The 72,089-nt window shown below is 40.7% G+C and overlaps 4 protein-coding genes across 5 annotated transcripts; 3 read left to right on the top strand and 1 right to left on the bottom strand.

Moving 5' to 3' along the window:
- Positions 1-18,836: 18,836 nt before the first annotated feature.
- On the top strand, positions 18,837-37,650 carry LOC119217586 (P2X purinoceptor 3-like). Its single transcript, XM_037471351.2, has 12 exons — positions 18,837-18,961; positions 20,477-20,612; positions 20,849-20,920; positions 23,907-23,976; positions 24,150-24,243; positions 24,424-24,501; positions 24,587-24,728; positions 25,494-25,630; positions 28,930-29,023; positions 36,928-36,993; positions 37,151-37,228; positions 37,525-37,650. Exons 1-12 carry the CDS (start codon positions 18,840-18,842, stop codon positions 37,648-37,650), a joined length of 1,215 nt encoding a protein of 404 aa, XP_037327248.2. The 5' UTR covers positions 18,837-18,839.
- Positions 37,651-41,493: 3,843 nt separating this feature from the next.
- LOC119217412 (palmitoyltransferase ZDHHC5-A-like) lies at positions 41,494-59,458 on the top strand. 2 transcript variants are annotated; one of them, XR_009956946.1, is made up of 12 exons: positions 41,494-42,006; positions 45,616-47,147; positions 50,388-50,509; positions 50,663-50,820; positions 51,348-51,520; positions 51,810-51,912; positions 52,174-52,265; positions 52,572-52,698; positions 53,467-53,575; positions 53,667-53,776; positions 56,294-57,531; positions 58,241-58,383. XR_009956946.1 is itself a non-coding variant. In XM_037470993.2 (12 exons), exons 2-12 carry the CDS (start codon positions 46,984-46,986, stop codon positions 58,467-58,469), a joined length of 2,496 nt encoding a protein of 831 aa, XP_037326890.2. In that variant the 5' UTR covers positions 41,495-42,006; positions 45,616-46,983; the 3' UTR covers positions 58,470-59,458. The 2 variants fall into 2 exon arrangements, 1 of the variants encoding a protein (XP_037326890.2); XM_037470993.2 differs by having other exon boundaries at positions 41,495-42,006; positions 56,294-57,402; positions 58,241-59,458.
- Positions 59,459-60,334: 876 nt separating this feature from the next.
- On the bottom strand, positions 60,335-65,948 carry LOC119217413 (thioredoxin-related transmembrane protein 2-B). The gene is made up of 8 exons (XM_037470997.2): positions 65,631-65,948; positions 64,682-64,742; positions 64,375-64,488; positions 63,327-63,403; positions 63,143-63,249; positions 62,988-63,053; positions 62,765-62,894; positions 60,335-61,648 (listed from the first exon to the last, which is right to left on the bottom strand). The coding sequence occupies exons 1-8, from the start codon at positions 65,817-65,819 to the stop codon at positions 61,469-61,471; spliced, it is 924 nt and encodes a 307-aa protein (XP_037326894.1). The 5' UTR covers positions 65,820-65,948; the 3' UTR covers positions 60,335-61,468.
- A 3,329-nt stretch (positions 65,949-69,277) lies between these two features.
- Positions 69,278-71,373, top strand: LOC119209873 (sterile alpha motif domain-containing protein 3-like). Its single transcript, XM_062564359.1, has 7 exons — positions 69,278-69,450; positions 69,543-69,630; positions 69,824-69,979; positions 70,230-70,436; positions 70,569-70,737; positions 70,910-70,989; positions 71,074-71,373. Exons 1-7 carry the CDS (start codon positions 69,434-69,436, stop codon positions 71,371-71,373), a joined length of 1,017 nt encoding a protein of 338 aa, XP_062420343.1. The 5' UTR covers positions 69,278-69,433.
- Positions 71,374-72,089: the final 716 nt, after the last annotated feature.

Genomic DNA, 72,089 nt, shown 5'->3' with positions numbered 1-72,089 from the left:
CTTGATAGAAACAGTGTAAGATAAAGCATTCTTCATACAGTCCGTTTTAGCTGTTTACTCCTGCAAAAGCTTTGAAAGTAACAAAAACGTATTCCTCTTACAGTCCGTTTCAGCAGTTTACTCCTGCAAAAGCTTTGAAAGTAACAAAAATGGTCCAAACGTAGTTGAGTGAATCAGTTTCTACAACTATACAAATCCTTCATATTATAATGAAAATGATGAAAAAGGTCATTTGCTTGATAGAAACAGTGTAAGATAAAGCATTCTTCATACAGTCCGTTTTAGCTGTTTACTCCTGCAAAAGCTTTGAAAGTAACAAAAACGTATTCCTCTTACAGTCCGTTTCAGCAGTTTACTCCTGCAAAAGCTTTGAAAGTAACAAAAATGGTCCAAACTTAGTTGAGTGAATCAGTTTCTACAACTATACAAATCCTTCATATTATAATGAAAATGATGAAAAAGGTCATTTGCTTGATAGAAACAGTGTAAGATAAAGCATTCTTCATACAGTCCGTTTTAGCTGTTTAGTCCTTCTGCAAAAGCTTTGAAAGTAACAATAATGGTCAAAACGTAGTTGAGTGAATCAGGTTCTAAAACTATACCTAATCCTTCAAACCATAATGATAATGATGAAAAAAGGTCATTTGCTCTATAGAAACAGTGTTTGCTTAAGCATTCCTCTTAAAGTCCGTTTTAGCTGTTTATGCTTTGAAAGTAACAAAAATGGTCCAAACGTAGTTGAGTGAATCAGTTTCTACAACTATACAAATCCTTCATATTATAATGAAAATGATGAAAAAGGTCATTTGCTTGATAGAAACAGTGTAAGATAAAGCATTCTTCATACAGTCCGTTTTAGCTGTTTACTCCTGTAAAAGCTTTGAAAGTAACAAAAACGAATTCCTCTTACAGTCCGTTTCAGCAGTTTACTCCTGCAAAAGCTTTGAAAGTAACAATATTGGTCAAAACGTAGTTGAGTGAATCAGGTTCTAAAACTATACCTAATCCTTCAAACCATAATGATAATGATGAAAAAAGGTCATTTGCTTGATAGAAACAGTGTTTGCTTAAGCATTCCTCTTAAAGTCCGTTTTAGCTGTTTATGCTTTGAAAGTAACAAAAATGGTCCAAACGTAGTTGAGTGAATCAGGTTCTAAAACTATACCTAATCCTTCTTATTATAATGAAAATGATGAAAAAGGTCATTTGCTTGATAGAAACAGTGTAAGATAAAGCATTCTTCATACAGTCCGTTTTAGCTGTTTACTCCTGCAAAAGCTTTGAAAGTAACAAAAACGTATTCCTCTTACAGTCCGTTTCAGCAGTTTACTCCTGCAAAAGCTTTGAAAGTAACAAAAATGGTCCAAACGTAGTTGAGTGAATCAGTTTCTACAACTATACAAATCCTTCATATTATAATGAAAATGATGAAAAAGGTCATTTGCTTGATAGAAACAGTGTAAGATAAAGCATTCTTCATACAGTCCGTTTTAGCTGTTTACTCCTTCTGCAAAAGCTTTGAAAGTAACAATTATGGTCAAAACGTAGTTGAGTGAATCAGGTTCTAAAACTATACCTAATCCTTCAAACCATAATGATAATGATGAAAAAAGGTCATTTGCTTGATAGAAACAGTGTTTGCTTAAGCATTCCTCTTAAAGTCCGTTTTAGCTGTTTATGCTTTGAAAGTAACAAAAATGGTCCAAACGTAGTTGAGTGAATCAGTTTCTACAACTATACAAATCCTTCATATTATAATGAAAATGATGAAAAAGGTCATTTGCTTGATAGAAACAGTGTAAGATAAAGCATTCTTCATACAGTCCGTTTTAGCTGTTTACTCCTGCAAAAGCTTTGAAAGTAACAAAAACGTATTCCTCTTACAGTCCGTTTCAGCAGTTTACTCCTGCAAAAGCTTTGAAAGTAACAATATTGGTCCAAACGTAGTTGAGTGAATCAGTTTCTACAACTATACAAATCCTTCATATTATAATGAAAATGATGAAAAAGGTTATTTGCTTGATAGAAACAGTGTAAGATAAAGCATTCTTCATACAGTCCGTTTTAGCTGTTTACTCCTGCAAAAGCTTTGAAAGTAACAAAAACGTATTCCTCTTACAGTCCGTTTCAGCAGTTTACTCCTGCAAAAGCTTTGAAAGTAACAAAAATGGTCCAAACGTAGTTGAGTGAATCAGTTTCTACAACTATACAAATCCTTGATATTATAATGAAAATGATGAAAAAGGTCATTTGCTTGATAGAAACAGTGTAAGATAAAGCATTCTTCATACAGTCCGTTTTAGCTGTTTACTCCTGCAAAAGCTTTGAAAGTAACAAAAACGTATTCCTCTTACAGTCCGTTTCAGCAGTTTACTCCTGCAAAAGCTTTGAAAGTAACAAAAATGGTCCAAACGTAGTTGAGTGAATCAGTTTCTACAACTATACAAATCCTTCATATTATAATGAAAATGATGAAAAAGGTCATTTGCTTGATAGAAACAGTGTAAGATAAAGCATTCTTCATACAGTCCGTTTTAGCTGTTTACTCCTGCAAAAGCTTTGAAAGTAACAAAAACGTATTCCTCTTACAGTCCGTTTCAGCAGTTTACTCCTGCAAAAGCTTTGAAAGTAACAAAAATGGTCCAAACTTAGTTGAGTGAATCAGTTTCTACAACTATACAAATCCTTCATATTATAATGAAAATGATGAAAAAGGTCATTTGCTTGATAGAAACAGTGTAAGATAAAGCATTCTTCATACAGTCCGTTTTAGCTGTTTAGTCCTTCTGCAAAAGCTTTGAAAGTAACAATAATGGTCAAAACGTAGTTGAGTGAATCAGGTTCTAAAACTATACCTAATCCTTCAAACCATAATGATAATGATGAAAAAAGGTCATTTGCTCTATAGAAACAGTGTTTGCTTAAGCATTCCTCTTAAAGTCCGTTTTAGCTGTTTATGCTTTGAAAGTAACAAAAATGGTCCAAACGTAGTTGAGTGAATCAGTTTCTACAACTATACAAATCCTTCATATTATAATGAAAATGATGAAAAAGGTCATTTGCTTGATAGAAACAGTGTAAGATAAAGCATTCTTCATACAGTCCGTTTTAGCTGTTTACTCCTGTAAAAGCTTTGAAAGTAACAAAAACGAATTCCTCTTACAGTCCGTTTCAGCAGTTTACTCCTGCAAAAGCTTTGAAAGTAACAATATTGGTCAAAACGTAGTTGAGTGAATCAGGTTCTAAAACTATACCTAATCCTTCAAACCATAATGATAATGATGAAAAAAGGTCATTTGCTTGATAGAAACAGTGTTTGCTTAAGCATTCCTCTTAAAGTCCGTTTTAGCTGTTTATGCTTTGAAAGTAACAAAAATGGTCCAAACGTAGTTGAGTGAATCAGGTTCTAAAACTATACCTAATCCTTCTTATTATAATGAAAATGATGAAAAAGGTCATTTGCTTGATAGAAACAGTGTAAGATAAAGCATTCTTCATACAGTCCGTTTTAGCTGTTTACTCCTGCAAAAGCTTTGAAAGTAACAAAAACGTATTCCTCTTACAGTCCGTTTCAGCAGTTTACTCCTGCAAAAGCTTTGAAAGTAACAAAAATGGTCCAAACGTAGTTGAGTGAATCAGTTTCTACAACTATACAAATCCTTCATATTATAATGTAAATGATGAAAAAGGTCATTTGCTTGATAGAAACAGTGTAAGATAAAGCATTCTTCATACAGTCCGTTTTAGCTGTTTACTCCTGCAAAAGCTTTGAAAGTAACAATAATGGTCAAAACGTAGTTGAGTGAATCAGGTTCTAAAACTATACCTAATCCTTCAAACCATAATGATAATGATGAAAAAAGGTCATTTGCTTGATAGAAACAGTGTTTGCTTAAGCATTCCTCTTAAAGTCCGTTTTAGCTGTTTATGCTTTGAAAGTAACAAAAATGGTCCAAACGTAGTTGAGTGAATCAGTTTCTACAACTATACAAATCCTTCATATTATAATGAAAATGATGAAAAAGGTCATTTGCTTGATAGAAACAGTGTAAGATAAAGCATTCTTCATACAGTCCGTTTTAGCTGTTTACTCCTGCAAAAGCTTTGAAAGTAACAAAAACGTATTCCTCTTACAGTCCGTTTCAGCAGTTTACTCCTGCAAAAGCTTTGAAAGTAACAATATTGGTCAAAACGTAGTTGAGTGAATCAGGTTCTAAAACTATACCTAATCCTTCAAACCATAATGATAATGATGAAAAAAGGTCATTTGCTTGATAGAAACAGTGTAAGCTAAAGCATTCTTCATACGGTCCGTTTTAGCTGTTTACTCCTTCTGCAAAAGCTTTGAAAGTAACAAAAATGTATTCCTCTTACAGTCCGTTTCAGCAGTTTACTCCTGCAAAAGGTTTGAAAGTAACAATAATGGTCAAAACGTAGTTGAGTGAATCAGGTTCTAAAACTATACCTAATCCTTCAAACCATAATGATAATGATGAAAAAAGGTCATTTGCTTGATAGAAACAGTGTTTGCTTAAGCATTCCTCTTAAAGTCCGTTTTAGCTGTTTATGCTTTGAAAGTAACAAAAATGGTCCAAACGTAGTTGAGTGAATCAGTTTCTACAACTATACAAATCCTTCATATTATAATGAAAATGATGAAAAAGGTCATTTGCTTGATAGAAACAGTGTAAGATAAAGCATTCTTCATACAGTCCGTTTTAGCTGTTTACTCCTGCAAAAGCTTTGAAAGTAACAAAAATGGTCAAAACGTAGTTGAGTGAATAAGGTTCTACAACTATACCTAATCCTTCAAACCATAATGATAATGATGAAAAAAGGTCATTTGCTTGATAGAAACAGTGTAAGCTAAAGCATTCTTCATACAGTCCGTTTTAGCTGTTTACTCCTTCTGCAAAAGCTTTGAAAGTGACAAAAACGTATTCCTCTTACAGTCCGTTTCAGCAGTTTACTCCTGCAAAAGCTTTGAAAGTAACAAAAATGGTCCAAACGTAGTTGAGTGAATCAGTTTCTACAACTATACAAATCCTTCATATTATAATGAAAATGATGAAAAAGGTTATTTGCTTGATAGAAACAGTGTAAGATAAAGCATTCTTCATACAGTCCGTTTTAGCTGTTTACTCCTGCAAAAGCTTTGAAAGTAACAAAAACGTATTCCTCTTACAGTCCGTTTCAGCAGTTTACTCCTGCAAAAGCTTTGAAAGTAACAAAAATGGTCCAAACGTAGTTGAGTGAATCAGTTTCTACAACTATACAAATCCTTCATATTATAATGTAAATGATGAAAAAGGTCATTTGCTTGATAGAAACAGTGTAAGATAAAGCATTCTTCATACAGTCCGTTTTAGCTGTTTACTCCTGAAAAAGCTTTAAAAGTAACAAAAATGGTCCAAACTTAGTTGAGTGAATCAGTTTCTACAACTATACAAATCCTTCATATTATAATGAAAATGATGAAAAAGGTCATTTGCTTGATAGAAACAGTGTAAGATAAAGCATTCTTCATACAGTCCGTTTTAGCTGTTTACTCCTGCAAAAGCTTTGAAAGTAACAAAAACGTATTCCTCTTACAGTCCGTTTCAGCAGTTTACTCCTGCAAAAGCTTTGAAAGTAACAATATTGGTCAAAACGTAGTTGAGTGAATCAGGTTCTAAAACTATACCTAATCCTTCAAACCATAATGATAATGATGAAAAAAGGTCATTTGCTTGATAGAAACAGTGTTTGCTTAAGCATTCCTCTTAAAGTCCGTTTTAGCTGTTTATGCTTTGAAAGTAACAAAAATGGTCCAAACTTAGTTGAGTGAATCAGTTTCTACAACTATACAAATCCTTCATATTATAATGAAAATGATGAAAAAGGTCATTTGCTTGATAGAAACAGTGTAAGATAAAGCATTCTTCATACAGTCCGTTTTAGCTGTTTACTCCTGCAAAAGCTTTGAAAGTAACAAAAACGTATTCCTCTTACAGTCCGTTTCAGCAGTTTACTCCTGCAAAAGCTTTGAAAGTAACAAAAATGGTCCAAACGTAGTTGAGTGAATCAGTTTCTACAACTATACAAATCCTTCATATTATAATGAAAATGATGAAAAAGGTCATTTGCTTGATAGAAACAGTGTAAGATAAAGCATTCTTCATACAGTCCGTTTTAGCTGTTTACTCCTTCTGCAAAAGCTTTGAAAGTAACAATTATGGTCAAAACGTAGTTGAGTGAATCAGGTTCTAAAACTATACCTAATCCTTCAAACCATAATGATAATGATGAAAAAAGGTCATTTGCTTGATAGAAACAGTGTTTGCTTAAGCATTCCTCTTAAAGTCCGTTTTAGCTGTTTATGCTTTGAAAGTAACAAAAATGGTCCAAACGTAGTTGAGTGAATCAGTTTCTACAACTATACAAATCCTTCATATTATAATGAAAATGATGAAAAAGGTCATTTGCTTGATAGAAACAGTGTAAGATAAAGCATTCTTCATACAGTCCGTTTTAGCTGTTTACTCCTGCAAAAGCTTTGAAAGTAACAAAAATGGTCAAAACGTAGTTGAGTGAATAAGGTTCTACAACTATACCTAATCCTTCTAACTATGATGATAATGATTAAAAGAGGTAATTTGCTTGTAGGAAACAGTGTAAGTTTAAGCATTCCTCTTACAGTCCGTTTTAGCTGTTTACTCCTTCTGCAAAAGCTTTTAAAGTAACAATAATGGTCAAAACGTAGTTGAGTGAATCAGGTTGTAAAACTATACCTAATCCTTCAAACCATAATGATAATGATGAAAAAAGGTCATTTGCTTGATAGAAACAGTGTAAGCTAAAGCATTCTTCATACAGTATGTTTTAGCTGTTTACTCCTTCTGCAAAAGCTTTGAAAGTAACAAAAACGTATTCCTCTTACAGTCCGTTTCAGCAGTTTACTCCTGCAAAAGCTTTGAAAGTAACAAAAATGGTCCAAACGTAGTTGAGTGAATCAGTTTCTACAACTATACAAATCCTTCATATTATAATGAAAATGATGAAAAAGGTCATTTGCTTGATAGAAACAGTGTAAGATAAAGCATTCTTCATACAGTCCGTTTTAGCTGTTTACTCCTTCTGCAAAAGCTTTGAAAGTAACAATAATGGTCAAAACGTAGTTGAGTGAATCAGGTTCTAAAACTATACCTAATCCTTCAAACCATAATCATAATGATGAAAAAAGGTCATTTGCTTGATAGAAACAGTGTTTGCTTAAGCATTCCTCTTAAAGTCCGTTTTAGCTGTTTATGCTTTGAAAGTAACAAAAATGGTCCAAACGTAGTTGAGTGAATCAGTTTCTACAACTATACAAATCCTTCATATTATAATGAAAATGATGAAAAAGGTCATTTGCTTGATAGAAACAGTGTAAGATAAAGCATTCTTCATACAGTCCGTTTTAGCTGTTTACTCCTGCAAAAGCTTTAAAAGTAACAAAAATGGTCAAAACGTAGTTGAGTGAATCAGGTTCTAAAACTATACCTAATCCTTCTTATTATAATGAAAATGATGAAAAAGGTCATTTGCTTGATAGAAACAGTGTTTGCTTAAGCATTCCTCTTAAAGTCCGTTTTAGCTGTTTATGCTTTGAAAGTAACAAACATGGTCAAAACGTAGCTGAGTAATCAGGTTCTAAAACCATACCTAATCCTTCATACCATAATGATAATGATGAAAAAAAGGTCATTTGCTTGATAGAAACAGTGTAAGCTAAAGCATTCTTCAGAGAGTCCGTTTTAGCTGTTTCTCCTTCTGCAAAAGCTTTAAAAGTTACAAAAATGATCGAAACGTAGTTAAGCCAATCAGTTTCTACAACTATACCTAATCCTTCATACCATAATGAAAATTATGAAAAAAGGTCATTTGCTTGATAGAAACAGTGTAAGATAAAGCATTCCTCTTAAAGTCCGTTTTAGCTGTTTTCTCCTTCTGCAAAAACTTTGAAAGTAACAATAATGGTCAAAACGTAGTTGAGTAATCAGGTTCTAAAACTAAACCTAATCCTTCAAACCATAATGATAATGATGAAAAAAGGTCATTTGCTTGATAGAAACAGTGTTTGCTTAAGCATTCCTCTTAAAGTCCGTTTTAGCTGTTTATGCTTTGAAAGTAACAAAAATGGTCCAAACGTAGTTGAGTGAATCAGTTTCTACAACTATACAAATCCTTCATATTATAATGAAAATGATGAAAAAGGTCATTTGCTTGATAGAAACAGTGTAAGATAAAGCATTCTTCATACAGTCCGTTTTAGCTGTTTACTCCTGCAAAAGCTTTGAAAGTAACAAAAATGGTCAAAACGTAGTTGAGTGAATAAGGTTCTACAACTATACCTAATCCTTCAAACCATAATGATAATGATGAAAAAAGGTCATTTGCTTGATAGAAACAGTGTAAGCTAAAGCATTCTTCATACAGTCCGTTTTAGCTGTTTACTCCTTCTGCAAAAGCTTTGAAAGTGACAAAAACGTATTCCTCTTACAGTCCGTTTCAGCAGTTTACTCCTGCAAAAGCTTTGAAAGTAACAAAAATGGTCCAAACGTAGTTGAGTGAATCAGTTTCTACAACTATACAAATCCTTCATATTATAATGAAAATGATGAAAAAGGTTATTTGCTTGATAGAAACAGTGTAAGATAAAGCATTCTTCATACAGTCCGTTTTAGCTGTTTACTCCTGCAAAAGCTTTGAAAGTAACAAAAACGTATTCCTCTTACAGTCCGTTTCAGCAGTTTACTCCTGCAAAAGCTTTGAAAGTAACAAAAATGGTCCAAACGTAGTTGAGTGAATCAGTTTCTACAACTATACAAATCCTTCATATTATAATGTAAATGATGAAAAAGGTCATTTGCTTGATAGAAACAGTGTAAGATAAAGCATTCTTCATACAGTCCGTTTTAGCTGTTTACTCCTGAAAAAGCTTTAAAAGTAACAAAAATGGTCCAAACTTAGTTGAGTGAATCAGTTTCTACAACTATACAAATCCTTCATATTATAATGAAAATGATGAAAAAGGTCATTTGCTTGATAGAAACAGTGTAAGATAAAGCATTCTTCATACAGTCCGTTTTAGCTGTTTACTCCTGCAAAAGCTTTGAAAGTAACAAAAACGTATTCCTCTTACAGTCCGTTTCAGCAGTTTACTCCTGCAAAAGCTTTGAAAGTAACAATATTGGTCAAAACGTAGTTGAGTGAATCAGGTTCTAAAACTATACCTAATCCTTCAAACCATAATGATAATGATGAAAAAAGGTCATTTGCTTGATAGAAACAGTGTTTGCTTAAGCATTCCTCTTAAAGTCCGTTTTAGCTGTTTATGCTTTGAAAGTAACAAAAATGGTCCAAACTTAGTTGAGTGAATCAGTTTCTACAACTATACAAATCCTTCATATTATAATGAAAATGATGAAAAAGGTCATTTGCTTGATAGAAACAGTGTAAGATAAAGCATTCTTCATACAGTCCGTTTTAGCTGTTTACTCCTGCAAAAGCTTTGAAAGTAACAAAAACGTATTCCTCTTACAGTCCGTTTCAGCAGTTTACTCCTGCAAAAGCTTTGAAAGTAACAAAAATGGTCCAAACGTAGTTGAGTGAATCAGTTTCTACAACTATACAAATCCTTCATATTATAATGAAAATGATGAAAAAGGTCATTTGCTTGATAGAAACAGTGTAAGATAAAGCATTCTTCATACAGTCCGTTTTAGCTGTTTACTCCTTCTGCAAAAGCTTTGAAAGTAACAATTATGGTCAAAACGTAGTTGAGTGAATCAGGTTCTAAAACTATACCTAATCCTTCAAACCATAATGATAATGATGAAAAAAGGTCATTTGCTTGATAGAAACAGTGTTTGCTTAAGCATTCCTCTTAAAGTCCGTTTTAGCTGTTTATGCTTTGAAAGTAACAAAAATGGTCCAAACGTAGTTGAGTGAATCAGTTTCTACAACTATACAAATCCTTCATATTATAATGAAAATGATGAAAAAGGTCATTTGCTTGATAGAAACAGTGTAAGATAAAGCATTCTTCATACAGTCCGTTTTAGCTGTTTACTCCTGCAAAAGCTTTGAAAGTAACAAAAATGGTCAAAACGTAGTTGAGTGAATAAGGTTCTACAACTATACCTAATCCTTCTAACTATGATGATAATGATTAAAAGAGGTAATTTGCTTGTAGGAAACAGTGTAAGTTTAAGCATTCCTCTTACAGTCCGTTTTAGCTGTTTACTCCTTCTGCAAAAGCTTTTAAAGTAACAATAATGGTCAAAACGTAGTTGAGTGAATCAGGTTGTAAAACTATACCTAATCCTTCAAACCATAATGATAATGATGAAAAAAGGTCATTTGCTTGATAGAAACAGTGTAAGCTAAAGCATTCTTCATACAGTATGTTTTAGCTGTTTACTCCTTCTGCAAAAGCTTTGAAAGTAACAAAAACGTATTCCTCTTACAGTCCGTTTCAGCAGTTTACTCCTGCAAAAGCTTTGAAAGTAACAAAAATGGTCCAAACGTAGTTGAGTGAATCAGTTTCTACAACTATACAAATCCTTCATATTATAATGAAAATGATGAAAAAGGTCATTTGCTTGATAGAAACAGTGTAAGATAAAGCATTCTTCATACAGTCCGTTTTAGCTGTTTACTCCTTCTGCAAAAGCTTTGAAAGTAACAATAATGGTCAAAACGTAGTTGAGTGAATCAGGTTCTAAAACTATACCTAATCCTTCAAACCATAATCATAATGATGAAAAAAGGTCATTTGCTTGATAGAAACAGTGTTTGCTTAAGCATTCCTCTTAAAGTCCGTTTTAGCTGTTTATGCTTTGAAAGTAACAAAAATGGTCCAAACGTAGTTGAGTGAATCAGTTTCTACAACTATACAAATCCTTCATATTATAATGAAAATGATGAAAAAGGTCATTTGCTTGATAGAAACAGTGTAAGATAAAGCATTCTTCATACAGTCCGTTTTAGCTGTTTACTCCTGCAAAAGCTTTAAAAGTAACAAAAATGGTCAAAACGTAGTTGAGTGAATCAGGTTCTAAAACTATACCTAATCCTTCTTATTATAATGAAAATGATGAAAAAGGTCATTTGCTTGATAGAAACAGTGTTTGCTTAAGCATTCCTCTTAAAGTCCGTTTTAGCTGTTTATGCTTTGAAAGTAACAAACATGGTCAAAACGTAGCTGAGTAATCAGGTTCTAAAACCATACCTAATCCTTCATACCATAATGATAATGATGAAAAAAAGGTCATTTGCTTGATAGAAACAGTGTAAGCTAAAGCATTCTTCAGAGAGTCCGTTTTAGCTGTTTCTCCTTCTGCAAAAGCTTTAAAAGTTACAAAAATGATCGAAACGTAGTTAAGCCAATCAGTTTCTACAACTATACCTAATCCTTCATACCATAATGAAAATTATGAAAAAAGGTCATTTGCTTGATAGAAACAGTGTAAGATAAAGCATTCCTCTTAAAGTCCGTTTTAGCTGTTTTCTCCTTCTGCAAAAACTTTGAAAGTAACAATAATGGTCAAAACGTAGTTGAGTAATCAGGTTCTAAAACTAAACCTAATCCTTCAAACCATAATGATAATGATGAAAAAAGTTAATTTGCTCTATAGGAACAGTGTAAGCTAAAGCTTTCTTCATACAGTCCGTTTTAGATGTTTTCTCTATCTGCAAAAGCTTTGAAAGTAACAAAAATGGTCAAAACGTAGTTGAGTGATTTAGGTTCTACAACTATACCTAATCCTTCATATTATAATGAAAATGATGAAAAAGGTCATTTGCTTGATAGAAACAGTGTAAGCTTGAGCATTCCTCTTACAGTCCGTTTTAGCTGTTTACTCCTTCTGCCAAGGCTTTGAAAGTAACAAACATGATCGAAACGTAGTTAAGCGAATCAGTTTCTACAACTATACATAATCCTTCATACCATAATGAAAATTATGAAAAAAGGTCATTTGCTTGATAGAAACAGTGTAAGATAAAGCATTCTTCATACAGTCCGTTTTAGCTGTTTACTCCTTCTGCAAAAGCTTTGAAAGTAACAATAATGGTCAAAATGTAGTTGAGTGAATCAGGTTCTACAACTATTCATAATCCTTCATACTATAATGAACATGAGTCTGTTTTAGCTGTTTCTCACATACATGTATGCAAACACACACATACATGTGTATAAACAAACACACACACATACATACATGTATACCCACACATAGACACATATATATATATACATGTATACACACATACATACATGCATACGTGTATACACACACATATACATACACTCACAGACACACATACATACATGCATACATGTATACACAAACACACACTCACAGACACACATACATACATACAAACTTACTTATGTATACAAACACATACATACATACTTGTATAAACAAACACACATACATACAGTTATAAACAAACACACACACACACATACATGTATAAACAAACACACACACACACATACATGTATAAACAAACACACACACACATATACATGTATAAACAAACACACACACATATACATGTATAAACAAACACACACACACATATACATGTATAAACAAACACACACACACATATACATGTATAAACAAACACACACACACACACACAGACATACATACATAAATACACAAACACACATACATACACACACACATACATGTATACACACACTTACACAAACATGCATACATACATACAAGTATACATTCACACATTCATACATGAATACAAACACACACATAAATATACATGTACAAACACACACATAAACACACATGTACACATACACACATGTATATACACACACATGTATATACACACATGTATATACACACACATACACACACACATGTATATACACACACATACATACATATACACACACACATACATACATACATGTATACACACACAAACACACTTTTACAAACACATACATACATACATACATACATTAATACACACACAGATACATGTATACACAACACACACATATACATACAAGAATACACAAAGACACATACATACATGAATACACACATGTATATACACACACACGCATACATACATACATGTATACACAAACACACACACATACATGTATACAAACACATACATACATAAATACACACATACATGTATACAAACACATACATACATAAATGCAGACATACATGTATACAAACACATACATACATAAATGCAGACATACATGTATACAAACACATACATACATAAATGCACACATACATGTATACAAACACATACATACATAAATGCACACGTACATGTATACAAACACATACATACATAAATACACACATACATGTATACAAACACATACATACATTAATACACCCATACATGTATACAAACACATACATACATAAATACACACATACATGTATACAAACACATACATACATAAATACACACATACATGTATACAGACACACACATGTATACACACTGTAGCAGACTGAGGGGAGTGGTGGTAGAAGGGAGGTATGTTGCGGCCCGGTGGTTCCACCCCCGAGCCTGCTATGGACCTCCCCCGCCTAACGAGGAGAGGCTGCCGGCAATTAGGGCAGGAGGAACTCAGCTATAAAGCAAGCAGGGAGAGTGAAGGAGGTCGTTGGGAGTAGGACAGAGCAGAGAGAGGTGTGGTGACAGCAAGCGAACGAACGAACGAACGAACGAACGAACGAACGAACGAACGAACGAACGAACGAACGAACGAACGAACGAACGAACGAACGAACGAACGAACGAACGAACGGAAAACTGAGGTAATTGTTGTGACTTGGACCGGCTGACTAACCCCCCGTGTATTGACCCCCTTTGGACGAGGACCCGATTGATGAACGACCCCCCCCCCCCCCCCCCCCCCCCTTTGGAGGAGGGCCCGTATGGGGAACGACACGTGGACACGTGGAGCCAACGACGAAGGGAGGGAATGGTGAAGTGTGGCTAAACCTCCCTCATTTGCCTCCAATAAAACACTACCCATTGTAGTCCTGGTGCCGGCGTGTCTGATTGAGCGTGTGACGTGGACCCCCCCCGGGCGTGCCACAACACATACATATATACAGACACACACATACATGTATACATACATGTATACACACAAACACATACACTAATACACACACACACATAGATACATGTATACACACACACAAATACACACACACATAGATACATGTATACACACACACACACACACACACATAGACACACACACACATACATGTATACAAACACACATACATGTATACAAACACACATACATGTATACACACACATACATGTGTACACACACATGCATACACCAGAGATGGGGACTCGAGTTTGAGACTCGGACTCGAGTGCGACTCGAGTCGCACACACGCGTGACTTCCGACTCGACTCGGACTCGAGCTTTGGGACTCGTGAACAATGTTCAATTTTAGGAAAAATCTGACGAGCTCGCTATACCGCTCCCTCCGTTACCTGCCTACGTAACACGTACATCGACATCTATTGCTGGCTGCGCGCGCGGCCACACACGAGAAAGACAGCAGCCGCTGCTGGGTGGCGCTGACAGTGGGGGGGGGGGGGGGGCTGAGGGTCCGACCGACGGTTCGCTGACGTCGGGACGTATGCGTTTACTCTGCGATCTCCTTAAACTGTCTCTGCTCTGCTCACTGAAGCAAAACAATACGTGGACAAGAGCAGCGAGTGTAGTCAACTACTGCTGCTAACACATCCCGTCAGACCAGGCTTATTTATTTATATCCGTTCATGAACTTTTCTCCTCGTTACCCTGGTAACCGCTGTCATTAGAAGGTTGCGTCGATTCTTACTGTGAAAATCTACGTACTTCCGGTTTAGCGGCTACGCTTCGTATTTTCATTTTATGGGAAAAACCACAAAAAAAAACATTAAGTAAAGAGTAAAGGAGGAGTAAAACGTTGTTGGTATGTTTTTTTTTAGGGTAAAAGGGACGTTGATAAGAGATGGGGACTCGAGTTTGAGACTCGGACTCGAGTGCGACTCGAGTCGCACACACGCGTGACTTCAGACTCGACTCGGACTCGAGCTTTGGGACTCGTGAGCATCTCTGGCATACACACACATACATGTGTACACACACATGCATGCACACACACACACATACATGTATACAAACACACATACATGTATACACACACATACATGCGTACACACACATACATGCGTACACACACATACATGCACACACACACATGCACACACACACATACATGCACACACACACACGCACACACACACACATACATGTATACACAAACATATACACACATACATGACACACACACACGTATACAAACACACACACGCATACATTAATACACACACATACATGCATACATACACAAACATGTATACACAAACACATAGATTCATACATACACACACATACAGACACACACATAAATACATACATACACATACATGTATACACACATATACATACATACATGTATACACAAACAAACGCACATACATACATACACACACACACATACAAACATATACATACATGTATACACAAACAAACGCACATACATACATACATACATACACACACACATACATACATACACACACACACACACGTAAACGCACACACATACATACATGTATACACACATACACATACAGACAAACACACACACACGTATACGCACACACATACATACATGTATACACACATACACATACAGACAAACACATACAAACATGCACACACACACATACATATGTGTGTATACACATACATACATATGTGTATACACATACATACATATGTGTATACACATACATGTGTGTATACACACATGTATGTGTTTTTCCTCACACTAGAGATGTGAGGAAAAACAAGTAAGCATCTAGTATGCCAAACAACGTTCTTACAGTTCATAGTTAAAAAAAAACAAAAAACATTTGACCATGAAACTAACAATTTTTAAAGAAGTTTAGAATATTTTTCTAAAATGAAGTCATAAGAATTTCTGTTTATAGGCTTGAAAGAAGCCTTGGTGGTGTAGTGGTTAGTGCTTCTGCCTGACAGGGAGATGACCTGGGTTTCGATTCCCACAAAGGACACCAAAATTATGTGTTGAGATAGCTAAATTGCTGTAGGGGATTCACAACAGTGATGTGTTGAGATAGCCCAATGATGTCAGTGACTCACACAAGAGATAACCACAGGTGTGTTAAAATAGCCAAATCAGTAATTAAACAGTAATTGGTGATCTTTGCTTACTAATTTCAGTCAAAAGTAACCCAAGCGGACAGTAAGGTAATGACCAACAATGTTTAGGATGCTTGTGACGGTTTCTTCCTCCAGACAGATGAGAGGCTTGTTGTTTTCTTCATATCGACTCGTTTTGCGCCTACGGCAGCGCTGTTGGCCGGTCTTCGGAGGGAGAGGCTAGATTGCCATGACTTGGTTAGTTGAAAAGTTGCTTGCGAGCCTGAAAAGTGTGGGCACCCATGCTTTACATCTTCTTCCGAAAAATGAAGACACACCTCAACTAAAAACATTGTAGCACTTAAATTGTACTTATAATGGCTCATATCTATAGCAGGCTGTAAATCGGCTTATTTGATGAAATTGCACTTTCTTGTTCTTCTGAGTTTGTATTCTTGGTTGACATGCACTTATTGTAAGTTGCTTTGGATAATTGTCAGCTAAGTGACATGTAACGATGTCCTGATCAACATGAGTTAAAATTTTGTAAGAACAATCATATTTATTTATTTATCCGTTGGGAGATGTGATGAGGACTGCTGGCTGAACTCTTCCAACACTTGACCCATAGTGAATGACAGAAAGACATTTATTAATTTGGTTTGCCATTAGCTTCAACAAAGTGCTCTTATGATACACATCTGCCGGCATGACTTTTGTGTCTAATACTTGAACAGATGTAATCCAACGAGAATGATGAACATTATGATAGACGTTAACCCAATGAGGATAATAATGATTATGATGATGATGATGAGTGACAGGAAGGCAGTGGAAAAGAGCAGCCCTTTCTCTCTCCTCTCTCTGTCGTCAAAAATATCAAAATCAATGCAAATCTTTTTTACCAGTTCTGCAGCCTCCTTTCTTGGTATTTGCCTCTCTGTATCGCCCTCATTTCTCCACCCAGATAGAATTAGATTATACAGTAAGTGATCTATGTGTGTGTGTGTGTATGTGTGCGCGCACTTTAGTGTTTAGAAAGGTGACTGTCTTTGTCTTAACACTGATGTACAGATAATGCTTTAAAATCCTTACAGGTTTTGCTCAGCAACAAAATATTCATAACAAACACCTTTCATCCTATCTCTACGGAAATAAAAAGCTTAAGTTAGGTTACAAAGAACTAAACACAAGGACTAGCGTTCTTGTGGTGATGTTTAACCGTCTTTAAGTAACTCATAACCCATAACCCTTTTTAAGACACTTATAAGCTCATAAATTCACTAGAATTTAGAACCTTATTCTATTTACTTGCATTCAGTTATTACATCGAAGTACAAAACCTTAAAATCTCTTGATACAGGTGCAGTGTGTAGGATTTGGTGGCAGCGATTAGTAATGTTGCAGTTTGGGACCAGCTTAAACTGATACTTTACCACTCCCTGGTTCTCATCCAACGGTGGTCCATTATCGAATCATCATAAGTGATGGTTTGAGGAAGGTCTTCAGAGAGTCTAGGTGGCAATAGACTGAAGAGGGCTGTGATTGAATTAGTGTGTAATGTTATCTCCTGGATATGATTTGTGGTGTGTAGACACGATAGATGGGTCCGATAGCAGCCTTTTATACAAGGACAGTTCTGCTCAGCCTTAAACATAAGGGATAAAATGCACTCCGTATTATATAGTTATTTCATATTTATCAGAGAATAATTGATCACCTACACCAAAGTGATTGTTCTTAAATAATACAAAAAGATCATTGGACCATTTTAAGTTAGTTATATTATATATATTGGCCAACTGTGTGATAGCTAATTTATAGCTAATTTTACCAGTAACATTAGTATCCTAAAATTCTCAGAGAACTGGGAGAGCTTGAATAAATAAAATAATAAGAATGTAAGATGGATGTTAAAAAAATACTTTTTGAAGCCCTCTTGTTGTCAGCTTAAAATATCACAAAGAATCTCCTTTTAGGAACTCTAAAAGCAGGATTTAGACTGACCATATCGCTTTGGTCCTCCCTTCATAGAAATAGAAATCTTGAAATCTTACCATTAACGTAAGCTGAGCAGAAGAAGGGAGCAGGACTTTGAGGAGTGGTTTGGCTAGTCAGGGGGTGGGGTGGGGTGGGGGGGGGGTTAGAGAATCAGAGATAAACATCAGAGACAAAAGAATGAGACACACAGACGGAAGAGAAAGCTGTTGATTTACTGACCACTGATTCACTGAGACTGGTTCTCACAAAGGAGAATAAGATTGGACATCTTGATACAGCTCTCAGTGTTGGACCTTATATATCATTTTCTTTTTTTTAACCAACACAAGAATGAAGACATCAGCCACGCTTGGGGACCAACATCTGTAATTGCTCAAGCAACCACAGCAGCCACTTTTGCATCTGGAGTTCAAATTAGCCCTTTATATCCATAATCCATACTAAGTGTAATTGTCTTCATATTTCTGTAAATCACTTTACATTCATTTTACTTACAGAAAATACACAAACACAAGCTTTCTTTGTTTTCACTCACACACGTACAACCAAGATGTGGACCTGCATAAAAGACTTCTTCAACTATGAAACCACTAAATCAGTGGTAGTGAAGAGCTGGACCATCGGCATCATCAACCGGGTCGTTCAACTCCTCATCATCACTTACTTCATTGGGTGAGTATTTCCCTTCATTCTGCTGTATTTTAAGTTAATGCAGAATTTAATTTGACCTGGTTGGATCACAAATATGTTGTTTGTTTCCATAATTAATCGAGCGTTAATGTTACTAAAGGTGGGGTTGTACTATGATTGTATTGCAATTTCTAGTTAACCGTTAAAATGATCCAATTAGATTTAACCAAGCACAAGATCAGGTAGGCATATGTACTTAAAATGTCTCATGTTCCATAGACATGTGAAGGTTTACAGAGCAAAAAAAGTCTACCCTCACTGTACGTTTCATGCTTTCCCAATTCGCTACATTTGTGTTACATTTTAGGCTGACAACACGTATGCCAAAATAGAAAAAAAGTGCTTCACACTGCAGGGTTGGGCGTCTTGGCCAGGTTGTCAGTACCATAAAGACTTCCTCACTTCTAAGGCAGTGAGCTGCTTGACCACAGGGGTGGATGGGGATTTTTGTGTGATAGCTGCATTAGATTTGCCCATTGCTGCAGATCTCTTTGCTATCAGTGATAGTGACATTAGGCGCTTTAATAAACCGAGGTGATCCAGGTTGAGCTGAAGGCTGGAGCCGGTAGAGTCGAGAGTGAAATATCTTGTCTTTTAAAGAGAATTAAGGCAGATGGATGCCTGATTTCTCAGTGCTGGTCGTTACAAAGAATAAGCATTTCCCACACAAAGTGTCTCAAATGTAGTTTTTTATGTTGTTGAAATTTATGAGAAATTTTCGCGCATGGACCTAAAAGCTATGGGAACAGTATGTGTACATATTGCTGCAATTTGCAAAATGCTCCCTGCAAATTGTCTCTATAGGTGTTGAAGCTCATGTATACCTGTCAGGGCGGCTGGTGCGGGTAGAGGAAGGGAGGACTCAGACGCAGAGTTTTCCAAAAAAAAAAGTGTTCTTTAATAAATCCAAAGCGAGGACGGACATGTACCAACGACGGGTACACTTAACAATGATGCGACAGGGGACAACACGCACACAGGGCTTAAATACACTAGGGAGGTGCAGGTGATTGGACACAGTTGGAAACAATCAGGCAATCACAGGACAAGGCAGGAAGTGTTGTTACCCAGAAATACAAGAGACATAAAAACTACAAAATAAGACAAGAAGCAGACCCAAACCGTGACAATACCTTATCAGGGAATTTCCTTCAGTGTTAACATTACAGGTTATGGGATCGCAAGCTGCAGGCAGCCACACAATTGAAGTCATCAACACAAAGCACTGCCAGCTAAGAATACAAGTTATCTCACTTAACTTACTGGTTAATTCCATACTTAGGCTAAATGTATGTCTTTCGTTGTTTCAGCTGAACAGTATTGAGATTCACTACTGAGGCCTCTGCGTTGCTGATGGTGTTTTTTCTCCTGTTTTCAATGGCACTGTGCTTTAGCTCACCTTTCTTGGCCGTCTGTAAAAATCATCATCTTCCTCTATTCCTGTCTTGGTAAAATCCAACTTTGGAAGGTGTGTGTTTGTTTGTCTGCATGCTTTAGGTGGGTATTTGTCAATGAAAAGGCCTACCAGGTGAGAGACACAGCTATTGAATCGTCAGTGATGACGAAGGTCAAAGGTTTTGGAGTCTACAATGACAAGGTCATGGATGTGGCAGACTACGTCACTCCTACACAGGTATGGACAGATGGGTGGGTGGATGGACGAAGGGATGGATTGGTCAATGGTGCGATGAATGGATGCAGAGTGGATGGATATGCGGATGGACGGATGGGGGAATGGATGGAATAGGTAGATGGAAGGAGGGATTGATGGATGGACAGATGGATGTTGGATGAACGGATGGGGGGGTAGATGCACTGATTGACAGTAGTATGCCGTTGAGGTTATCTTCTATGTATTGTTTTCCACAGGGAGCTTCAGTCTTCTGCATCATCACCAAAATGATAACTACAGAGAACCAAGTCCAAGGACTCTGTCCCGAGGTCTGTTACTACTGTTAGTTCAAAACTACTACCATTATTAGTTCCATTAATATTATACAACACTCATCAATAGTAAATGTAATATCTCCAGCACCATCATCTAAGGTCACAGGTAGTGTAGACAGTGTTGTGCCTGAACACGTTCATTGAACGATAGTTCATGAACTCGTTCATATTTTGGGCGAACGTGAACTGAACGTACTGTATTAATGCCCGATGAACGTTACTGTGAACTCGTTCATTCTGGTGTCTGTGAACGGCGCGTTCTTTCAGGTTAACGTTGTTCAAAAAGGTTGCCAGATTTCTATAGAAAACACACCGTAAAGGCGCCTTAATAAGTAGCGGAAAAAACGCCCAATCTGGCAACACCAGCCTCCAGTGTCGCACTGCGCATGCGTCATCAAAAAAAAAAAGAAATGCATGGAGGCGACAGCAGCGTGTAGCAAAGAGGCGGCGTAAAATAATTTAAAAGATTTTTATGAAGTTACTGACAAGGTCTGTGAGGATGGAAGGAATCTGACCTTTCTTTGCAAACATTTGCACCTAAATGATAACTGTCGAGTTTTTGTTCCTTATTTAAAAAAGTCCATTCAAGCAGCATGTGATTGAGCATGTACTGTAGGGGTGAACGCTGCAGCTGCTGCTAGTGTGGAGTGAATGGACAGCAACATTAAAGCAGCAAAGGGGAAATGCTGTCCCCTCAATGCTAATGTGAACCCTGGTTGGATAAGGATTCAAAATTGGATATGAAGATTAAATCTGATGCATAGCTTCAGTGTTAAAACTGATAAAATAATTGCTGTCTGTGGTTCTATATGGGCTGTGGCAATAATAACATATGGAAAAAAAGAACTGAACTAGTTGGAACTGTGAACTTAGTTCAAATATTTTGAAGTTTGAACTATGAACTGAACTAGTTCATTTTAAAATTTGTGAACTGAACGTTGAACTAGTTCTTGTAGAAAGTGAACTTTCCCAACACTGAGTGTAGATAACATCAGGACCTTTGTGTCACCAAGAAAGCATGACCCTTCACAAGTGATTTGTAGTGTGGCCCAATCCCAAAGCGTTCCCAGGCTATTGTGGGGACATAATCTCTCCAACTAGTCTTCAATCCAGCATGGGGCCTCACCCGGGGGCCTGGCTTGGAAAACCTCCTTAGGGAGGAAACCCATTTTGTCCGCTTGTACACGTTGTACTCTGTCATTCCTTTGGCACTGTCCAAATGCAATGTTGAAGAGGTGTGTCATCCAAAACAGCCCCCAACACCCATTGGTTTCAGCATCTCTGAACCAATCTCATTAATCCCCAGGGCTTTGCCACTGCAGAGTTGTTTGAATACCTCAGTGACATAGGCGTAGTTGATGGATTCAGAAGTACCTCAAAGTGCTCCTTCCACCACCCGCTAACTTCTTCGGTTGCATTCAACAGGTTCCAATCCTTACGTACACAGCATGGATCACCATGTGAACGACAACTCACCGCCGCAGCTTCAGCAATAGAAGTTTTAAAAACCCGCCACTCTGGTTCACCTTACCTGTCCGTGAGCAATTGCTCCCCAGGCAAAATGTACAAACCATGGGTTAAAAATGCAATGTAAGTTGCTTTGGATAAAAGCGTCAGCTAAATGATATGTAACGTAATGTGTCCAAAATATGCAACCACATGAATGCGAGAGAAGCCAGAGGTGTGGGTTAAAAATATTTTGGACGGGGGCCTCCCCCAGATGTTTTCAATTCACCTGCACTACGCATTTGGGTTTACCAGGTCTATCTTCCCCCATCCTCTGACCCAACTCACCACGAGATGATGGTCAGTTGACAGTTCTGCCCCTCTCTTTATCTGGGTGACGGTGGCGCATGGAGTTGCATGGGTGTGTTGGGAACGGAAAGGGTGGTGGTTCAAAGCCTGGTTTTAAAAACCCGCCACTCTGGCTTACCTGTCCGTGAGCAATTGCTCCCCAGGCAAAATGTACAAACCATGGGTTAAAAATACAATGCAAGTTGCTTTGGATAAAAGTGTCAGCTAAATGACATGTAACATAATGTGTCCAAAATATGCAACCTCAAATCACAAAATCAATCATCTGCCTAATGTACTCTAGTTCGAACATTGCGTTCATTATGGACAATCCGTGACATTCACAGAAGTCCAATAACAAATGGCCGCCTAGGTTCAGATCAGGGAGGCAGTACCTCCCAATCACGTCTCTTCAGTTATATCAATCGTTGCCCAAGTGCACATTGAAGTCTCCCAGTAGGACTATGGACTATGGAGTCTCCTGCTGGAGCCCCGGATTCCATTCAGGGTCTCCAAAAAGGCTGAATACTCCAAACCGCTGAGTTTTTTTCCCTATAACCCAAAAGCGTATTGAGCTGCTCCAGCGCGGTAATCTCAAATGTAGCACTGCTCAGCCAGGGACTTGTGAGTATCCCCACACCCGCCTGGCGCCTCACGCCCTGGGCCACGCCAGAGTAGAATAGACTCTATCCCTTTTCCAGTATGGATCGAGAGCCGAGGCTGTGCATACAGGTAAGCCCAACCAGGGCTAACTGATAGCGCTCCACCTTCGGCACAAGCTCTGGCTACTGCTTCCCCTGAGAGGTTATGTTCCACACCCTCAAAGCCAGAATCTGCTGCCCAGGTCTGGTCCGTCTCGGCCCACCCTTGTAGCAGTGTACCCGATCCCATTGGTTTCCCTCACAGGTGGTGAGCCCATGGGAATGAGAGTTCCCGGCCGGGCCCCTTGGCATGCCATACATCTGCTATGCTCCAGATGTGGGTCCCCCGGGCTTCCTCAGGCCGGGTAACTCCTTCCTTTTTCTGTTTTTACATGGTCTTTGTGAACCATTCATTTGGCCCCTTGCCATGATATTATGTAGTAGCAAAGTGCTCTGAGTGGTCAGTAGACTAGAAAATACAATTATATACAATTACAGTTCATTTACCTTTCTCTCCCCGTATGTTTGTGATGCTGTGCATGCAGAGTGAGAAGAAGTATGTATGTACGCGGGACAGTCAGTGTTCAAGGCACACCAACAAGCCAGGAAGTTATGGTGAGAACTTCAGTTTCCTTTTCCTCTAACATCATATTTGATAACAACTTTAGATCATGATTGATTACAATTTTATAGATAAAATTATTACACTTATGCATATGCACTAAATGACTATTTTGGAGTAAACTTTTGTTTTCTGCTAGCATGAAATCTTTTCTTTTCCTCCTAAGGAATTTTGACAGGGAAATGTGTTCCGTTCAACGCCACCATCAAGATGTGTGAGATGAAAGGATGGTGTCCTGCTGAGATTGACACCATCAAGACGTAAGATTACAGCATGCATGTAATAGACAGCCTTTCAGATACTAGAACACTGTGAAGAAAAATGGTTTGCCAGCTTTGAAGATTGCATGTTCAATTACAATGCTGTATCCTTAACCTGTAACCTTAACCTTATCCTTTAGTCATTTTTCTTCTATGTTTCTTCTTTTCCCTGCGTTTAAGTACGCCAATGATGGAGGTTGAGAATTTCACCATTTTCATAAAGAATAGCATTCGCTTTCCGACCTTCAACTACACCAAGTATGACAATTTTAAATATGCTGATGGTTATGACGACGACACTGAAGCCTGACAAGTTGATTTGATAATATGTCTGTGTGTGCAGAGGAAACTTCCTGACTACCATCACTAATGATTACATAAAAATATGTAATTTTGACATGGTCAACAACACCTACTGCCCCATCTTCAAAGTGGGAGACGTGGTCCGCTATGCACAGCAGAACTTCACCAAGCTGGCAGACAAGGTAGATTCGAGAGTGTGAGTCTTGTCTTTAAAGAGAAACAACGAAGATTCATAATTTCTCAGTGGTCATTACACTGACTAAGCATTTCAACTTTATGTTGTTTAACTCTACCAGAATTTCTGTGAATGGATAACAGTATGTGTATATACTGCTATGCATGTCGATGTCTTAGTTCTAATTGTTCTGGGATTTTCTGATGCACAACAATGCCCGGCCTTATGTGGCAGGAGTATGCAGGCAGTACCTGGAGGATGAAGGAATTGATACAATGAAATTACCCTAATTAGCACCTGACCTAAACCCCATAGAACACCTCTGAAACATTATGTTTCTGTCTATTGGACGCCGCCAGGTTGCTCCTTGGATTGATGCACATAGATCCGGGAGGACATCCCACAAGACACCATCCGCTGTCTTAATAGGAGCATACCGCAACGTCAAGCATGCATACAGGCGGATGTATGCATGACAGTATAGATATCCAACATATTTATTTTCACATTGAGATCTGATGTGTTCAAAGTGTTCCTTACATTTTTTGGAGCAGTGTTTTAACCTCAAAAAACTCAACATCAACTCTTAACAGCAGTTACGTATAAGTGGTCACAGCCAAATCATATTCAAAATTTCTCTGCACCCATTACATGTGCAATCTTCAAACAAAGCAGCATTTCTCCTGAGTAGTAGTAAATGTAGTTTAGGAGACAGGATTGAGTACAAACACACTGATCAACATACCTCTTGTATTTTGAAAAATTCTGTTAGGGCGGAGTGATTGGAATAAAGATCGGCTGGATGTGTGATCTAGACAAGTCAGACGACCAGTGCAACCCCTCGTACTCATTCACCCGACTGGATGCCATGTCCCAGAAGAATGCTGTCTCACCAGGCTACAATTTCAGGTATTTAGCAACACAGTTTAACTGACTGATTGTTAAAGCTTGGGTAGGATATATATATAGGATAGGATATATATATATATTCTCTACCCAACTTCACATGTGCTTTAGAGGTTCACTAATATCTTACTAAGGCTCTTACAGTTTTATATATATTTTATACAAAATACAGAAATGGATCAACGAGCAGGAAGTCTCCCCCGTAGGGCCGACCTTCCCATTGCAGACACGGTTGCGGTAATTGACTACGAAAACGTAGTCCTAATATTATATCAACTTAAAGAATCAAACAATAACATTTCAGAACAAACAGCTAAATAAATGCAAATAAAAAGTCCCCACAGATCGCCTTCTCTGCCCTGACGGAATGGAGACGATCCAACCTCTTCTAGTGTAATTTCGATCACACAATCACAAATGTGCTGATGGTGTAGTGGTAGCGTGTATCTCTATGCCTTCAGTGGTTTAGATCCATGGTTCAAATCCTCTCAGAGGCAGTTTTTTTTTTTCTTCTTCTCATTTTAACCCCGTGTCCAGCTGATATAAGAAACAAAGTTGCTTTTGAGATACTACAAATGCTCCATTCTTTACTGAACTTGGCTCCCATAATAAAGTTAAAGACTTAGTCACTTTTTATGATTTTTATGCTTCCACATTTGAATTTTGCTTGGTAGTTCATCTAACCTGCCCCAGCACCTGTTGTGATCAATTCTTTCCCAAGGTGTCAAGTGTGTACCTTGATTTTTTTTTTGCTCATTACAACCCTTCTCTGCAAGGAGGGCTAACAATGCATGGTGCTATTCATTAAAGAACTGGGTAAAGAGCTTGTCATGCCACATATGAAAAGGCTCATGGAGAGCAAGCTTGCCTTGACTGAATGGGGGCGATCAAAATATTTTAGTGACGTTTTGATCATTGATTCACAACAAGTTCTGTGTTGTAGAGGTTGGCTTGATGCTTTGGAATCTGTAGACCTGGGTTTGTTATCAACCTGAATTGACAATCCATTGACAACATTGCTGGAATTTCCTCTGCCTTAAGATTGCAATATTACTTTTAGCTGAAAGTACATGGCTTAACTGATTCAATTTGAATTTACCAATATATAAAGCCCTGGAGAAGAATCGTATCTTACTAAATGTATTAATTAATTAAGCAAAGCTCTCTTCAGGAATACAGCCACGTAGTAATCCAGTGTGTGTTGTTAAAAGGTTAATATTTCTTGATGTAGCAAAAGTGGTGTGATTAGCTGTCGTCCTATGCCTTGACTGAACCAAGGTCATCCTACATTTCCTTTACTTTTTGCAGGTCTTTTGCAGCTCTGCAATAGCCTAGTGTTGGTGGATTCCGTTTATGAAACCACAGACTCAGGTTTGAATACCAGCCCCAAGAGTGATTTATTTTGTCTCTTTAGTCTCATTTTGAAGCGCGTGTCCGGCTGACCGCTGCCCTCCCGACATGCAAGGAGAGGCGAAGGCCCGTTCACCGCTGCTCGCAGCTTTAATAATTCTTGCAATTTCAATAGGGCTTCGCCCGACTTTCAGTCAGCTCAGGCCCTAATAAGAAGAATTCTTCAAAACACAATAGGGCTTCGCCCGAACTGAAAGTCGGCTCAGGCCCTAATAATAATTTTCCGAAACTCAATAGGGCTTTGCCCGACTTTCAGTCGGCTCAGGCCCTAATTATTCTTGGCTGGCTTGGGATGTGCACAGCCCGGTTATAGAGCCCTTCAATCAGTGGATCGCTTTGAGTGCTGGCTCAATGTCTTTGAATAACAAACATAGGACATCAAACATTACAGTAATAATTCCCTCCATGTGGGGTATATTTTGAAATCGGATTGGATTCTTTTTGGTGGGAGGGCTGTGGGAAAGGGGGGGGGGGGTCATCTCTTGGGGAGGGGGGCAAAAATGAATGGGAGGGGGCTGGAAAGGGGGAACTTCTGTGGGGGGGGTTTAGATAACAAGCATGAAGCATAGTTAGAAAGGGGGAGGGCAGGATGGAAGGAATCGAGGGAGTGGGGGAACAAGGCAGTTAGGAAGGGAATTAAAAGGAGGGGGCTCATGTAAGGGAGGGGTTGCAAAGGAGGTTCCAAATGTCCTCTGTAAGATCTGATCATTAACAAGCTGCTCAAAGGGCAGCAAAAAATCCCCAAAAATGAGATTTGACATGACCCAAGACACTGACGCGTCCAGGTTATTTACATGTCTCTGTGGTCATAAATACAGCTCTAATGGAAGTTGAAAAAACGTTTACCTTCTGTCTTTTTTTATATGTCACCAGATTTGTATCGGAGCCTATGGAGCTTGAGGCAGACGTTGTCTAACTCTCAGGCTTCTCAGGCCAAAAGTAACTGTCTGTGGGATTCGATACCCACATGAGTACAACCAACACAAGCACGCCATAACTTTTGAACCAACAATGAATCATCAGGGTGGGGCACTTTAATGAACCTAACCACACCGTTAGTAATAAACACTACATTGGTATTGACACAGTGGAGATGGCACAGAGAGGTGGTCAATTTAACAATAATAAAAAAGACAAGTTGGAGTGTTTGCATTTTCATTGACAGGTTGTATTCAGATAACTCAATGAGAAAGATTGCATGAAATGCGTTGCAGCAATGTATAAATGTATCTCAATCAATGGCAATTAATGAATGTTGTTTTTGTTGTTACAATGTTGTTTTTAATGAATGTTTGTTTTTCTTTTAAAGACAAATTCTTAATTAATGAGTAATTACTTTAGGAAGACACAGTTGTTTAATTGTAAATGTTATTTTAAACACAAAACTATACACATTTGATCATCTTGGCAACAGAATTTCACTGGGGAAACATGTTGAACTACCGACTCTATAATTTAACAGCTGTGTTTGAAGTGCCAACAATCTCCCCACATTTAGCCAGGACCTTTTCAAATCACAGCCTTTTAGGGACACAGTGGTGGTCCTCTGCAGACTGTGTGGGGTAACGTTAAGCTCGCTGCTAGGCTAAGTTAGCCTTGCAGCTAACTTAGCTAAGTTAGCTAGCCTCAAGTTGTTTTTTTGGCACTCATCCCCCTTCTGTTTGACATGTGGAGTAATTCCTCTGCACAGTTCCCCACAATTCCTCTGCTGTATGTTGCGCCTCGGTTTTACTTTCAATGCAAAAAGTTCTCTCCATCTTGCTGACTGACTGCAGCTATTTTGATTCCGCGGTCAAATTCTGGAAGTAAACTAATAATTATTTTTTTTTAATCCATAAGCGTACGTTTTTTTCTATTATTATAAGACTGTTGTGGTTTGTCTGTCTGGACAGGTTTGCCAAATATTATAAGATGGAGAATGGGACGGACTACCGCACTCTGGTCAAAGCCTATGCTATTAGGTTTGATGTTCTGGTCAATGGAAATGTGAGTATACACATCAATGCAGAGAACCTTTACATCTTCGCCGCAAACTAAAGACACACCTCTTCAGACTATACCTCGGCTAAAACACTTCTTCATATCGACTCGTTTTGCGCCTACGGCAGCGCTGTTTTTGGTCACCGCTACTTAGGGTTGGGTATCGTTTGAATTTGAACGATTCCGATTCTGATTCCGATTCCTGGTTTCGATTCCAGTTCCCAGCGATTCTCGATTCCGATTCTTTTAAGAGGCAGGGTCAAAAAAAGTTTAAGTTTAAGATATTTTAAATAAGCTAGCTAACCAAGGGTCTTTCTGAAGGAAATAGTCTCCATCAATGTTAAACTTTTTGTTAACTTTACTATGAATTTCAGGGCTGTTTTCAACTACAATATAAATATAAAACTATGAACTTGAATATTGTATAAACATAAATTATGAATATATTTTAATAGGGGTACACTTTCCTCAAGAGAGCTTTATTTTTGAAACCTCACAAAAACACATTTCCACATGATGATACTGCAGGTACTTAAACGTTACCTTGCTCCCACTGATGGACCCTTGGAGCCAGAGGAGGAGGCAGCGGAGGACGGTCGGTGCAGCGCGTCACAGACGGGGCACACATAGGGGGCCAACTCTCCCAACCTCAAATCAGGGACACTTTCGCTGACGGGGGGGGGTGCTAGCGGTCGACGCGGGGAGTGCTAGCACAATCTTTTCATTGCAGTGCCAGCCTCACTGCTCATTTTAACAGATAGGACAGCTCCGCTCGGGCCACCCGGCACCCGCGCGCACACTGGTCTGTTTCGTCACAACTTCACGACAACCGGGAGTTTTTTGCCGAGTTTTCGTTTTGTTTCGAAAAGTGTAACCACACTTTGGACCGCCGACGGACGTTATCCATGTTCGATCGTGCTGTTATGCAACACTTCCGGTGGACGCTTCTTCGTTGGTGTTCAGCGATTTCTATTTCCGGTCGGCGCCGGCGGACTGAGAATCGAAACTAGGAATCGAATTTTAAACTTTTGAACGATACCGGGTAAATCGCAAAGCTAGTCCCGATTCCAATCGATTCTCGATACCCAACCCTACCGCTACTACTACACACCGGCCGGTCTTTGGAGGGAGGGGCTAGATCGCCATGACTTGGTTAATTGAAAAGTAGCTAGCGAGCCTGAAACGTGCTCTGCCGAAAAATAAAGGCACTAAACTAAAAACATTAACAAATTGTAGCACTTAAACTGTGCTTATAAAGGCTCTTGTCTATAAAGGATGTAAAACAGCTTATTTGATGAAATTGCACTTTCTTGTTTCTTGTTCTTCTGAGTTTGTATCTCTACTGTTGAAATGCACTTATTGTAAGTCGCTTTGGATAAAAGAGTCAGCTAAATAACATGTCATTTTGATGTCCTGATCAACATAAGTTAAAATTAATAAGAACAACATCATATTTATTTATCCATTGGGAGATGTGATGAGCAGTGCTGGCTGAGACTTAACCCATCAGTGAATGACAGTAAGACATTTATTTATTTGTATTTGTATATCAACATGTGTATGTCACAGATCCAATGAGGAATAATGACATTTGGATATGAATCAACCACATGGAAGCTTCTTGTTCCTCTTCATAAAGTAGAAGAATATATTAAATGCCACCGGTTGCTTTTTTATGCACGATAGTCATACATCTTTTTAAACCTCTCGGGTTGGCCTCTCAGATTGATGTGAGTGGTTAGTTGAGTAGATGCCAACCGTGCTGATATCATGGTAGAACAGTGGGACGCAGGACATCTTTGTCTGAACCTTTAGCTGTCAGGTGGGTGCTGGCGCAGGCGGAAGGGAGGCAGGCAGGACTCAAATGCAGGATTCAGATTTCCGGAATGTGCTCTTTATTTTGCACCAAAATGAACACGAGCCAAAAGAACGTGCACCAACAATGACTGACATTAGACAATGACGCGACAAGGGACAACAGGCACACGGGGCTTAAATACACAAGGGAGGTGCAGGTGATTGGACACAGGTGGAAACACTCAGGCAATCACAGGACAAGGCAGGAAGTGAAGTTAACCCAGGACCACAAGGAACATGAAACTTCAAACTAAAACAGGAAGAGAGACCAAACCGTGACATTGGCGCACCGAGAAAACTGCAACATTTAAAGCAAACAAGGTTTGTTCAGCCACATTGTTCACAAATTGCTATCTTTATGCTCAGGGACCATTGAAACACCAAAATCTGGTCTAACAACCAAGTATTACCAGCGATGTAAATAAAACATTGTTCAAGAACTGAGAGGCGCCTACAAAGGGAGGTTCACAACAGACATTTGAGTTCATGTTTACGGCCCAAATCATGGTGGAGACGTTTTTGTTTATCTTAAGGAAAAGCCCAAATCCTCTGTCACACACTGAGCGGCTTCCCTGCCACATTTCCTCAGAGAAAATGATGCGTCCCAATGAGTCCAAGGGGTTCTGTTGTGCGCGTACTTCAAAATTTAACTTCAATAGATTAAGGCTGAAGTCTCTTTAGGGACTGCAAGCTTGTGTTTAATGCTTCAGCACACAGTGTAAAATAGTCCCTGAGGGCCATCCCAATTAGTGAGTAAGAAGACAATCTAGGGCTGTGGTGAATAGTTGGACGCTTCAAATAAATTCTGAATACTAATATTCTGAGGGTGATACATTAAAATGCTAATGCTTTTTAAAGGAATGGGGGAGGACACTATGATTGGTTTAATCTGTGTTAGGCCCAAAACAAACCTGGAGCGCTGTTGCTTCTGCTTTGGTTTGGCCTAGATCACGTTTAACCTGGAGTAGCGTTTGGCTCGCCGCCCTCACGGAAAAATCACGGAAATTCCCCCATGTTGAAATGCGGTTGTGGTTGGACTATTATGACAAACAAATCATCCTCCCGGCGACTTTTGTATGAAAAGCGACATGCTACATACATGTCACTAGAATTGTCGCTAATTTCTCATAATTAAACAAGTCTCCCGAAGAGAAACGGTATCACTCTCTCCCCCCCTGCCTGCTGCGCTGTGTGTGTGCGTGTGCGAGAGAGAGAGAGAGAGAGAGCCCGCTCAGCGAGGTTGTTTTACCTGCCAACGCTCCGTTTTTTAGTCCTATGACCCTGATACCTCCCGGTTTGTTATTTCTCCCGGGAAACGTTATTTGGATTGCCCAAACTCTTTTCAAAAATGCATATGCCCCCCTGTCAACAACTCAGACCAGAAAGCGAGCGAGAAAAATGTCAGCCCCCCTCGTCGACAATTCATACGGATCTCCCGTATTTTCATAACGTAATGTGTTGGAAGGTTTGGTTTAATTCAATTCAAATCATTTTATTTTGTATAGCCCAAAATCGCAAATTACAAATTTGCCTCACAGGGCTTTACACATGCAACATCCTCTGTCCCGAAACCCTCACATCGGCACAGGAAAAACTCCCCAAAATATGAAAAAAAACCCTTCAATTGGGAAAAAAAGGGAAGAAACCTTAGGGAGAACGTCAGAGGAGGGATCCCTCTCCCGGGATGGACAGACTGCAATGGATGTCATGTGTACAGAATCAACAATGTAAAAGATGTACAACACATTCAATTTCTCTAACAGAAATGATACAAGTAATTGCAAGTAGCAGAACAGGTGTACGGCAGGACCACTGCAGGGACAACCACCATCAGGTCGAACCACCATCCACAGAGGCTTCTGTGGGGAGGGAGAGCAGAAAGATGTTGGTTTATGATGACAGTAATATGAATCATATTTAAAGTAATGATGATGGCAGCAGCAGGTGTCAGCAGAGCCATGCCAGGAGTCAGAACCGGGGTCCGCACGAAACTATGATCCACGGAGACCTGCTAGGCGAGAAAGCACAAAAAACTCCCGGAAAGAAGCTTAATTAGTGATGAACATTAATAAAACATGGATGATTGTGGAAGCAGAGGGTGAGAGTGAGAGTGAGAGAGGGGCTCGTGGGTCCTAAGAAGTCCCCCGGCAGTCTAAGCCTAGAGCAGCTTAACTAAGGGCTGGTCCAGGCTAACCTGAGCCAGCCCTAACTATAAGCAATATCAAAGAGGAACGTTTTAAGCTTTATCTTTATGAATTGACCGAGTCTGCCCCCCGGACTGAAAGTGGAAGCTGGTTCCACAAAAGAGGAGCTTGATAACTGAAGGCTCTGGCCCCCATCCTACTTTTTAAAACTCTAGGAAACACAAGTAGCCCAGCATCTAAGGAGCGCAGATGCCTTGTAGGACAGTACGGTGTAACAAGCTCTCGTGCCTCACCAGCAAGTGCCTTGTAGGTGAGGAGAAGTACCTTAAATTCTATTCTTGATTTAACAGGAAGCCAGTGCAGAGAAGTTAATACAGGAGTTATATGATCCCATTTCTTACTTCTTGTTAATACACGTGCTGCAGCATTCTGAATCAGCTGGAGAGGTTTAAGCAATTTACAAGAGCAGCCTGATAACAAAGAATTACAGTAATCCAGTCTAGAAGTAACAAATGCATGAACTAGTTTTTCTGCATCACTTTGAGACAGGAAGTTCCTGATTTTCGATATATTACGTAGATGAAAAAGGCAGTCCTTTAAGTCTTCTTTATATGAGAGTTGAAGGACATATCCTGGTCGAAGAGAACTCCAAGATTTCTAAAGGTGCTGGATACCAGAGCAATTCCATCCATAGAGACAGCTGACTTCGAAGGCGCTCTGGGCCTATCATGATAACTTCCGTTTTTTCCAAGTTTAACATCAGGAAGTTGCAGGTCATCCAAGTTTTGATGTCTCCAAGACAATCTTGAAGTCTAACAACTTTTAACTCTGAAAAGACTAGTTAACAGAAGTTAACCACATGTTCCCGTTGATCTTATGATGGACGTGTGTTGTGAACAAACGAACATCAAAGGCGAAATAAAAGCCTCGTATTAACGAGACCTCCAGCTTACAGCGAGGTCTGCGCAAGGCTGCCCGCCTGATGAGCTCAGCGGCCGGGAAGCGCCAGCTGACTGTCATCGCTTCATGGAGCTTCTCAAGTCCAATCATAGAATCATCCTTTTTCTCCCTCTCCGAGCACCTCTACTACCCTGGGCACTTCTGCCTGCACTCACTCGGAAACAACGTAAAATTGCTGTTTTTGATGCGCGTTTAGCTTATTATGAAGTCTGCACTTATTGTACGTTGCTCTGGATACAGGGCAGGGCCGAGATCCTCCTTGTGGCACTGACATGCAATGGCAACTGAGTGGCACCGTGTGGCACCTCATGGCAGGCAGTGGCAATTCCCAGTAATTTAGTGGCAAGTTCGGAGCGAGCGTCACAGCGGCACGCTGAGTGGGCGGAGCCATGTTTTCCTAGAAAGCGGCCGTTGACGTTGACGTTAAAATTATTATTTATTTAATTGAGACAAGTGAGCGCTCATTTTCTAGAGCAGGGGCTCGTTTTAGCTTTGGACCAGATATTGGCCACTTCCACCTCATGTCTGCGGGTTCCGTGTGGGGGTCCGTGTGGAGGTTCCGCGGGGTTGCGAGGGGCCGCGGGGTTGCGGGGGGGGGGGTTGCTAAATGCGTAAAATGTAAAATGAAAACTAAAAGCAAATTGTAAATTCCTAAAAAGTTGTCAGAACTGAATTTAGTGATTAATAAGATGGCGAATAATGTTTTGTGATGTTTGGAGACTCGAAAGCACGTATCTACGGTGGCCCTGAAGTGCAAAGCAACATTACAAAGAATGAAACACTTTTACAAAGCTCGAGACAAATTAACATTTTGGAAAACAAATTAACATTTTAGAAATCACATTTACATTGTTGAAAATACATTTACATTTTAGAAAACACATTTACATCTTAGAAAACACATTTACATTTTAGAAAACAAATTAACAAGAGTTTATGGCGACAAAGACGTTCATTGGAGGGATGTTTTGCCCGTTTTGTGGTCGGTGTTTGGAGTTTTTAAAGGACGCGGACCAGACGGAAACACCAGACATACTGCATCATTGCGTTCAATATTTTAACGAGAGCCACTTGTACACTGTAACCGTGGACATGATGTCAAGTCTACACGGTATAAACATTAGCTTGAGGACTCGCCAATTCCTTGCCAAACGCCGTTGTTACTTGCCCACTGGTTTTTGAACTTACTGGTTTGGCTACGCGTGCGTGTTTGTTTTGCCCCTACAGCGGCACATGTTGTCTGCCTCGGTCACCTGATTCCCTTTCCGTGAAGAATCTGTCCTTTGTAAATTTGTTTCGGGATTGGTAAAAGTGTTTAGCGTCTTGTTAATTTGTTTTCTAAAATGTAAATTTGTTTTCTAAAATGTAAATGTGTTTTCTAAGATGTAAATGTGTTTTATAAAATGTAAATGTGTTTTATAAAATGTTAATTTGTTTAATAAAACGTTAATTTGTTTAATAAAATGTTAATTTGTTTTCTAAAATGTTAATTTGTTTCAACAATGTAAACGTGTTTTCTAAAATGTTAATTTGTTTTCCGAAATGTTAATTTTTCTCGACCTTTGTAAAAGTGTCTCATTCTTTGTAATGTTGCTTTGCACTTCAGGGCCGTACGTATCACTGCAGTTACTGCTCTCAATGAGCAGCGGGTGCAGCTGTAAGTCCTGCCCCGTCCAAAAGCACTCACAGGCGGTCAGTCTCTCAGTAGCCCCGCGCAGCAGTGAGGACACCCACACCACTCCTCGTCCAGGCTGCAAATAAATCGCGCATGCGCATGGCCGCCGCCGTTCCCGCTCTGGTTTATGTGTTTCTTCATGTTTCTTCACTCACTCTCGCAGTAAAAATAAATGACTGCATGTGACTCACAAAGCGGCATTCACGTTTCTCGCCAAGTTCGCTTGTGCCATCTCTCGCTAGTCAATTGTTATCAATCGATATCTATTTACTTCAGAACCCAAGCAGTCTTTTTAAAGGCTAATCCCACAAACAGTCTTTTTAAAGATTATCCCCATCTCGCCGATAGCCAGTGATTGTTTCATAGCTCTTAGCTAGTAAGGACCAACAAGGCAACTGACGCACCACCAGCTGCAAAAAAAGCTTCGAAGATACAATGAAGCATACCTGCAGTTTGAGTTTACAGTCAGTTTCTCCAAAAATGATTGTACTCAAAACAAAATACCGCAATCGGGTATTGAGGATGATTTGAGGCTGTGTTTATCAGACATTTCACCAAGAATTGAGGATCTTTGCAAGGCAAAGCAGGCTCAGGTCTCACATTAACGTCACCCACCTGCAAGCTTCTTTAAAAAATGCAGATGATACTACTATTATAGCCTAATATTAGACCTAGTAATAATAACAATAAGGTCTAGTGATAATTCCCAATTATTATAGCCTACTAATGATAATAGGCCTACTATTACTAATAATAAATATAATTATAATGCCTGCAAGCTCACATTAGAAGTCTGGTGCTAGTGCCAATTATAACAATAGCCTAGTAATGATAATAGGCCTACCTAATTAGGTTAATTAATAGGCTACTGATAATAATAATACTAATAACTAATGTGTGGGCCTACAAATAATAGCCAGTGGGCTATCTATCTATCTATGCAAAGTGGTGTAGTGGGGATGGCGCCGGGAGGGAGGGCCCCAATTACCATGAACCAGTTTTGGGGGGCCCAGCTTGCAAAAGGTTGAGAACCCCTGCCTTAGACCATGTACTATAGATTGTTTGGATAAGGACCATGGTCTCCACGGTGTTTTTCAGTCATTTAGCAACTATGATCAATGAAATTCAACAACGCCTGGGCACTTTGAATTGTAATGTCTATATTGGCCACCACATTCATCACAAGGTGAACAGAAGTTATTTCTTGTACTACTAAACCTCCCTACCCTAGGGACTGAAGCCTGCTGAGATAAACTGCTCTTCTTTCTCTGTAGGCGGGGAAGTTCAACATGATCCCCACACTCATCAATCTGGTGGCAGCCTTCACTTCGGTGGGAGTGGTGAGGTTTTGAGTTGTTAAGTTTGCCTTTCCTGTGTAAACATCTGAAATATGGGGCTCCTGTTGGGTTTTATTGCTACTGTTTTATCTCTACTCTTGCTTTGATGAAGTTTAATGAAATATGTCGGTTATTATCATTAACATTGTTATCACTTAAGGGCACTGTGTTGTGTGACATCATACTGCTGAACTTCCTGAAAGGAGCGGAGCAGTACAAGGCTAAGAAATTTGAAGAGGTAAAGTAACCACTTTAGTCTTGGTTATCAGATGTGTGAAGCATATTTTATTGAAGCTGCATGAATTGATTTCTCAACATTTAAAATGTAATGCGCCCTCGCACAGAGAAGTAGTCAAAAGGTCCAGTGGGGAATCTTCTACCGTTGGAACTCACAGGCAACTAAGTGATAACACTGCAGTTATGAGAATAAGTCATAAGACACACATCCATGAAAGGTGGAGGATCTGACAGAAGACAAAATGTGGGATGATATACTCAAGTCCAACCTGTCTCCCTGCCTCTCATCTTCTGCAGGTGTCGGACAGCCCGCTGGAGTCCCAGAGCAATGGGCTTTACCGCTCGCAGCTGTCCCTCAGACATAGTGAGACCATCATGAGGTCCAGTGACTCAGGGGCCTTTTCTATTGAACAATACTGCTAGACGGGCCGAAGCAGTGGAGGAGGGAAGATTTTAGTTGGGTTTCCCTCAAACTGGAAATGTTTTTAGGTTTTATTAATTTTTACAGATTCAAAATAATGTTTGCATTTTCAACAACAAAGGACCTTTAATCATTGCTAAGTTGTTCTCAAATGTTTGAAATGACAAATACGAAAAAAAGAAAAGAAAAGAAAATGTCTTGCATGGTGACAATTTCGGCATGTGGTGTTTGCTCAGGGTTTTCTGAGTTCATGTTCTTTTATGCTTAAAAAAGCGTGATGTAACATTCCGGGCATTGGTCCCACCTGTGAGTCTATCACCTGAGTAGAGTCTACCTGAGCAGAGAATGGCGTCTGCCCCTCGGAGCTTCATGGCACTGCGTGTACTTACTTGAACTTGGTGCTTTCAGTGCTTTTATCATCATTGGCTATGGCTCGAGCGTTGCCATTCTGAGGGATGAAAGAGGCAAACTAAATGCTCCTGATGTTATATGTTGCACATCTGACGAAGGGATTTACCCTGAGAAATATTTCCCTGTTTGTTTTGCAACTTGCATTGAAACTATACTGTAAAGCACCACAGCTACATTATGAAGTGCTGTGAGAAGAAAACTGGAATAAACCATACAACAGGCATGAATTAATTCACTTGCTTGGTATTCTTCATTAACTTGTGCTTATTTTTCTGAAAGATGTAATCTGGGTAATGGCGCTGCATTGCGTGAGTGCATGGCTCACACAATGCGTGGAGGACAAAAAATCACTTAAGTATAAATAAATACATAAAGGTATAAATGAATACAGGAATAAATAAATGTGTACACAAATGAATAAATGTATAAATAAATATAATATATATGAATAAATTAATTAAAAGTTGATAATAAACATACCATTTATTTATTTCTACATTTCTGTTCTCCTACATTTCTTCTTCATTCATGCGTCTGCACGCATTTAGTGTTTATATCGTTTTGCAAATATTATAAATTATGAATATATTTTAACAGGGGTACTCTTTCCTCAAGAGAGCTTTATTTTTGCAACCTCACAAAAATATTTACACATGCGTGTATGATACTGCAGGTACTTAAACGTTACCTTGCTCCCACTGATGGAGCCAACTCTCCCAGGGGGTGGGGGGGGTGCTAGCACAATCTTTTTTTTTTTTCTTTGCAGCGCCAGCCTCACTGCTCATTTTAACAAATAGGACAGCTCGATGCGTCACAAATTCACAATAACCGGGTTTTTTTTGCGCGTCATTGACTGGCTGGAACTTTTGACAAATCAAAATTGCCCATAATTCAGGATGTCCCGGGTAATACGGGACGGTTGGCAACCCTAGGCTATTTACTTCCACTCCATGACCTTGGAGGTGCTTAATCATATTTGATCATATATTCTTTTATTTACACTTTTATTTATTTATACTTGTATTTACGCATTTATTCATACATTTATTCATTCATTTATTTATTTATACTTAAGTCATTTTTTGTCCTCCATACAAACCAGTCATGAATCTCTGCAGCACTGTCACAACTGGACACAGGTGGGGTCGTACCCTATGTTGTTTTGCTAAAGCAAATAAAATCCCAATCCCAATCATCAGGATGATAAGGGCTTATGTTTTTGTGCTTGTAGACTGAAGGAAAAACCTCTGGGATCCACCTTCATTTGTGTGACATTTTAAGCAACAAATAAGATGTAGCAGTCTTAAGAAAATGTGGATATTTAACGAGCAAAAAAAGACATTCAATGGTGCCATGAACAGAAAAAGGATACAAAGAATGTACCATGCACTGAAGAAAAGGGAGGACGACCGGTTGCCTGGACCTGTCGGATTGAGACACAGCAATGGTGGATATATCAGAATGACCACCAAACTACATTTAGTAAAAATGTGCCCAAACTTTCTCTGTTGTCCCTTGACTAAGCCCCGCCCCCAACGTCTACCCCATCAAGCTGCCAGATCGACAGTACCATGGAACACACACAGCCGACAACTACTGCAGTCTCGTGGACATGAAGCAACATGGCCCACAGATCATCTTCACTGCAGGGTGAGCAGTGTTGTGCCTTAACGCGTTCATTGAACGATAGTTCATGAACTCGTTCATATTTTGGGCGAACGTGAACTGAACGTACTGTATTAATGCCCGATGAACGTTACTGTGAACTCGTTCATTCTGGTGTTTATGAACGGCACGTTCTTTCAGGTTAACATCATTCAAATAGGGTGCCAGATTTCTATAGAAAACACACCGTAAACGTGCCTTAATAAGTAGCGGAAAAAACACCCAATCTGGCAACACCAGCCTCCAGTGTCGCACCGCCGCATGCGTCATCAAAAAAAAATAAATGCATGGAGGCGACAGCTGCGTGTAGCAAACAGGCGGCGTATAATAATTTAAATGAGTTTTATGAAGTTACTGACAAGGTCGGTGAGGATGGGAGGAATCTGACCTTTCTTTGCAAACATTTGCACCTTAATGATAACTGTGGTGTTTTTATTCCTTATTTAAAAAAGACCATTCAAGCAGCATGTGTTTGAGAATGCACTGTAGGGGTGAACGCTGCAGCTGCTGCTAGTGTGGAGTGAATGGACAGCAACATTAAAGCAACAATGAGGAAATGCTGTCCCCTCAATGCTAATGTAAACCCTGGTTGGATAAGGATTCAAAATATATTATCTCATATATATATATATATTGATATGAAGATTAAATCTGATGCATAGCTTCAGTGTTAAAACTGATAAAATAATTGCTGTCTGTGGTTCTGGGCTGTGGCAATAATTTTTTTAAATAATACTCTCGCAGCAACGTATGGAAAAAAATAACTGAACTAGTTGGAACTGTGAACTTAGTTCAAATAGTTTGAAGTTTGAACTATGAACTGAACTAGTTCATTTTAAAATTTGTGAACTGAACTTTGAACTAGTTCATGTAGAAAGTGAACTTTCCCAAAACCGAGGGTGAGGGTGTTGGAGCTGGGGGGGTTAGTGAGAGCTGACCAATGTCCTTTTTGCAGGTCGATGTGAAAGAAAGGTCCTTTAAAGATGGCTGTCAGAACCCTTCCATATGGACTGGGATGTCTTTCTTTGATACAGATATATTTAGCTTTATTTGGCCACCAATGGGAAATGGGTGATTATAAAGTCAGCTTTTGCTTTTTTAATTCCATGATTGCCGGTTTAACTTAGGAGCTTTATGGGCTTGCCAACTGCCAAGAGGCTTCAACAAACAACCCACAAACGCACAGAAAAAAGAAGAAATGGTTTTAGGTAAGGGTCAGGGAAGGGGCTAGGGTCAGGCATTTAGCTGTTTAAGGTATTAGGGGCTATGGAATGCATTGTGTCAATGAGTTTCTCACAACAAAGACTGTGTGTGCGTGTGTGGATCAGAAGCTTGGTCATGTGTGTTCACTCTCGCCCCTGCTGCCATTTTAATCCCCTACTTGCGTTGCCAGTGTGCGTGTGAGTGGCTACATAATTGGAATAATCATGCATGCACGCACGCCCGCGCGCGCACACACACACACTTATACATACGTGTACGCATAAACAAGTCACTATGTCAGTGTGTCACATGAGAGGATTAAAACCTAATGCCAGGGACAGTTTATGAGCCAACCATGCTTACTGACAACAATGTTACCACGGTGTTATTATCTATTGCAATCGGTCAACAAGCCTCGCGCTGCGTTTCGCTATGTTGGTGAATAAACGTAATCACGATATAGTACAACCGTGATGTTTACTGTAAGGGGAGGGGCGTCAGGGCTGGAGTCAATAAAATGCGCTTGCAGCTTGACTGACAATGGTACTGTCCAATCAGTGCTATTTGATTACGACAATTCAACTGTTTAGCCCCGAGACCCTCATGTTTGAGTTACTGACAAATATGTCGGCATCAGGGAGCTTATTGGCCACCAATATTACGAGTATATGAGAAGATCTCATCATTAGCTTCTGTATTTTATCCTCTCTTTAACTTCCGTATTGGTGGATAAGCCTGCAAGACAGAAGCTATTTATTTCAAAGAAGTAAAAGAAAGCATGGCGTCCCCCCCTAGCTAACAGTTAACGTCAGTTACGTTAGTTACGCTTGTTAGGCTAGCTGCAGTAACAACGGAAACGTATCCCGTCTGGCCAACTAGGCACACGTTTTCCGTGGACGATGTGTGTATTCGCTTGGCGCTGGGGTAACGTTCGCTAGCTCGCACCGCTAAACCACTTGAATGGATACGAATGGATGTACCGCCGACGTTGAGCGGTCACTGCTGAAAGAACACGACCCGGACTGGTATGTTCCGGTCACCGTGTTTGGACCCGGAACGAGTGGGAACTCCCTTCACAGGTAAATTGTTAGCTTGCTGCTAGCAAGGGCTAATCAGTTGAGTAATGTTAGTTAATGGCTAGGTATTATCAATGTTATATAGAAAATATGGTCCTACAGTATACCGAGCCTTGCAATAACGCAAACGTTAACGTTTCTCACTGCTTTAAAGGCCAACCGGCCGTCTTTGTCATGTTAGATGGTTTCCATTAACGCTAACGATCTCCACCCCACTTTAATAATTTCATCCTCAATGGACTCGCAGACGTCACAGTCAGCATTTTCATATAAAACAGTTACCGTTAATACAACGCCCCAATTGAAACGGACGTTAGCTAATGGGTGTCCTTCGTCCCGGGTGTTTAACCGAGTGATTGTGGTCACTGTGCGTCCCCACCCCGGCTCCTGTGTCTTTCGCTAGAAGGCAGGGGACGTTTTGCCAAATTACTTTCGAAGATCATCATCATATGTTCCTAATGCACAATTATAAGGTTTTCTGCACGCGGATGTACGGAGTGAATCGCTCGGTGATCGAGGGGGGCTCCATGGACTATGTGATGAAACATCAGTCGGTTCACGAGCATAGAGCATTGAGGGAGTTCACTGCGTTTGGGGAGATGCTTGTTCTGAAGTAGATGGCACATCTTAGCCGGTGGTGTCCAGCTGTCGGACCGATCTGTGGTCGGATGACTCCATCCACTGCGGTCAACTCAGCCGACACTCTGATATCCGTGGTCAACTCAGCCGACGCTTGAATTTTAGTGCACATGTATGATGATATTTACGGTATAACAAGTAACCGGAGTAAAAGCTATTTAATATGTTCGGGACCAGTCGGATTACTCTTGTACAATAAATGCAGTATTTTAACTATACATTGTACAGCTGTACAACTGTACAGATTTCTCCAAAGTAAAAGACCCATATCAAATGTCATATTTTTGCAAGATTAAAATGATTATTTCTCCATATTTGAACTGCAATAAAAACAGATTTCTCTATAGTTCCAGACAATGACTAATACATGAGTATTAAGGACCTCTCTGATTACTAGCATGATGAATATGAAGCATTTCTTCAAAGTAAAAGTCATGTTTTTGCTTGTTCAAAAACATCATTCCTCCACATTTAGACTGCGATAAAAACAAATTTAGCAACAGTTCCAGGCAAAGACCAATGCATGGGTGTTAAGGATCTCTCAGTCTACTAGCATGATGAATATGAAGCATTTTTACTGTACAGATTTGTTCACAGTAAAAATCACATTTTCCTTGTTAAATTTCTTTTTATTGCAGTTTAAACTTTGAGAAATGGTGCTTTTGTACAATAGTTCCAAAGTAATGTAATTGTGTTAAGGACCTCTCTGACTACTAGAATGCTGAATATAAAATATTTTTACTGTAGTTTACTGTAGAAGTTAAAGTCCCATAAGTTCATCTTCAAAAATATTATTTATCAATATATTCAAATACTGAACTGTGTTAAAAACACTTTCCCCAATAAGTGCAGACAAACACTATGCGTACAAAACTTTTGACTACACATTTACAGACATTTTTTAATATACTTATTAAAGATTCTCAAAAGTAAACGTCTAATATTTGTTCATTAAAAAAGTAAATCAGGATATCTTTGATCTAAAAATATGACTTGTACTTTGAAGAAATCTCCAGATTTGTACAGTAGAAGTTCTTCATATTTATGATCCTAGTAGTCAGCGAGGTCTTTAATACAGGTTTATTGGTATTTCCCTGGAATTGTGGGGAATCTTTTAATTGCAGCTCAAATATGGAGAAATTGTGTTTTTAAACTTGCAATTATAGGGCTTTAACTTTGGAGAAATCTCCAAATTTGTACAGTACAATTATTTCATATTCATCATCCTAGTAGTCAAGGGCGCAACCATGCTGACAGCAGGCATGACAGCTGGAGCGCGGAGTACGATATCGATCCACAGAGCCAGGTCTCTGTGGAGCACATAACGGAGGATGTAGAAAAGTCTCTGTCTCTCCTCACCAGCAGCTAAAGTTGGTCCAGTTTGTTAACTGATAATAAAGATGCCCGACAGGTGTGGGAGAATCAACAAGCCAAGAGATTGAGCCATTGACAGAGTTCATAAAAGGATAACATACTGTATATTTGACATATTTTCTGATGTATATTGGAGGGGGACAGATTGGTACTTTCTCAATATTGGGGGGGACACGACCCCAATGGATGCGTGGTTATGCCTATGCTAGTAGTACACGAATAGTCAGAGAGGTCCTGTACATACAGACTTCTATCATTGTCCGGAATTTACTATTTAAATAGCCTTTTTTAATAACGTAAATGGCAGCAAAAACGTGCACTAAAATTCAAGCGTCTGCGAATCCGAGTGTCTGCTGAGTTGACCGCAGTTATAAGGGGCTGTGTCACCTGATGTGCTCTGTGTAAACCGAACCAGCAACATAACAGTTCATCTGAGAAAACGCAGCTGTTGCCGAGTGCGAAAAGTGGTTGGGGGAAGGTTCCTTTGTCAGAATGGCAGGTTGCGGTGGTCTGTGGTAGGATCCTTTTTCAGAACGGCACAAGCCGATCTCAGTTGGGTATTTCGATTTAAATTCCATGTGACATTAAATGAGTATCTTCATGACCATGGGTTTGCCGTAAATGTAAATTTCTAACTTTTATTGAGAACAACACAGCGACTTGCAAGTAGCACAGCGTCTAAAATAAAGTGATAAATGTCTTAATGCAACGCGGCTTTAGAAATGAACACAAAGGGCTTCTGTATTTAGATGCCTGTGTGTGTGTGTTTTCTAGCATTTGCAGTATGGCAATATAGTCATTCTGCGTGATGGAGTTAGGATGCACATCCCATGCAAAAGACTAATAGTTGAAGAAATAACTTGTATTTGTACCTTATTGGAGCTTGAAGAAATCCAAATGATGGTTTGCATTCAGAATTCTTTTAAATTTGGGTGTGAGTAAAATTGGATCCCTACTAAAGTAAATATCTGATGGTGTGTGTAGGTAGAACAGTCATGTGTTAGGCTGAAATGTATTGAGCAGCATATCAATGCACCCTTATTGTTCAGGAGTGTGTATGTTCAGCATTCAAACTTTCATTTTTGGTCTTAACATGGCCAGATGTTGGGTAACACACTAGAAACAGAATATTGTGCTGTTTTAGGTTTGTCTACATGCTGTATGAGAATTGCCTTCACACATACAACCATGAGCTCCGAAGATATTCCTACTTTGAGCGATTGTTTTGAAGAGATATTAAAGGTTGGTAACCTCGGACACGGCCTTGTTACATGGTAAGGCCAAATGCCTTTGCCCAACACTCAATGAATCAGCAAATGTGTAATGCGTGTGTAATTAAAAATAAAGATTAGATAGGCCACTACCAAAAGCAGTAAAGCTGTGGAACAGATGACCTTGTATGTTGACTGACAGAAGGACTGATGTCCCAAGTCCATGGATTGAAGGACAAATGCGGAGCAAGCCTGTCTCTCTGCCTGTCTTTTCATGTTTCATATTTCAAAAGAGTGACATATCAACACATAAAATAAGCAGCCTGTACGTGTGAGTTCAGGATAAAATGAATGTGACTAAAGCGCTGTTCCTCTGCTTGTTCTGTAGGTGCATCCTGACCAATCATCAGACTGGATTGTCTTCTTGGTTTGACCCGGGACAAACTGATCTTTAAAAAGTGCTCAGCTGATCAGCACTGAATCCTGCTCTCGAGGGGAGAATCTTCTAAGCTGCAAACGCCCATAGGAATCTCAAGCGTCCACATATAGAAACCACCATTCTTTTCATTTTCAGGACTTTGCTGTCTCGTCACACATAACCCACATAACGCTCCAAATTTAACAGTTATCTCTTTTTCAAACGTTTAATTTCTATGGATACCAATGGATGTTCCACTGGGTCTCCCTCTGGAAGTTTTGGAAAGAACCACACCGCCAATTGTTGCTTTCTGTCTTCCAATCATGTCCCTGGTTCGGCCGGCAGGTGAAGTGGTTTGAGGATGCCCCGACGCAGAAAAACTAGGCTACCCTACTGGCCCGTTTACAGACTGCTGTTTTTAATCCCAGTGCTGGACTGAAAGGAAGTTGTGAGAGAGAGCAAGGGCTGATCACTACACATCTGTAAAACCTTTCCACACATTGCTCCAGGTCTCAGGGTGCTGAAAACTTTCGATCAACAAGATCTCCACACGCTCTGCTGCCACAGACTTGATCACGGACAAGCCCAGTTTCCATTTCAAATCTCGGCCGAGGAAAGTCATCGTCATTCCCCTTTGTCTTTTCTTTCAAGCTTTCCACTTTTCTTTCAATGTCATTCCTTTCTTTTGATCCATTGTGGAAGCTCTTCTCCAACCATAACAGGCCTACTTCTACCATTTGCTGTACCTCACTGAACTGAACTCGCATCTGTTGTCAAATCCCATACAGTTTTTGTATCTCAATAATGCCCAAGTTGTTTCCTTTGCACCGCTATCATGTTTCTCACTAAAGCTTCATTCAACTTGTTTTACATAAAGCAGATTATGGGTTTGTGATTTTAATTGACACGTCAGGTCGAACGGAGTGAAACTAGTGTTGTGTATTACCTGCAAGTCTTTTAAACAATCTGCCCCCCCACCACCACCGCCTTCACACCCTCTCTTTACAATCTGTGGCTTATTTGTTCGTCCTGCCTTCCCACCTGTTTATTGGCTGACAAGAAAAAACAGCTTTTGACTTGTAGGCTTATTTTAATCTTCCGCAATCAGGATTGACCTACGAACTTAAGCTTCTCAGTGTGGGGAAAAAAGTGTTTTCCATTTGTCCACGGGAAAGAGGAAGCCCCCCCCCCCCCCCCCCCACACACTCATGTATTCCTCCATTTCTTTTGTATTTGTCCTTTCACCTTTATTTCTATCCCCAAACTAGAAATCCACTTAATCCACCCAAACAGAAGTTACAAAACAAAACCTCCACACACCTCCACCCAAAGGAAGTGATGCCAGGTGTCAGCAGCAAGAGCGGAGGGCGGGGTCCTTCCTCGTCGCCCCTCCCCCACACAGCGGTCTCGACCACCAGACGCCTGAGACCCTCCCGCTACGTCCCGGTGTCGGCGGCCACTTTCTTCCTTGTGGGCTCCACCACGCTCTTCTTCTGCTTCACGTGAGTAGCATCATACGGTTGGTTCCCAAGCAGCGGTGAAAGGACCACTTCATGTCAAACCTATGTCCCTCATGTCTGTTGGCTTATTGTTTGGGTTCGCTGTCACTGCAGAGAGCGTTCTACGTGGAATGTATCAGCAGGGAAAGATTTTCCTCAGGAGCCAGTAGGAATTCAGATGTGTCTTAAAGCAGTGGGATCTAAGACTTGTTCTTATGAATTGGACACGTCATAGCTGTAAAACGATCATTGGCCCACAATCAAAGCAAATTAATTTGATTGACTGGGTTGAATAGCTTGATGAGGCCATCAACATCACAAATACAAATGGAAATGGATTGAACTGACAAAGGAACAGATGTACCAGAACAAAAGAGGAAATGTGATTAATGATCCCCCATTTTCATTGTTATGATGATGTTAAACTACATAGTATCTTAACTACATAACGTTGTTGTGGAACACAGACCTGTGAAACCAACCCAACTACAAACGTTAGACAGAAAGAGCAGTTCAAATAAATGTAAACTCTGACAACATTCAAATACTTCACTCACACGTTCATTCACTGATGGCCAACTAATACTCACACAGCAATGGCTGCATCGGAGTGGTCATGTTGTTTTTTTATATACGACGGCACCTTATTGGAGCAGATCTGCACCTATGTTTGAAGAGCTGGATGAGATGATTAGATAAGATCGCGCTGGGTTCTGGGGGAGTGACATTGGAGCGAAGGGAAATGAGGACAAAGGAGATGAGGAATGATGCAAATGTCCAGGCAATCTCTAGAGATTTTATTCTCCATCGAGTAACAGCATCCTGGTACTAAGACCGGGTAATTCAGTATGTTCTGAGTCATGTCCTAAACTAGCTGCTCTCATTCACTAACAAAGCACAAAATAAGGCTCTGGATCATGAAACAAGAGCCCGAGGCATTAGATGTCCCTCAAACTATGCAATGTCAATGCCTCCATGCCTTTCCTCGCTGACTCATGACTTCAGTTTCGGTTTGGTTCAAGAGCTGAGATAAACGTTGTTTCTTGGTTCCTGAGTTTGCCACATAGCGTGAGATTTTTATTCTACATGACTGAGCAGAGTGCAAAGTTATAATCTGAAATCTTTGTTGTTTGCACCAGTGGCTGCTGTAGATTGATGCTGAGGCTCATACCGTACCAATACTCTGCTAGTATGCAGCCTAGCTTAGAACGTTAAGAATTAAATTCATTTTATTTTGTATAGCCCAAAATCGCAAATTACAATGTTGCCTTAGAGGGCTTTACAGTCTGTACACATGCAACATCCTCTGTCCCGAAATCCTCACATCGGCACAGGAAAAACTCCCCCCCCCCCAAAAAAACCATTGATGGGGAAAAAAGGGAAGAAACCTTAGGGAGAACCTGAGAGGAGGGATCCCTCTCCTGACTTCTCCTCCTATCCACCACCCAACTCATGACAAGCTTCTGCATCTGTCCGAGTATCATGTATCCGTGTATCATTCGTTTTTCCGTTATTCAATTGAGAAAACAAGAACAAAAAAACAAGTATAAAAACTGGCCACTGGCTGAAATATATTTTGAAAGTTTGTGTGTGACCTGGAAGTTTTAAAAAGTTGAAATGATGAATTTGATTATGAGCATCCTTCGTCGTTTGGTAAATTGACTTTCCAAACCCTCTTGGCGACTTTTTGTCAAAAGTAACCAACAACCTTATCTGGTTTTATTGGAGACTTTAGTGGTGTCTGATGGGAAAGCACATATTGTTTTGCCTTTGCAGTTACTGTCCTTCAGCAGTCCAGCATCACAGAGGACTTTTGTGGTCAAAGACTCCACTGAAAGCAGACCTCTGTACATCAGACGTCCCTATCTTGCCGTTTGTTATAAGGTGTGGAGTGAGTGGGTGCAAGTGTCCGTTCAACGTTTACAGTTTGGTAAAGTTGTCAAGATATTCACAGATTCAGACTTCCCATTTCATTAGCTAATCAGCAAGATGTTGTTAAAACACGAACGACACCTCTGTGTGACCGTAGGGATGTCGACAACCACCTGCAAGGAGCCTGCGCATGCGCATCATTTTGACTTTCTAACATTGGAAATGGGCTTCCATAAGATTAACAGACATTAGTGGAATACACAAATAAGTAATTTGGGTCACAAAACTGCCGGGTCACACACACTAACTTTTTAAAATAAATTTCAGCCAGAGGCCCGTTTTTCGACTTGGTTTTTTGTTCTTGGTTTCTCAATTGAATAACGGAAAAACAAATCTTTTTTGGTTTTCGGTTTATCAATTGAAAAACGAAAGAACCAATGATACACGGATTGCTCTGGTACGGGTTCACTCATTTAACATGATTTAACGTGATATGGGACAGAGATGCCAGAGCCTGATGTGATCAGATTTACAAAGTGACTTTGTCATCAGGCTTCTGTTCACATACATTAAAGCTTTTGTGAAACTGGTAGCCATCTTTAATATAAACCACATATAATAATGCAAGTGTGTATCTTTAAGTAAATAGTTGCTCCTAATCTCCCTCTGAACTGTGGTATGTGTGTGTGCGTGTGGGTGTTCGCGTGCGTCTGTCTGTGTGTTGTCAGCTCTGCTTCAGATTAGTGAGGAGAAAATAGGCCAACATCTGTCACCCTGACAAAAGCTCCTGGTGTGTGCAGTCCCACTTCCTTTGTATTGTCTTAATGGTGTATTAATACACTACATAAAAAGGCAGACCGCAGTTTTCTGAACAATGCAGGAACACCACATAAACCCTCTTGGGAGACCATTAAGTTGCAGAAGGTTGTGATTCTTTGATTTAAGGGTATTTATGTGATTTAGGGTGATTATTTGGTATCCATATAGTAACTAATAAGTAATGCATCATGTCAGCTTTATTTTTTATTTTTATTCTTGTATGCTGTCTGACAATGACTGGAGCAGTGTCCATCAAACTTGGCTAAATGCTTGCATACACCTCCAAATGTCATACTTACACATCACAATGATCTGTTGAAAAGAATATCGATGGAAGTAAAGAAGTTAACTGCCAGTTGTATCCTTTTCAATGATTTCTTCACTTTCAATCATCACACTTCTACGTGTTGATGTGTGATAAGAGCTTGGGGAGTCTTAAAAGAACTCTAACTCCAGGCTAATATGAGTCATCTGTTATCCAATTGATCTGTTTGAATGTATGTAGGAAATATTAATAATAAGACACAACGGTCCCCTGTGTTCCTTTCCCAGGTGTCCGTGGCTCTCGGAGCGGTTCTCCGTGGCCGTGCCCATCTACAATGGAGTCATCTTTCTCTTTGTTCTGGCCAACTTCTGCCTGGCCACGTTCATGGACCCGGGAGTCTTCCCGAAAGGTGGCTGTATGGTAGCAAAGACTGTTAGCACTTAGCAAATGTCAAGTTGGCCTTTTGGCTTCATTATTTAGCTTCATTCATATTAAGTCCAGCGCTTCCATATGTTTATGTGACCATGTGTATCATCCTCTGTTCCTGTTCCTTTCCCTGAAGCCGAGGAGGACGAGGACAAAGAGGATGATTTCCGTGCTCCCCTCTACAAGACTGTGGACATCCGAGGGATCCAGGTCCGGATGAAGTGGTGCTCCACCTGCCGCTTCTACAGACCGCCACGGTGCTCGCACTGCTCCGTCTGTGATAACTGTGTCGAGGTGAGCGACCCTTTACACATGGACTATCAGAGACGTGTTCACAGCACTGTACACGGCATGTTAGATATGTGAAAGACCATCAACGAGTTGATTGTTTTGCTTGATGATCTCGTCAAAATTACAAATGGTCTCAACTGCTTCAATTATAATTAGGTAATAACCAAATCAAGATGTTCAACCTAAAAGGTTAAATTCTTCTAAATGTTCAGTATTTTCGTTTCTTCTTCTTTCTTTAAACTAGAACACAGGTCATCCTTCAGCTCAATGGTAGTGACCTGAAGTCATGTGACGTGGTGTAGTTCATTAATTCGTCATTTATGATTTCTCTAAACAAACTCCATGGATCAATCCCATGTTTGCTTTTGATTGACATGTGGACAGCTGTAGCCCATGTCGTGTGAGACATACTTTCATATTTATGGCATGGAGTCCCGTCACGGCGCGCAGTGTAGGATGTATAGAAGGATGCATGACTCTCTAATAGCTGTATTCATCCAGTTCCTTTTGTCTTTCTACTAATCTTGTAGGATTTCGACCACCACTGTCCTTGGGTGAACAATTGCATCGGCAGGAGGAACTACCGCTACTTCTTCCTCTTCCTCCTATCGCTGACGGTTCACATCATGGCCGTGTTCGGCTTCGGCCTGCTCTTTATCCTCTACCATCGGCAGAGCGCCGACCGCCTACACACCATCGTCACGTATCCTTCAAGGCTCTTTGTCCATCTTAAGATTGCCTGTTGTCCTACTCTGCCTCGAAACGTTGTGGTTGTGTCCGATACCCTAAGGGTGTACTGCAGTGTGGTGGTACGATGGTGATTTTATATACATTAGTAAAGAATGGTCCTACTATGAATACTACTGGAAATGAATGGCTTGCATTGGTCTGCCATCACAACCTATTAATAAAAAATGGTTCTGAGGGCTTTGTCTGGCCAGCTCTGTTTAATCTAGTCTCTTAAGGTATTCCTTGACCCCCTGTGCTCTCAGGCTGGCTGTAATGTGTGTTGCAGGCCTGTTCTTCATCCCTGTTGCTGGCCTCACTGGTTTCCACATAGTGCTTGTGGCAAGAGGCAGGACCACCAATGAACAGGTAGGACCAGTCCCATTGATCCTGCAGTTGATTTCCAAACATGTACGCTAGGACCTCTAACAAAGAGGCGCTTTAAGGGTGAAATGGCTTCTACAGTTGCTGTGGACAGAAGATCCAGTAAAATACACATTTATTGTTCCCAAGTGAACACACACCTGTTCTCTAGGTAACAGCAGAGCAAGCCTTTTGAACCAAGGCAGCATTTAAACCTTGTCCATCTCTGCATTCCCTTCCATACTGGTCTGTCGTTTCTATCTGCAGGTAACGGGGAAGTTCAGAGGAGGCGTGAATCCCTTCACCAATGGCTGCTGGAACAACGTCTCTCATGTCCTCTGCAGCTCACAGGCCCCCAGGTGCATATCTTCTGATTCTTCTGATACCTAGAACATTTCAGCACAGTGTAAAACTGCAATCACAACAGGAGTATAGTTTCCACCAAGAGTTCTGCCGATTTCATGGTTCCTTCAACCTCTTGTGTTCTTTGTTTCCATGGGAAGCTCTTAAGACCTGGACACTTGTCGTGCACATAGAAAAAGAAAATCAAACTTTGTTTTGTCTCTCTGTCATTTTTAACATGAAGTCCACAAAGTGATACGGCAGCTCCTGGCGTGTGCAGCTGTTTTTAAGATGCGCACACTGCTCATTTCTATGCTCCTTAGATATCTGGGAAGAAAGAAGTGTGTGCAGAGCGTGCGTGTGCAGCCCCCCTTTCTGCGACCACAGCTGACGGAGGCCCAGCTGGCTGCAAAGATCCTGGACAACGGCATACAGGGAGACCTGCACCGGGTAAGAACCGCTGCACGGCGGTGTCACCTCCCTGTGGGATTTAAAGAGCTGTGTTACGGCTTTCGTAATGCCCGGGGGTACAGGCGGTGACATAAAGCAGCACTAGATTATTTATGGGCAAAAGGTGAAACAAAGCGGGCAGTGACATTTATTAAAAATTTATTGAAGTAAGGACATCAGCCTCTCAAAGGCCATAACAATAAACATAACTCACCCGCTAAGTAGAAAATAAAGAAGTCCGCTCCACTGGAACCAAAAGGGGGGACAATGGGGAGTTTATAAGGAGCTTTTTGCTGATCGTCTGAAGAGGTTTGCTCACTGAAAAGAGGCGTGGCCTGGCCCAAAACACACATACACAACTCCCTTCTAAAAGGACGCCTAATTGAGTCTGCCTGTGGGGGACCCGTGTTATGTAGGGTTGCTTATAGGCCGGTCCAGATGGCAGCAAGAGGTTTAAGAGCCAGAAATCCTCATAGGTCACATTAGTCAATGCAAGACGGTCCCATCTAGCAGCTTGTTGTTCTGCCTCTTTATTATGCTCTCAAAGCACATCAAACAGATTATTATTATTATTGTTGATATTTTTGATTATGTTGTTTTCTGTATGGCAGTGTAACAAATTTAAGAACAAGCACAGTGTAGCAATCAGTCATGTGTTACTTATCTTTCTGGTTCTTGTGACTGGTCTGCGCATACTGGATGTAAATGATGTATACATAGAACCCTATTTCAGTCAGCTGATTGTGATTCTTTGAGTTTTGTATCCAGTCTAAGTCCAGTCTGGAGATGATGGAGAGCCAGTCATGTGACTCAGAGCCTCCAGCTCCTCCTAAGCCAGAGCTGCACTACCCTGGAATCCCCAAAGGAAACCCAGAGGGTAATCCTTCAACTTCCCATCCTATTCTGATCCCATTCTACCTTGACTTCACGTGACATTTTGTATTCTTTGTCTCCCCACCTTGATGCAGAGTGCCATCTGCTGAACAAAGCCCCTCCTACCCCCACCATGTACAAATACAGGCCGAGCTACAGCCCCGGCAAGAACCACACAGCGCTCACACACGCTTACGCCAACCAGGTAATACACTCATGAGCCTGAGTCAACTCGGTTGAGGTCATCGCTGAGGTCATCGCCTCACAAGGCCTTACAGCTGTATAGTCTGTAGGAAGGGAAAACTAGCCAGAAACAACAGTCGGCCAACTGAGAGAAGGAGGCCGTCTCCCTGATGCTCATGTCATGATCAAATGATGGATGATAGTAGTGCGTAATAGTCAGTGGTAAGTGGACCAGCTGCTCATCAGACACACTGGCTCAAAGTCTTGCCTGAGGACATTTTGACTGCAACAGAGGTTAAAGGAAAACAAGCTACAAAGTGCAGCACGAGTTAAAAAGTATCGACCCAGTCAACTGTAGGACCAAATCCTGCTGACCCAAGACGCATGCATCTGGCTGTCTAGCGTAGACTATTTTATTGACCCTCCTTTTAGCCAAGTGCTCAGTGCAAATTTTTCACTGGTAAACCGTTTAGAAGTCCGGAGGTATTCTTGTAAAAAGTAAGAGCCGTAGTGCTTCTGGTCTGGTTGAAAATGGATCGGACAACTGAGTCTTCCTGTTGTAGGTTCTCAGTGTGTCCGAGCCATCAACCTAAGAGTAGTCGTGTCTCCACTGGTGCTGGTCTCTGTTTCTAACGGGTCTTATTGTTTGTGTTTCTGCTCCTCAGTGGCTCTCTGTTGATCAGTATCAGTAAGTGAATGAGTGTTCGAAGAGCCCTTTTTTTCTTCTTTTTCATTTCTGTTTGCTCTGGACATGGCTGTAATACTGTTTGAACACATTTAAAATGTAAGTATCAAATTCATCCACCTCTGGAGTATGAGGCTGATCGTCATATTTGATTTAAACTAGGGCCGGGACTTTAGCGCGTTAATTAAGATTAATTAATTACAATGTGAATTAAGATTAATTAATTACACAAAAAATAACACATAAACATTTTTTACGCATTTTTACACTTATTTTTTGCACCGCGGGACGTTTCTCACTGGATGAGTTTTGGCGGACCAATTATACTGGAGCACCAACTAGCGTTCATGACTTCAGACAACAACAAACCACAGTGAACATGAACGAAGAAGCTGACGAGACCGTGTCGGTTGGCCCCGTGAATGGGAAATTTTATTATAAAAAACAAACGGATGGAAGCGTTGATAAGAGCATGGTTGTGTGCAAGCTATGCAACAAGGAATTCGCATATCACCGCAGCACATCGAGCCTCAAGTATCACCTCAACGCAAAACAATTACCAGCTAGCGTGGACGTTAGCCCGACTCCGAGTACAAGGACCCACACCCAACCCACACTGCACCAGATGACTGGTTTAAGGACCAGGGTAACTAAGTCCACGTCTGAAAAAATAACCAATGTACTTGAAAGTATTGGTCTACTTAAAAAAACTGAATTTCTGAAAGTACTATATTTCTAAATATGCTATTGCTACACTTGTCTGCTGGAATTGGTTGAACAAAAATAAAAATCCATGTGAAAAAAATGACTTCTCACTGTTCTCAGGTCAAATATTTATGCAATTAAAATGCAATTAATTTCGATTAATTAATTACAAAGCCTCTAATTAATTAGATTAATATTTCTAATCGAGTCCCGGCCCTAATTTAAACATATCCGAACACAACTGGATAGGTTCTGCTCAGTATTGGGGCCCATGTCTGCTGTTTGTTTCTCCCTCCTTTCTCCCTGATTAGAGATGTGTCTCCTATAGATTCCCTTCAGCATTAAAGCGCCAAAGGCCCTCTGTCCGCCGCTTAGTGTCCTTCAAATGCTCCATGTGTCCTTCTGATGTTTTGTGCTCTTGTCACCTGAGTCGGTCTCACAGAGAAAACCTTCCCCACTGACTCAGAAAGAAGAATCCTTTCCATGTACTCATGAATAAGAAGGAATGTTTTAACTACTTACTTTTCACTACTCAAGAGAGAAATACTCCATCAAGTGTATTCCTTTGCTTTGGGACTGATCGAGATGTCCAATGTACCTTGATGCATTAATTAGTAATGTAAGATTCTTTTTCCTAATTAAACAATTCATTCAAACACTGATTTGGGGTGATGATCACCATGGCAACAGTTGAAGCTTCCAAGCAGATAGGCCCTACAAAGATAAAATTAATAATTTCAAACAAAAGATATAAAATCTGCAACTGACAATTATTGGACATCAAATATCAAGATATTTGCCTTCATTTTTTAATCTTTCAAATGGTCAACACTTTTGTCCTGGATTTGGCTCCATAGCGTCACAGCTAGAGCACATGGGCATAATAATGTTCCTTTAAGACCAGAACAAAAGGCATTCTACCACAGGCCACAAAGGTGTGTTAGGACTATTGAACTGGAGTTTAAAGTAAATTATATTAAAAAACTTGTATGTGTGCGTATTGTGTCGGGACCCAAACTCAAGAGGGAGCTCCAAACAAACGGGACTTTGCTCTCTTCCCTGATCTGCTCAGCCTCTTCTTGTTTCTTTTCCTTCCTGCTCCCCCTTCTCCTACATCTCCCCTTCTTCTCCTCCTCGTGCCTCTTCCAGCTGAGTCGAGGCGAGAGTGTCGGCAGTGCCAGGGACTCATCCTCCTCCACCTCCTCCCTGCTGCAGGCCAGCCAGCAGCCTGGTTTCCGCTCCCAGCCCAGCCTGGACCAGAGAGACGCTTCATCTGACAGAGGGACGGTGGGAAGAGGCGGGGAGAGGAGGGAGGGCAGAAGGGAGGTGGGTGCAGGGGGCATCCCCGGGTACTCCCTTGGCGGACGCTCATTCCCCTCCTTCTCCGACCCCACAGTCCTGTCGCGAGGGGCCTCGCGATCTTCCAGCTCCACTCACACCTCAGTGGGCGGTGTCCACGTCTTGGAGGCCACCACCGCCTCGGTCAGCTTCAAGAGCTTAGCCAATCAGACACCCCCGCCTCACCACTCGTCCCGCAACGGGAGCCTGTCGTATGAGAGCTTGCTGGACAGTGCTGATGACTCCGAAAAAGTGGGGGCAGGGCCACGGGAGGTTTCCTCCGGGAGACCCTGCACTCCAGCGCCAGGCAGCTACAACTCCTCCTTCCTGATATCACAGCACAGAGATGCTGATATACACTCCCAGTCTCCCCATCACTACCACCACTCGTCCCACCACCACCACTCCTTCCTCCATCGCTCCTCATCCTCCTCCCCGCCTCCTCCTCCACACAGGGAGCACCCGCTGGGTAAGCTCCACCCTGGCTCTCATCTGCCATCTGCCAATCATTCTACGGCTCTCCCATCCTCTTCTGCCCCGCCCCTCCCACATCATCACCACCACCACCACCACCACGGCCATCATCACCACCACCATTCCACCTCCACTTCCGATACCTCCCGCCCTCCCCGCTTCGCTGCCCCTCATGCACCTCCCCACCACGCTTATCCATATCGCACCCGCTCCACCGACACCCCTCTGGGATCCTCCTCCACCACCCACCCTCCTCGCTCCCCGCACCCTCCCCCTCTGGGAAAGTCACTGTCCTACTCGAGTGCTGCTGCTGCTGAAATGCAGTATAGGCTGGTCCGAAAGGCTTCTGCATCAGCTGGAGCCAATGCGGCGGTTGTAGGAGGAGGCGGCGGAGGAGGAGGAGAAGGAGGAGGAGGGATGGGAGGAGGAGAAATGCAAGCGGCAAAGTGAGTATGAATTTCACCTTTTGTCGGGCCGATTGGTTTGCTGTTAACCCTGAAAAACCCCACCTGCCCACCTGAAAACCTGATGGACTGCTTTGCCTCCCTTCTTCTCTTCCTCCTGCCAGATTGCCCGTGAGTCCTTCCTTCTTTCCCCTTAGCTTGTTTCTGACTGTTCCATTTGTGATGCTTTCCTTCCTGTCCTGTATTTAGTCCGTCCATGTTCCTGTCTATAACAACTAGAGTGTGTGAGCATATGGAAGACACAGCAGTGGAAGAGGCACAGGGTAGTTAAATAGGATGTACAGAACAGGCAGAAATGGATGCAGTGTCTTTTTGAACATATGTAACATGATGGAAGTTTAGTCCTGAAACAAGGCAGTACACTTCTGGTTCCCCTCAGCTCATTTGAAGCGGTTATTATGTGCATCAGTGTTTAGATGTGGAACAAGTCAGTGAACGGCCCTCAGGTGGAGATCAAGGAGCTGAGTGGCCGTAGGGGGAGTTAGCTTTTCACCTTACACTTCAGACATCATACATTTGTTTAGCTTTCCATCATCCGAGATCCATCAGAAGAATCACATTTACTGTTTGTGGATAAACCAATGATGTTATCCCTGCAGAAATCTATATCTGACCTAGCTAGAGATAATAGGCAGCGGTTTTAAGCCTTTGTGTTTATTTAGATCCATATAGTCAACAATATGTTTGCTGTTTATTATGAGCTGAATTGCTAAAGTGGTGCAGTGGTTTCTCTTCCTGTTGTCTTGTACCAGGTCATGTGATCAGGCCTCAGAGCTGTAGTAATGTCTCATGTATGTTCTGATCATCTTTGTGTCATCAGCGATGAGCCCATCCAGATGAAACCTCTGAGCTGGACCAATGGCTGCAGACCCTTCTCCTCCACCTCTTCCTGCTCGGCCCCTTCCTCTCCCTGTCACCCAGTCAGAGTGTCTGCCAGCCCCAGAGTGGCCTACCCCAGCTCGGCATTGAGTGCCACCCACAAGCCTCAGGCTGGCAGGGTGACGAAGGTGATGGGCATCGGAGGCACCACCTATGAGATTTCTGTCTGAGTGGCATCGAGGTCCCCCCCTCAAGGACAAATGAGACATTTCTGCCTGGACTAGTGCCACTAGTGGGCTCTGCATTAGCTGTGAGTCCAATCAGCACTTTTGGACTGAAGCTCCATTTGAGCTTATGTTTGGAACATCATTGAACCTGAAACCCCTCCAGGAGGATTCAGTCTGTGTGGCAGACATAGAAAACCAATGTGGCAGAATCCAAGTAAAGGGCTTCCCACAGTGTGATCAGTCTCTAGATGAAGACACAGCTGGTTACAGCCTACCTTTAATAACAGCCTGCACAAAACAGACACGAGGGGTACTGTGTGATGTTGTCCCACAAGAGGTCAGGCATCAGGGTGTCACTCAGAGCAGTTCTGGATTGTGACAATGTCCCGGACGAGGACAAGTGTGACATTGGAAAGAAAGAAAGATGGTGGTTCCCCGTTTGTTTGGTTCTTTCCTCGTGAATATGATGCCATGTTTGTACAGAATGTGATTTTAAATGTGGGTTTCTTTTTGTAAGTGGCGTTCAGACTGCAGCATGCACTATTACTACTGACCACTAGATGCCGCTGTTGACCAAGTGGTCAAACTAAAGTGAACAAGGAAACCATGTAGAAGCCTTTGTTAAAGGGTCCTTAAGATGTGGCGGCAGAAAATTCATTCCTCGAGCAAGTATAAAGTGTTTTTTTATGCCACCTATTTAATTTGAAATGGTTTTATATGTATTTATATGGTAATATAGCTGTTAAATTAATTTTTTAATATTGAGGGTTGAGCTGTAATCTCTAACCAGACGCCTTATTTCAAACATCGTCTCACAGTCCAGTTGCATCTGCACTGATGTTTTCTTTCTAACTGTGAACGTCCGCCTGCTCTCCAAACTCATCTCAGCTGAAGGGTGGCGAGGGAAATGATGTCAAGATTACCTTCAAACATGAACAAGGCTGCCAGTCTGAGAAAATGTGTTTGGTAAAACAAATAAAAAATAGTTGTGATGATGTTGTGCAACAATCTTCCTTTTCCCAGCAAGTCATCAGCTATGCACTCCTGTCCAAGAAATAGTTCAAATTGCAGTGCTGTATGGCTGCTTTGGAGGGGTCAGGCTCACAATTCATCTTTGAGAGCCATCACACCTTCATTGTTCCTTTCGATTTCAGGAAGTGGAATAACAGATGGAAGGACTTTTGGTCAGTTTCTCTGAGTGACTGTCCACTCGTGATTTGTTACTCTGTAATTTCACAATGAATTGAACCTCTATTTTTAATTTGTTGCAACAGTAGTATGTGATTTCATGATGCCAACGGGAGATGGGCTTCAGTTTAAGTGTCCCAGAATGATCGAGTGATGAAAAGACAAGTGGAGCCACGGCCAAGTGGAGCCACAGCGCTGTACAACAAGTCATCCCTTTATTGTGGCAGTAAGGTTTCCGGGAGTTTCCCCCGGACTCCGTCTCCGGTCATGTTGTCTTAACCCAATCTTAACCGGTAAGGGTGAGATGAAGGGAATAATTTTTCTGGTTTTGATTGGGACAAGGTGAGTGAGTGGAATATTCAAAGAAAGGTGTAAAAGTGTGTACTGTACAGGCGCTCCTGCGAGCGTCAATAATCAAAGAGGCATCTGTGACAACCTAGTAGTGGGGCAGAGTCACATATATTTGCGTGCATGTTGGTGATTGTCAGCGCTGCATCGCTTCCAGCCGTGATGACACCTCACTGTAGTAATGCTAGCCGGTTAGCTGTCCTAGCACCAGGTTGTAGACAAGTTAGTGAATTATGGGAGCCGTTACTGGTGCTTATTGAATGCAAAATCTAACATGTCCATACATCTATGGGAGTCGGTGGCATGTAGAGGAAACAATGCACTAGCATCAGAACCGTCGTGTATGTTTTATTGCGTGAGTAACAAGAATAGGCCAGCAGACTTTGCTGTTCAATAAAGCAACAGGTACACACAAGCCTTGGAATGCTATCACAAAAAGGTTGACGAAAACAGTTTAGTAATAAAATCAAGACAGCTAATCTAAAACAGTATAAGTGTGCAGACATTTAAAAGCGCAAGGGGACCAAGATGCTGATGGAATAGTACCTGGAAATAATGCCATTAAGTCTTGTACGATGCCCTCTTAAGACACAAAGAGAATAGTGAAGTTATTTGGTCTTTCAGTTTCTGTCACCGCTGTTACCTGTGTGGCCATTTTGAAATCATTAACATTAAACTGTTTTAAGTAACAGACCGGTCATAGAGAAACAGAGCCAGCAGATGCTGAAGCTTGAGCACGGCTAACTCCTGAAACATGACTCCTAACCTTTAATTAAATATGAAAAGAAATATGTTTAAAACCTGAAAGTGCTTTGAAAAAAGAAAATGTGTGGAATGGAAGAAAAACCCCTGGGATTACCAAGGGACTGCGGTGACCACACAAGGTGTACACGTTCTGTTCTCTTATCCACAGACGGTGAACACCGGAAACAACAAGCAAACCAACAGAAGGGAATGACACAAGGCGCTCAGTCCGTCCACGCGATGAGGCTAAAACATGTTAAACAAGCATCTCTTTTTACACTGAAAATAAATTCTACCAAGTTAAGACTGGGCAGATGGAATTTAAAAAACTACTCTAGTTGAATAAAACCTAATGAAAAAGGCAAAGTAGCATTACATTAACTGCTCCCTTGCTGTTAATTAGTAAGAACTCTACTGACGGTCACTCAGACTTCACAGCTTTGAAATGTGTGGTGTGGACTGGAAGAAGCCAAAGCACATCCACAGGCCTAAGCCAAATTGCCCCTTTGCTGAAGTGTGCACTTGTTCTTTGCTCGTTGAGGGCAAACTGATTGGAAGTATGGGGCATAGTTGGATGGCGCTAGACAGGCAGAAGTACAGTGGCTAATGGGCTTATTCTCACGATGATCCGCAGCAACACCAGTCCTGTTCTTTTGAGAGAGAAGATGATGGAGGAGGAGGACTTGACCTGGACCCACAGCATCCACCCACCAGTGATAGACTTATTTGTCCTTCTTGGATTCGGGTTCCAGAGCATCTGCGTCGGCTCCTTGTTGCTCAGACTCGTCCTCCTCGGGTACTGGGGGGAACTGGGACTGTCCGACCTTGTCTCCTTTGGTCTTGTTGAGCTTTTTGGATTTCTGGTAGAGTTCGTTCAGGTTGAACTCTCGGATGATGTTCTCCTGGTGGAGACAGACACGGACTGTTGATATGAGATGATACAAGCTAACAGGATCCCACAATAATCCACAGCTCTTTAGGAGGTATTTAAATTGAGGCTAGCCGCTTGGGCCGATACAGGGAGCAGTATAAATATGGCCCCTCCCCTCCACAATATAATTTATAAAGTAACTTGTTTTCTTATAACAAAGTAGATATAGAATTAACCCAAAGTGGTTAATGGCTTTGGTTTCATATTTCATTTGATTGAATTCATTTTTAAATTGAGATTAACCGCTACATTGCCGTTAAAAAGCACCTTATTAAACTTGCTTAATTAAAAGTGCAATACACTACTTTACTAATTAAATAATTTTTAAAAAGCTCGAAATAGGGCTGCACGTACAAGATCTCCTTACGGTATACCATTCATACCGGTGTTACGCCATAACAACTGAAGTTGCTCTTTGGCAGGTGGCAGATTTCATTTTTACACGTCAACACTGTGCCCCCCGACGGTCGGAGTTAGTCGTCTTACGTGTGTTGAGAGTGAGTCATGGTTATTACTTTATAACAACGAATAACCTACAACAAACTCTTTACAGGCTAAAACACCACAACAGCTTGTGACACAAACACATTTTGTAATACTTATAATTGTACATTTATAAAAAATGTCCCCGCCGAACTGCATGGTGGGTACAGCTCACAACAACTCTGTTGCTACATAGAAACACAGAAAAGAGCGACACAGGAGGAACAACGAGAGACCAGAGATGCACCAACATGTGTCCAAGAGAGGCGCATTAGATTAGAAAACAATTTATTGCAAAGTCTGTCGAGGTTCTGGTTGGATACACTAGCAGCCGAAACAAGCCAACTCAGGGCCAGTTGTGAACAAGTTGGCTAGCTAGCGGCTAGCCGAGCGGTGAACAGATTTTTGGGTAGACTGTTTGCAGCCACAACAAGCTAACTCGCTGGCCAGTGAGCAGCGAACAGCTGTTCGGGTAGCCGGTCGTTTTCGGGATCAATGAATTAATGATTTTACTTGAAAAAGCAATACCGTCATAATGTTTAATAGCGTGATATGGATTTTTGGCCATACTGTGCAGCCCTAGCTCAAAATATAATCTTCTGACCTCTGTGAAGCTCCAGGATACGGCTCTGCCCTTCTTATCCACCTGGGGGCGCCGCATCACCTCCACCCCCCCCTGAAACAACACCAGGGACGGGAGCTGCTTGGACAGCGGAGACGCCGACACTTTGTACCTGCAAGGAATGAATGCACACAAGGCTGCTTAGTAGCACGTCTATTTACCAATCAATGAAACACTTCTCAAAGAATTAAAAAACATTTCTTACTTTTTGGAGACCTCTCCATAACGACCAATGTCCACCTTACCAAACTTGAGACCGGCACAGTTATACCTGAAACGAGAGAAGACCTGTGACTTGAGTTGCTCTCGTTGATGTCGCTGTGTGAACCTTCCCCTGCTGCTGGGTGGGCAGAGTCTTACTTTAGGGAGAGATCAGCATAAACAGAAGCAAAGGACTGGCACTCAGGAGACCAGTTGGCAAAAAACTCAACTATCCACGTCACCCGACTGTCTCTGTCCAGCTCATCCTGCAGACAGAAGATGATGAGGAGACATTGTACCCAATGGACAAAGTGCTCCAACAAATTCATGCATGCTAACTCACATCGATGGTTTTGTCGCTGAAGTACTTGATGTACTCTGGTCCCATGTAAAGAGGAGGCTTACAGGTCATCAGAAACACTGCAACACAGAGGAGCAAAAGCAGTTTAAGAGTACTACAAGCCCCATCCACACAAATAACTAATTTACACTGCATTTGCATATGGATTTGAAGGCGGTTCATTGCCATTACATGCTGCTCCGAGATCTAATCATGCCGTTCTGAAAAAGGAACCTGACACTTTTTTGATCTCGGCACAACAGGAGTTTGCTTCAGCGATATGCTCCCGGCACGTAATTCCTTTAATATGGACCAAAATCTTTTGTGTTTCCAAAATGTTTCCAACTATTTGCTGAAGGTAGGCCAAGCAGAAATAAGGCAGTTCCGGCAAAAGGAGGTCCTACCTTTTACTACAAGGTGGACCTTGCATTGGATGTTGCATGTGTACAGACTGTAAAGCCCTTTGAGGCAAATTTGTAATTTGCGATTTTGGGCTATACAAAATAAAATGAATTGAACCTGATAAAGTGGCAGCTAGTATACAGTAACCAAGAAGGGGAGCTGAGATGACAACAAGGTCAGGGACCTCCGCGCAGATGAATATCTTCACCTGCCATTGTTTCACCTGCCAACGGTTTAGTAGTTTCCCCTTCACAGCCCTATGTAGTTAGCAAAAAGCACATTATTCAAAACAGAAGGAAGCAGTACATTTGCTAGGGACTATTTTCCGCAACGGATGAATCGCCACTAAGAGCTTTAGTGAGTATTTATTCATCTATACTGAGCAGCGGGGCAGTATGTGTGGGACCAAGTCTACATAAATTACAATGTGTTTGTAGGGTGTGTGTGAGTCTGTTGATGGAACATGTCACCTGTCCAACTGCGATGCTTGTGGAGTTCAGAGGAAAAAGATCCATCAGGCTTTGATTGACACAGTACTAATAGTAGCTACGTTCAGTGTTGAGAGTAAAGTGTGATCAGAGGGTTTACAAAACATTTACCCACCCAACTAACCACTTCTTGAAGAATTGTGTGTGTAGGATGGACTAACCTATGCAGAGGGTAAGGTACAGCAGTCCCATCCTGACATCCAGTCTGAAGAACAGGATGACGTTGGCCACTTTGCTGAACAGGATGATGTTGCCCACATGCTGCTCCACCGTTACTGATGTGAACACAGTTAAGTTGTTTTTTCCACAAGCCATGAAATCATTGAAGCCCTGAGCATTACCCCCCCCCCCCCATTTCCATTGTGCACACAGTGGAAGAGATGGTTCATTACACTGGAGCTGATTTGTATAACCTAAGCATGATAAATGACACCTCACAATGTTGCTGCTCAGGAGACATTTACTCACTTGCTCGCCTGTTCTTCATCATGACAATGGCACTGAGGAACATGAGGATCTCCACCTCCCTCTGAGAACACAAACACACCGTGTATAACCAGTCTCAACCCTCTGAATTTGACAGTGAGAGCACAACTATATTTACTGCGTTAGTGGAAAGCGGTAACAGGTGGGGCGTCAAATAACAGCAACCGGCACCTTACATTAATGTACAAGTAAACAGTTTTAATGGTGGTGTCCATCAACGTTAGTCTCCTGTCAGCCGCTATTCTGAGACTTTCCCAAGGAAGCGCATGCAGTGTTTCCCCTAGGTTTACAACTTTATTTTTTATTCCACGCTTTTTCAGAGGGGCGGGGGGGCGCCCGTGTTATAATGGTAGGGGAAACACCGGCATGTACGATACACAGACACCCACCTAGTGTGAGATGGCGACACTTGATGGTCATCTTTGACACTACACATTACAGCAGTCGACCGAACGCATGGTTAAATGGTTAAAATCAATTTTTACCTGTGGTGCATTAAAGGACACTGAGCGCAGGTTATCTGCTAACAGACCTTGGAAGGTTTGCAAAATACAGCATGCATCACAGAGGCGAGATGACGTATAAGGCAACAACCTCTCAGATAACTAGAAAAACTCTGGACTCTGGTATCAACGGTTAACCTAAGTAAGGATTCTGCGTGAATTAAATTAATAAATATTTTGACTTAAAATTCGTTTATTTTCCTGCATTGACATTTCACATTACTGTTTTTTATTAGCGTTGTCCACATCGAGATGAATTCGCTAAGGCTATTTTGCTAAATCGGTGCACAGGGACCAGTCATCCTCCCGCTGCAGCTAAGAGTAGCTAACGCTGGCCTCGGCTGTGCTAACCGACCAGCAAGCTAGCTAGTCCGCTATTTGATACCAATTTCAATTCTAAAAAAGCCATTGGTTAATTTTCTACTAACCCAGTCAAAGTCGCAAGAGTTGCCGTCCTCTCGCTGTGTGTTCAGATGATCGCAGATGCCAGGCGTCTTGCGAACAGCTAGAAATACTACTGACATAAAGATGGAGGCTATGTAGTAGGGCTTCAGCAACCACTTATACACTTGCGGAAGGTGGTAGAGGAACGCAAGTAACGGCGTTATCAGAGCCATGTTCTATTTAACTGGTGATAAACCCCCAAAACGAGGCAGCCAAGGGTAAAGCAGCTAGCTTAATAGGAATGCTTCGACGCCAGATGCCTGTTAAAAAGTGAGCAGAAATGCCATTTCCGGTTAGATTACAAAATAAAAGTAATTATAAATCATATTGTAAAGAACAATGTATGTATTTCTATGGAAGTAAATCTGTGTCATCGGGTTTGAAAGAAAAAGGTGAATTTCTAGCACTGAATATTTACGCATTGAAATTATGTATCTGAATGTTTTTCATTTCGTTTTAGGATGTTCTCCTTGCAAGAGCTTTACAAGTGATGAAAAGGAAAACGTAGTTTGACGGCTAATGTATTCATGCTTTTCGTTTTTGGCATCCTTTTTTCTGGGAATAGATTGATGAAAACACCGTTAACCAATGCTTTTTTCTAAACTGTCCATTTTAAGCATCTCTCATTCTTTAAAAACCTTTAAAAGTGATTAAAAGGTGATAGTATGAAGAAACCATGTTGTAAAACTTTGAAGATATCATGATAGCATCACTAACGTGATAATTAACATTCGTGATGTTTTTATAGGTTGATGAAAACACTCTTAACCAGTGCATTCTTCAATATTGTCCGTTTTAGGGATTCTCTCATTCTACAAAAGCTTTAATGGTGTGAAAACGTGGTTTAAGAGCAATACATTCAATCAGTGTTGGGAAAGTTCACTTTATACATGAACTAGTTCAAAGTTCAGTTCACAAATTTTAAAATGAAGTAGTTCAGTTCATAGTTCAAACTTCAAAATATTTGAACTAAGTTCACAGTTCCAACTAGTTCAATTCAATTCATTTTATTTTGTATAGCCCAAAATCGCAAATTACAAATTTCCTCAGAGGGCTTTACAGTCTGTACACATGCAACATCCTCTGTCCCGAAACCCTCACATCGGCACAGGAAAAACTCGACAAAATATGAAAAAAACTTTCAATGGGGAAAAAAGGAAAGAAACCTTAGCGAGAACGTCAGAGGAGGGATCCCTCTCCCGGGATGGACAGACTGCAATGGATGTTATGTGTACAGAATCAACAATGTAAAAAATGTACAATACATTCAATTCCTCTAACATAAATGATACAAGTAATTGCAAGTAGCAGAACAAGTGTACGGCAGGACCACTGCAGGGACAACCTCCATCAGATAGAACCACCATCCACAGAGGCTTCTGTGGGGAGGGAGAGCAGAAAGATGTTGGATTATGATGACAGTAATATGAATCATATTTAAAGTAATGATGATAGCAGCAGCAGGTGTCAGCAGAGCCATGCCAGGAGTCAGAACCGGGGTCTGCACGAAACTACGATCCACAGAGACCTGCTAGGCGAGAAAGCACAAAGAACTCCCGGAAAGAAGCTGAATTAGTGATGTACATTAATAAAACATGGATGATTGTGGAAGGAGATGAGAGTGTGAGAGTGAGAGAAGGGCTTGGTGTGTCCTAAGAAGTCCCCCGGCAGTCTAAGCCTAGAGCAGCTTAACTAAGGGCTGGTCCAGGCTAACCTGAGCCAGCCCTAACTATAAGCAATATCAAAGAGGAACGTTTTAAGCTTTATCTTAAATGAACTGACCGAGTTGACTAAGTTCAGTTCGTTTTTCCCGTATGTTGCTGCAAGCTATTATTTTTCAAAATTATTGCCAAAGCCCATGGGCTTTTTCCGTTAGCTACTGTTAGTGCTAGCCAAGTTCATACACAACATTAGCTAGCTAGCTAGCTAGCTAGACTCAACATTGATGATTGCCATTATTAACGTTAACTAACTAGTTAGTTAAAGCATTAGCAGTATTATCTCCCCTATTGCCATTCCACAACGTTAACGTTAGCTATAAAGCTACTGCGTCAGAGGATGAGAGACGTTTTTGGCGCCCCAAAGTCTTTTATTCTGACTTACGTCAGCTAGCTGATGGAGGCTATGATCAGAAGAGAACGATGGAAAAAAAAAACTTTTTGCCGCCGAACAGTCTTTTGTTCCGAAATATTTTAGTGCTAAAGCAAAGCCATTTGGGCTGAATGGCACTATCGGTTGCCAGTGAGGGTTTGAAATTATGATTTAGTCTTCATTTTGTTGTCAAACTGTCTTAGAGCATTTTCGTAAAACCATGTCGTTAAGACCGACCTTAAATTACAACACCAGTCAGGTTAACTGACTGAACAGACCAACGGTTAACCTCCCTTTCGAGTAATTTTAACTAGTTAGCTAGCTGTCGTTCTAAAAAATAAACCGATTACTATCATTATTGGGTTTAACTTTTTTCAATACTTTACCCGCTGTCCTGGAAAAAAAGCAAGATAGGCCTAACGTTACGTGATATTAATATATGTGTGTCTGTGTGTGTGTGTCACACAGACACACATTTCCAGCGTAGCTACGCCTAAATACTTTCAGTGTGTTTTTTATATGGATATTAGGGCTTCTCAAAGTCCGGACCAAACGGCAAGCCTCTGAATATGAGAAAAATACCCAATGAACCAAACTGGATCAAAACTATTCCATTGACTTACATTAACTTTACAGTCTGACATAATGTACCTTTTTAAATTGTTGAATGCTGTTACCACAGTTGTGGTTAACATTGCTGTTTTTTCTTTTCTTCTATATTGTATGTTAGACAATGAAGTTGACGGAGAAGCAGTGGACTATGGATTGACTGAGAGGATGGTTTCATACCTCTTTGAAGGATCATTTAAGAAGCAAGCCAAATTCAACCGATTTGTTCAGCAGTGGAAAGAAACCGTGACACTAACCCTTGAGCCTGCCCCGGTACATTCAGAGAAGGCTACAGCGGAATCAAGGTACCTGTAACTGTTATGTTATGTGATTGTCATAACGTCAGGCCTAAAAACCATGGAAAATAACTATAATCTCATAGCCATATAATCTATCTTTACGGTTACTACTGAATGTTTTTATCTGGATCTGAATTCACCTGGCTCTGGTAATTTATGTAGTATAACATTATGCATTAGTGTGTACACACTCTTGTAGAATGTAACTAAGTACATTTACTCCAGGACTGTACTTCAGACCAAATGTTGAGGTACATGAGTCTTTTCTTTTCATGCCACTTTCTACTCAGCTACATTTCAGAAAGAAATATTGGACTTTTTACTCCACTACATTCATCTGTTACAGCTTTAGTTACTAGTTACTTTAGTTACTTTACACATTAAGATTACTGCACACATAACACATGTAGTTTATAAAATCTGATGTTTGATTCTAAAGTAAACTAGCCAACAATATAACGGTCCAGCTGAGATGATGAGACCATTAAACATGCCTGGTTGGGTCCTTTACTCACACTACACTGGTTTAATACTTTATCTACATTTTCCTGATGATACTTTACACTGCAGGAATTAAACTTGTATTGTTACAGTGTGGTTAATTTTCCATACATTTTAAGACTATTCTTTTATTTCACCATAGTCATGCCATCCCATCATCAGCCTTCCCAGCAGTTTTCATCATTCCTAAATTTCCCAGAGATGTTCAGACAAAATTGGACCAAAAACCGCCATGCAATATTGAGAGATCCGATCGGAACAAAATCGTGAGAACATTGTATGAAACCATGGCCCTGATCAAAATGTAAGTTTTGAAACCCAAATTTATTACGGCAATCGAGTTATTAATACTATGTCTGATGTTACATTCCTCACCTTCTTTTGCATCGGTTACAGGTTCCCGACCAATGATGACTATGTGAAAGTGTGCAAGGCCCTGATTTTGAAGTACCCTTTCTTAAAGGACAAAGAAGGCAATGGTTATGTGAGCTGACAGATTATTTATTGCCAACCTTTATTATACCTAGAGTACTAATGCAGTCCAGATATTAACTATGTTTTCTGCTTTTTTATGCACACATTGTTTTCCTGCATGTATTTTCATGCTTGTGCTTTCAGTTTTCTGCAAGTGGTTTGTATGCCTATTTAATTGTTCAATTTTATATTCTTTTAAATAGCATACCTGGCACATGTCTCTCAAACGTAAGTTCAAATATGAGCGAGTGCCACTGATAGATGATGAGGAGGTGAGAAGAATGAAACTGAAATTTGGTCATCACAAAAAGCCTTTGCAACACGAAGAAAACACAAGCAAACGAGCCAAGACATCAAAGGTCAGAGCATCTTCATTGGTTCGTTGTATATCTATGTGTGCATGTTTTACACACAGTGTGGCCCAATGGTTAGCCCCTTAACCCAGCATGGTATAGAATAGTTCCCCCTGTAAAGTGCCTTTAAGTAGCTATGATAAAGCACTTTATAAAATGTAATAAATTATTATCAAGGGCTCATTTTTCATAAACATTAAAAAGGGGAAAAGCAACTGTCAAATGAGCAAAGGTTTGTCATCCTTTTGTGTCATAGGAGGTGGATATTATTGGGGAGGATGATACCTCAGTAGCGAGCCATGTGAAAGTCCTGCAGGACCAGTACCGGAAGACACAGCCAGATGCCCGAATGGTGGAGGAACGGATGATGAGGACATTCGCTTGGAGAAGGCGAGAGATCGCCAATGGGATGACTGTCGAAGAAGCCATTAACAAATATCCATTCCTTAAGAGTCCATGTGGGGTTTGTCTACATTTTTTATTTCCTTACATTTGTTGGGAGTTCATATTAAATTACTAAAGGCTCTCTTTGAAATTTAATTTTAAAATCCTATAATAATGTTGTGACATGGTTTTTGTTTGTACTGTGTTGCAGCTATTTCAGGAAATGGGCCGGCTTCATGATGAAATGAATATCTGCCGAAGATTCGAAGATGGCTTTAGGGTCCTAGTACCCACAGTGCTTAGATTGACTCAAAGCAAATCTCCCCTTGCAGATCTGGTTTTGGAGGAAAGAGAGGCTGCCCTCACCGAAGATGTCCCTGGTAAGTAACTCGCTGATTAGCCATGGTCACCCTTAGTGTTGTGGAGCCATTTAAGCTTAATATCTTTTCTATTTTTCTTTAGACAAGATAAGGTCTAACTAAGAAAAAATACACTGTACATTCACGTAATACAGTTCCTTTTTTCTTTTTTTACTTAATTTTTAATTTTCAGGGATTGATTTCAGAGCTGCAATCCTGCTGTTGCCGATCCTGTTCAGGGAGAAAAATGACATTCTCGTCATACTTGGGAAGGTGTGTATATATGAACAGTATTTTTTTTTAATAAATATTTTGTGGTAGATTTTTTTAATTTAACTACTTTATGATCTCTTGCAGGATCAGCCACCATCGCCATATCCTACTGTACAACTTGACGCTGTCGCTGACTGGAGGACTGTGCTCACTCGAAGGGTCCCTGCAGTGGTCAAACTGGATGGACAGTCAGTCTGCATGGCGCTTGGTTTGGAGGAAGGTGTTATTGCTGCTTTTTGTGCTTACTTCATCTACAACGTGGCATATCCATCTCGCCTGAAGAACACCCTGATATTCATTCAACGATATGTTCTAAAAATGTCTGAGGTTGGTGACAAGCCTCTACCTGTTAGTGTGACCAGGGTCATCAACATTTTAGCTTGATCAACAACAGCAATGCGTACACCATTCAGCTGTCCTAAATGCTCTCGAAGAGCCTTCACATTGGTGAAGTTAATCCAGCACATCGGACTTGTTCATGCTCATGAGCCACATTTTACCATAAAATGTGGCCTTAACAATTGTCAATCAACATTTTCTAAATATGAGTCCTTCAGACGACATATTTACAGGAAGCATAAAGACATTATAGCCAGACGAGCCACTGCTCATGACATACAGGAAACAGTAGTGGGCGAGGAGGAGCAGGGGCCCAGTGATGCTGTCAATCCTCCTGAACCTCCGGAGATGAATAAACTGTTAGTGCAGTTTAGAGAGAATCTTTTTGGCTTTATTCTGAAAACGAGGGAAAAAAACCACCTTCCTCAGACTGTTCAACAAGAAATACTGGATGACGTAAATTTTTTGTTTGACTTCTTTAAAGCAAACTATGATGAATTTCTAAAATATCATCTTGAAAAAAATGGCTTCAATGTGGAATCTTGTCCTGAACTTTATGAAGTTCTGCAGTGCTCTGACTTTTTTTCAGAGGCATCAAAACTTGTTAGGTCTCCGCATATGTTGAAAAACTACTGCAAATCCAACCTTGCAATGACTGAACCTGTAGACTACGCACTGAGAGACCCAAGTGGTCGTAAAGTTGGAAGCTACTCTTATGTACCCATTTGTGATGTACTTCAGAAATACTGCTCCCGTGAAGA

The sequence above is a fragment of the Pungitius pungitius genome, chromosome 9 (assembly GCF_949316345.1).
Source record: "Pungitius pungitius chromosome 9, fPunPun2.1, whole genome shotgun sequence".
Lineage (NCBI taxonomy): Eukaryota > Metazoa > Chordata > Actinopteri > Perciformes > Gasterosteidae > Pungitius > Pungitius pungitius.
This window is presented reverse-complemented; position numbering and strand designations above follow the sequence as displayed.

Coding starts and splice junctions, on each gene's coding strand:
- LOC119217586 (XM_037471351.2), top strand. CDS start 18,840: ATGTGGACCTGCATAAAAGACTTCTTCAACTATGAAACCACTAAATCA. Junction 23,977..24,149: donor CAACAAGCCAGGAAGTTATG/GTGAGAACTTCA, acceptor TTTCCTCCTAAG/GAATTTTGACAGGGAAATGT. Junction 37,229..37,524: donor AGGCTAAGAAATTTGAAGAG/GTAAAGTAACCA, acceptor CATCTTCTGCAG/GTGTCGGACAGCCCGCTGGA.
- LOC119217413 (XM_037470997.2), bottom strand. CDS start 65,819: ATGGCTCTGATAACGCCGTTACTTGCGTTCCTCTACCACCTTCCGCAA. Junction 64,489..64,681: donor GATGAAGAACAGGCGAGCAA/GTGAGTAAATGT, acceptor TGTTCACATCAG/TAACGGTGGAGCAGCATGTG. Junction 63,054..63,142: donor TATGCTGATCTCTCCCTAAA/GTAAGACTCTGC, acceptor CTCTCGTTTCAG/GTATAACTGTGCCGGTCTCA.
- LOC119209873 (XM_062564359.1), top strand. Junction 69,980..70,229: donor AACGAGCCAAGACATCAAAG/GTCAGAGCATCT, acceptor TTTGTGTCATAG/GAGGTGGATATTATTGGGGA. Junction 70,990..71,073: donor TTCTCGTCATACTTGGGAAG/GTGTGTATATAT, acceptor GATCTCTTGCAG/GATCAGCCACCATCGCCATA.
- LOC119217412 (XM_037470993.2), top strand. CDS start 46,984: ATGCCAGGTGTCAGCAGCAAGAGCGGAGGGCGGGGTCCTTCCTCGTCG. Junction 50,510..50,662: donor CCCGGGAGTCTTCCCGAAAG/GTGGCTGTATGG, acceptor CTTTCCCTGAAG/CCGAGGAGGACGAGGACAAA. Junction 53,576..53,666: donor CCCCAAAGGAAACCCAGAGG/GTAATCCTTCAA, acceptor ACCTTGATGCAG/AGTGCCATCTGCTGAACAAA.